Here is a 72,089-nt window from a genome sequence, read left to right as displayed (position 1 = left end):
TTCATTCATTTAGATTGTTGCATGTTTTCTTCCCAAACTCATCCCTCATTCTTCCATGTTCACTATTTGCTATAGCTTAACATGTAACTATCACCAAACCTTGGGATTCCTGCTTTCATGCATACACATAGCAACCTGGATTACAACAGTTCATACTTTTTGAAATACGTTTTAGCTCCTTCATTCATTTATTATATTTTTCCCTTCCCTGGTTGTATTTCTCATTTTCATTCCATTCTATTACATTCTTCCTCTTTCATCTAATTTCAAAGAGATAAGATATATCCATTTTTATTTCATTCATTTGTTTAATTCATGCTTTTTTACTCCTCTTATATTCCAAGTTGCAATTTTTTATATGCCAAAGCTGTTACCAGAGGAGCCCATAGATATGGACTTTTGCCACCCATCATGGCTCTGGTTAGGCTTTCACATAATGCTTTCCAGTCATATCAAGAAGGTATAGAGGCGGTTACCAGCATAGTCATACCTGTGTCACATGTAGCATTCCTTGCTAATGGTAATAATAGTACTGGCCACTTTTGGAGCATTTGGGCCAACACACACAAACACAGCCCAAACCCAGCTTTTCCCCAAGTATGTTCATGCTATTCTATGCAAGCTAGGATTTTGCCCGCATCCCATCAGTTAGGATGTACTTGCAATGTACTGACATACCCTTAAGCTACCCTGAGATAGTAAGTCCAACTTTTTGAATCTTAGCCCTTCTTGAACTGTATTCCCACATGTCACTCTGCTACTAATTTGCTATCTGAAGAAGTCACATGGTAAAACATCAGAAACTGCCTATCATCCAAATAGCATTGCTGTATTTCAGTCTAATGGAATAAATTTGTCTCTAAAAAACTATTGATTGCACAGCATGAAAGCATAACTCCCTAATCTTGATTAATTTAGCAAGTGTTTGATCTATCTGAAATTTAAAGAAATCTTTAAAAAAATTCAGCTAAATCTGGGATGGTACAGACCCTGAGGAATTAGCATACAGAGTATTGGCTTGGAAACTTTACAGATTCACTAATTATCCATAAAAGGTTACATGCAAGTTCATATTATATTTAATTGCCTGTTTCATTGTGGATACTTGCCATCAGTGGGGAAGTGATTTAGTCAGATTTCACACATACCACACAAAACATTTTCTGAAAACTGGAGACAGGCAAACTTCCATATGGTTCCTTCAGATCAGACCCAGCACTTACAAACAAAAATGGAGAAAAGTTTGCATATGTGTGTGTGCATGTGTACACACACACATGCCCACACATATGCATATACATAGACAGAACCACGCTCACTGCTCTTCAACAGTCCTGTGAGTCTTCAGTGTCCAGTAAGCTCTGTTATGCCATAGCTTGAGGTTGAAACTGCTAATGTTTTCCTCCAGGTTGCTGCTGTAGTAGAGCTAGTGGGAGACCAAGCAACCTTTGGGGATACATTGAACTTTGGAATTGGTGACCTGGCAAAACACAGAATGCCCATTTTGTGAAAGGCAAATGCATGAGACTGCTGCCTACTAAATAAGTCCCCCATCTAGCCCCACCACTTCTCTATACCACAGCTTTACTTTTCTTTTTTTCTGCCTGTTAGTCTGTGTTTCAGGGAAGGTGGCTACACATCTAAGCAAGCAATGGCATTTTATTTTTGAAGAACGGTACATGTAGGACCAAATGCACTCCTTTAAATAAAGATTATGCTGGAGTCTGGGTGCTTTGCTTTAAAATTATTATTTTTTTAAAATGAGATAAAACAGTCAACAGACTTCAAAGGAGGTACCTCTGGGTTCTTGTGGGCCACAAGTATCATACAGCTAGCCCTGCTGTAGTAGCTTCTTCTGCTCCTGCCTTCCCTTTCAGCCATCAGTAGTGGAACAATGGAAATCCGAGTTGCGCCTTCATCTCTCATAGGGAATGTTGCTAGGGCAAGATGCACATGGAGGCCCACAACCTCTGAGATTTCCTATGTAGGAATGTCTTTCTGTGTATCATGGCCAGAGAAGAAGGACAGAATTAGATACAGTAGAAGCAGCCTGGCAGGTAGAGAAGGGAAGTTGAAGTTCTTTTCTGGGCTGGAATAAAACCCAGTCCAGAAAAGTACTCAAAGCCAAATGCTAATCCTTGAACTAAACATAGCTTCACATCTTATTTCATCTTCAAGCTTTGACAATTGTGCAGGTTTTGGCAGACTATCTTGCCAGCAGTTCTTCCACAATTAATTGATCTTGCCTGTCAATATGTTCTTCAGAATATTCACTCACAGTTAAGCAAAGCAATCTAGAAAAATGCACATTTATTATTCAGAACTGCAGCAATAAATTATTTACTAAACCATTTGTCCTCTACACTTGAACTTATTTGTCTGCATTACAAGGGAGATATGGCTTCCTACATGGATTTTATATGTTAATCATGTGATGAATGGGAGTAGAGCTGCCCATATTATATTCTCTGAACACTACCCTCTGTCCACTTATAGGGGAAGTTCTGAAGACAGGGACTTTCTGCAATTATGCAGGTTCACCCTGTGATTTAGAACCCAGATTGCACAGGGCTGGAGTTCACAAGGGAACCTGCATGTGAACACTTGTCCCCATGTGTACAAATGAGGTGATGTGACATTGCTTTGTGCTTTTTCCTGCTTCATCCATGGCTGAATGGCTAGCAGGGTGGGGAGATGAAACACCATATTGCATCACATGCTTTGTTATAGTCCATTTTGTAATGAAGAGAAGGCAGAGACACATGGCCTGCAGCTTTGCATAACATGTCTCTTACAACATTTAGAAGGTATTTATGGACTTCATATCATCCATGACATACTGAGTATACAGGTTCATATAAGCAGAACATGAAACTAATGATAGGACAATATACCCTTTAACTGAATGCATATGATCATGTATCTAGTATGCTCAATTTCCACCAGTAACATAGCTTGTGAGCCTTTCAGTAATTTTCCTGTTTGTTTGTGAAATGTTTGTTGTTGCCAGCTTCATCTTTTGATTTTATTTTCCCAGGCTGCTTGTGCCATGCTGCCAAAAGAACACAAAATCCTGTCCTTTCCATCCATGTGGAATGCCAGGAGAATCAATATGAGCATAGAAATTGGTGTGAAAATATGACTGGAACACAGAGCCCTGTAGTGAACAAAATATCCACCTGCTATTTACTGTTCTGCAGCAGTCTATGTTTCTGTCCAAGTTATCCTTAGCACTTTGGGGAACCTTCCAGAGATGAGCAAGCAAATGGTCAGTTATCTGATTTTTTAAAAATTGTGCTTATAATCATCAATTTGCATGCTTTGTTATGTCTGAATTCACTTTCTGATTCCAAGACTGTGGGTGATATGCATGACTAAGCTCAAGGCAGAGCTCTGTTAGAGAGCCAGTTCAGTCTAGTGGCTAAGGTGCTGGGCTAGAAACCAGGAGTCTGTGAGTTCTAGTCCCTCCTTAGGCGTGAAAGCCGGCTGGGTGACCTTGGGCCGGTGACTCTCTCTCAGCCCAACTCCATGCAATGTAGACTAGCTTCCTTGCGGTGCACTCTGGGCAATGTGACTTGTCACGGCTAAATAGTCTACACATCTGGCTGCTGGACCTCACAAGGATTTCCCAGCAACAAAAAAGCAGCATGAACACTGAACTGCTATACCATACAATTAAGAAAAAAAGAGCTCTATTGTTCTGGGGTGGCTTTGTCTTCTTTTTGTTGTCATGTTTACTTTCACCTTAGAATATATTATATAATCCCTTGCATGAGAGTAAGACTCAAATGGAATTATTGTATGACTTCTAAGGAATTCTCACATAGCTCTTTTCTGCAGAGAAAATTGTATGGACCCCTCCCTTATATGTAATAAACTTAAATGACTAGGCCTTTGGTTTCTTTCATTGATGCATGATGAAACTCTAAATGGGTATATCTTGCAAATAGATACACCAATATATTCAGAATGAAATCACATACCTCATCAGCACACATGATACAAGTCAAAGACCAGCATAAAATGAGAGAAACCTATAGCAATATAAGGAAAATTGTAGTGCTACTATAAGCCATCTCAGTGATAAAATACAGTCCATAAAATAGAATACTGTAAAAGGATTAGGAATAATAAGAATAAAAGTTGTAAAATTATATCTCTAAAAGTTGTTGAACTATACGTCTAAAATGAATTAGAAGCTCAGTATCAGTTTAATTCTGTTGTAAAAGAAGAAGAAAAAATATTGTTATAACCACAGGCCAGATAGATAAGATGCTTAGCGATACACAACAGTAAGGTAAAACTGGTGGGTCATTTATTAAAAGAATTCACCCACATAAATCTCTGTCTAATTTCCTCTGTGAGTCTAGTTTTTACTGGTGTGCTAAGTCCTCAGTTCACTTAGTGCCACTCTGGATTGTTCATGGCTCAAGGAAAGTAACAATTCTGGAGAAATACAATTCTGGAGAAATACTGAGAGAGTAAAACTTCAGAGGTGTGATCTGCTTCCACCTAGACTGAAAGTTAGTGGAAAACCCATGTGAGACAAGGCCTGCTGGGAAGAATGTATTCTTCAGTCAATAGCTGGCAAGTATCAGCCAACATCCTGTAACTAGGCAGGTTATACATGATGGTTTTATTGATTGAGGAATGTGAAAGAAATAATGGTATATAAGCCCTGACTAATATTAATCAAATTGCCATATGACTTTGATACATCAAAACCATGCTGTGAGCACTTTTATGTGTGCATGGCTGGTCACAAAATACCAGTTTACAGAAGATAAACTGTTCAGGTGGCTTTCTGTGACCCACTTTATCCACCCCCTTCCTCACCAACTCAGTTTACCTTTGCTTTTTCTCTAGGATGGATCCAGTCTACTGAATTGGGTTCAATATCCAGATGAAGATTTCTTGGAATCTAAAACGACTCCTGATATACACAGCTATTTATTTTAGACAGCTATGCCATGTGCTAAATTATTATGGCACTTGCTTGCTTGCAAAGGGGTCAGTTGGTTGTACATGCATGAATCAATTTTCACACAGCTTATATGATTTCAGTTGTTCACAGTTTCTCAACATCAGCCTAAGCTGAACTGCTGGTAATTTTTTTTTTTCCCAGGCTGTAGGATCAAATTAGTGAGCTATAAATCATGTTAAGGAGTTCTATCACACCATAATGTTGAACATTAAATCATGCTTTTAATTGTTGTGGCTGTTTTCATTCTATAACACACTTGAAAGCACATAAGACTGCATTGGGGATAAAAAAAAAGAGAAATTCTAGACAGTAAATCCACAGTCAGGTGAAAAGATACGGGAAACACATTTTTCAAGAAATGGGAAAAATATACTTCTCCACGTAACAAGAGATCCAGGATCTTTCCTATTTATTTATTTATTAAATTTTATCACCGCTCATCTCCCTCTAAAGGAGAGACTCTGGGGGGTTTTATATGCTGATTGCTCTGTACCAACAGAGTTAATGAGTTCATTGTCTAACTACAGAAACAAATTAATGAAGACCTTGTGTGAAATTATGAAATTATCTTTTCCTGGATAAAATAATAGAAGATTGGGCTATTAATGACTGTTTCTAGAAATCAGTACAGCATTCCCTAAAGACCAGTTGTTAAGGATCATTACTGGAAAAGATAGTGGTCACTCTCATGTCCCACTTCCCATAGGCATCTGAGTGGCTGCTAGAAGTAATTTCTGTCAGCAAGGCAACCACAGGCTATGACATAAGTAGAACAGATTCTTAACGGATTCTGGCCTTATGTATACATCTATTACACAATAGGAACTATATAGGTTGGAACCTGGCCAATATATCATCTTCTACGTCCAGTTTTCCATCAGTGATCCATAGCAGGCTTATTCTGTTCTGGAGGTATGCAACAGCAATTTTTCAAAGATGTCTGGTTTTAACCACCTTTAAATTTTTCCAGTGACCCAGAATGATGGATGTTAAACTGGAGGAAAGTTGATATGATGGTTAGATAATATATTAATCACAGTGCTGTTCAGCCTGCCAAAGCAGGATTTTTTTTAAATGATGGAGCCAAGAAATGGGTAGTAATGGGCTTTGCAGAGCAGGCTTTGCTCTGTCTATTGTCCAGATATCATGAGTGATGAGGCCAGTTCTGGGGATGGTGTGGCTTGATTCATAACATACCACTGTGATGTAGTAGTTAAGCTGCTGGGCTAGGATTGGGGGACCACGATACTATTCCACTTTCAGCCATGGAAGTTCATCTAGTGATTTTGGACCAGCCTCTTTCAGTCCAAAGGTTATTGTGGGACTCAGGAGCTCTACAGTATATAAGTCACTTTGAGTTCCTGAGTGAATGATGGGATAGAAATCTAACAAACAAATAATACACTCAGCTACTAATTATCTAATTTTTGGATCTACACAATACATCAAATCATAAGCTAAGCCAGAGAACAGGGTTTTCACAACTCACTGAGCTAGCAAAGAAAGAAAACCTAGACTAGAATAAAACCAGTGAAGATTAGCATGTTGTGTGAATGCAGCTGTGAGTTTTTAAAGATAATTTGAGAAAGCATGTTGTATCCATGCAGCCTGGGTTTCACTTGTGCACTGGTTATATTTTGAATTCAACTGTGATTTCAAACTCTTAGCCATAAGAGGCTATGGCTGTCTATAAATTTTTCCTTCTTCTATTTCCTTTTACAGTGTGTCTTTTAAATTATCTTTTAATATATTAACTGTATTTATAACTTGCTTTATAGTAGGGATGGGTAACTTGCAACCTATGGTGCCAGTCTTTTGATGGTTCCTGTGATGGCTTCAAACGGTTGTTGAACTTTGATGGCAAAACATTGAAAATTGTGGCCTTGTTTCCATCCCCTGTTCGTCCAACAACTAAAGGAATTAGATTTGTTAAGCCTCAAGTAAGCTTAATGCACATATAAAAGTAACCCCCATCCCCCAAAAAGGCAAAAACAAAAACAAAATATCCCCCATTCTTCTATTTCTACTTTGACTCCTGCACTTCTTGGCAGCCTGGTGATGGAGGTTGGGCAGGTGAAGTGTAGCGCTTGGCTGCGAAAAAACTTACTATTGCTTTATAGAATACAGTTCTCAAAGTGACCTATATTATCACATATAAAACAAAATGAAATGCAAGATGTAGGATGCTATTATACTGTAAGATGGCAGAGAGTAGGGGCTTACAAAATGAAACAGCCCTCTGAGAACATTTCTGGCTCACCTGGGGGAAGGAGGAAGGCTTTTAATAGCATTAAGATTACATTTTTTGACTGAAAGCATAGTGGGATGAAGAGGTGAGGTTCCAGCCCTGTTCCGATGTTCACATGATCATACTTCACACAAAAGAATGAAGAAGTAGAACTTTTATTGCCAATTTTATTTTACACCTTTATTGCATTTTAAATAAACAAAACTGCAGCTGTTCTCATGGGAAGCAGTCAGTTCTATGGAAGAGAAGAAAATGCAATATATTAAGGAGTACCTGGTAGTACAACGTTGAGCTAACAACACGTAAAGGATTTAGTCCCATTAGCTCAGAATAAGGTTCACTGAATTTGAAGGATTTATGCCTGAGATGATATGCCTAGAATTGTACCATAAAGTTCTTGTGAGATTATAAAAGAGTGGAAGCCAGATTGTTCTTTGGTGTCACGTGGAAATTGCGCTGTATTTTCTGGGCCACTGTTACACAGTTTATGACACAAACACACAGGACTAGGACTGCAACTTCACATTACTGTAGCAACAATGGCAGGTCATCACACAGACCCAGTTCTAATATTGGTGGAAATAAGAAACCCTGTTCTTGTCTACATCCCATGCCTTTGCTCAATTTCTCAAGATGGCCATAGTTCTCATTTCCTAGAATCATAGGGTTGGAAGAGACCTTGCAGATCTTCCAGTCCATCTCCCTGCCCAGTGCAGGAAACCTCATACCATTTTGGACAAAAGGCTGCCTAGTTTTTTCTTAAAATCTTCCAGTGATGGAGCTCCCACAACTTCAGGAGGCAGGCTGTTCCATTGCCTAATAGTTCTCACAGTCAGGAAATCCCTCCTTAGTTCAAGTTTGGATTTCTCACTGTAAGGCTTCCACCCACTGGTTCTTGTCTTCCCCTGAGGTGCTCGGGAGAATAAATCTACTCCCTCTTCCCTGTGACATCCCTTCATGTGTTGGAAGACTGCTATCATGTCTCCCTGTAGCCATCTTTTCTTTCAGCTGTTTCACCTTATGAGTAATCAAATTAAACAAAGCCAAACTACTTCTTGGCCTTTTGGCTAAGAGCAAGTGTAGAGTCTTATGAATAATGTATTAGGATTTGCATTAATTTCATGGGATTTAATAAATGCACAAACAAATTGCAGTTCTGAGTTCCTTCTTTAATTCTGAGATAATTCAGCCAGTAAGTGATTAAAGTTTGAAACCCCCACCCTCCCACCTTTCCTGCTCTTCAAGTCCTTCATGTTCCAGCATGGAACTATTGAGTATCTTAGAATGAAGCTGCAGCTAATTAACAGGAACAAAGTCCATCTCCAATGTCAAGCACAATGAGCTTGATAGAATAATAGGCAGCTGGATGGGCAAAACCAAGACACAAAACACTGACATTCAGACACTCTTCCAGAAAGAGCCTGGAACTGAACATTTTTAAGTCTGAGTTCTTAAGGCTGTACCCAAACCTGAACCATTCAAGATTATTTTGAAGTGTTCCTACTTCTGAGAAAGAACTTAGTCGATTTCTCCTAAAGAGTTCTGTTTTTCAGGATGACTGAGTTTGAATGCTTTGCCACTTATGGAATCTGAAGCTGGACAATGGCCCAGCAAGCAGTTTAATATTAGAAAGAGCTCTCTGTAATTTTTCAACTTCTTGCTGTTTCACCTCAAGCAGCTCTCTATCTTATTCCAAAGAGGAATCATCTGGAGTAATGGCATCACCCTCAATAAATGTTCTATTCAACAGTTTCTTTTTGCCTCTTTCCCCATTCACTCTGTCTCTGTCTGCAACTTATGTCCAGGAAAAGTCAATAAATAATCCTGACTTTTGCTACATTGTCATTGAGGCCAACCCACTGTAACCCTGACTGACTCATTTTGCAGCAAGATTCACAGTTCAGAAAGTAGGCCAGCCTGCCTTGTATTAATTTAATGGGGATGGTGAGACTGTCTTGAATTTAGACCATGAATTGGAAAAATGGAGCCATGGCTTCTGATGATCAAGCATGGGAAAAAAATCAACTCCTAAAGGTACCTCCAATTTTGTGGTTTAATTAGAATGAGCAGGAATTTTCATGAAAATTAGTTTTGATATACATTTTTAACTTACCCTCACTTAAAGCATATTTTTCCCCTAAATCTTTGCAAATCTCCATTTAATATTTCCACAAAGCAGAATGAGGAAGTCACTGCAATTAGCATATTTAGGAAACATTTGATATTTACTTTCTTATCATATACTTTACAATAAGGACAGAGTTGATAGCTTTTGGATTTTCTACTACACCTAAGGCTTGTACTAGATCAAATAACACCATAGCTAGGGAAGGTAAGAAAACTACCATCCTTCTACTACTTCTCCTTTTGAGAATATGTTGTATTTCATTTCATGACTTTGTTAAACAATTTGCATGCTTAATTTACCACTGTTGTAAAAGATAATAAATCTACAGGCCTGGATCTGGCTGCAATCATTCACATGCATGTTGTTGGTTACTAATATTAGAATTTTACCCATGAGCAATGACAATATTGTAACATATTTAGTTTTTTGTGGATCTGTATGTGCCTTAAAGTCAGTGTTGACTCCTGGCGACTGCCTGGACTAGTCCCTGCAGTTTTCTTGGCAAGGTTTTTGGAAGTGGTTTGCCATTGCCTTCTTCCTAGGGCTGAGAGAGGGTGACTGGCCCAAGGTTACCCAGCTGGCTTTGTGCCTAAGACACTACAACTCATGGTCTCCTGGTTTCTAGCCCAGTGCTTTAACCTCTACATCAAACTGGGTCTTTTTTGGGCATTAAGAACACTTCAAATGCATTAATGAGACATGATCCTTAAAACAACTTCTCCAAGAAGACCTCTATGTATGCCAGACAATACCTTCCACTGTCTGTACCCAATGGTTCTGTTGACTAGAGTTGATGGACCTTATAACCTAATACATTAGGAGGGTATTATTCTGGACAGCCTTGTAAAGAAAATCAACTTTATTAGTCTCCACATTACAAACAGAGTAATGAATAAGGCTGAGAGGCAACAGTTAACTTAAGGCCACATGCATTACAAAAGCAAGATTAAAAAAGGGCTATTTCCTTATTCCTCATTTAGTCTCTTTTTCCACTGTTCTTCCTGCCACCTTTTTAAATAAGCTTCTGCAATGCTAGCCTAGGAGGGAGCCTGTATTGATACCTGAAGAGAGAGGTCTGCACTCTTTTTGTATCAGCTGTCGAGTGAAGAGTTGAACATAGAGTGTAGGAGTAGGCAGGTTGATGCCCTCCTCATATTTTAGGCTATTTGCCTCACAATCCCTTAACACCTGAGGCTCATGGGAGCTATAACTAAAATATCTGTCAGGCACCCTTGAGATATCCTCTCACAAGCATCCCTGGGATCCAGTATCCTCCCAAAGTTCTCATCCCTTAAATCCATAGTTTGGATTGGTTCTGGAGACTGTAAACTTCAATTTCCTTGCAAAGATTTTGTACCTTTTCTTGTGAGTTTAGCAGATGGGATTGAATATAAAAATAAGAATAATCCAGCTGGATTACACTAAGGCCCATTTTAGTCAACCATTGCTTTATGACAGTGGCCAACCAGATGGTCTGGGACACTCACAAGTAGGAGATGGATTGTTCTGCTGCAACTGCTTTTTGGCATGCTGCCACCAACCGTAGGTAACATCGAGTCTTCAAGAACTGCATGAACATTTGTGGTCTGTAATCACTTCATGTGTTAATGTATTATCCTCAAGACTTCTCTTGGTTGTAACCTAAAACAGACCTCAAATTTCTTGCTCCCTGTCATCCAGGACCAAAGTTTTACAAGACACCAAATCCTATTTCATTCATCATCCTTCCCCAATCTCCTTCTGCCACCTGAAATAGGTGGCTTCCCTTAGCAGGGCTGGCCTTGGTGAAAAGCCCAAGGAGCTGCTGCTGGAAACTTGCCTGTAGTAATTCTCTCTCCTTTGCCTTGGAACACTTTTGTGAGCCTCAGCTTCTCCCACTTTGACCTTCTTTGGATTTGCTGATGCAGACAAAACCGCCCCTGTTGAATTCCTGAAGAGCAGGCAAGTCAGACAAGAGGGAAATAACGTTCTATAAAAGGTATTCACAGATGAGAATTTGTGTTATTCCTCTAGCATTGAGGGGAAACTGCCCTATTCTATTAAGGCTACTCCTGGAACTAAAGAGGTTGATTCTCCTCAGTTCATATGCCTTTACTCCAGAGAAATAGCTCCTTGGCTATATAGGTCTGTTTTTGCAAGGAATTATCTCTTTTTCTTTACAGGTGTCATAGGAGGCCTCTGCTGCCTGCATATAGAATTTAAGAACACACACACTTACTCACCCACTCCACCCTGACCTGCTTAGCAGGAAAGGCAATCTTCTTTTCCCTTCTGGGTGTAATTTGTCCTCCTGCCTTTGGGCTTCAGGATAAGGTGGGGCAAATGGAGATTGACTATGCATATAGGCTGCTGACAGTAATGAGGTGAGATCTGTGGAATTGGCTTGCTGATGGGTGGTGACAGATCTGGTTTCAGGTGAGTGGAGAGAAGGGGAGACAGTGGATTTCCAAACAGGACCTACGTCTGATCAAATGTAGAGGCAAAACTCTGGGAGAGGAACAAAGCTGTCTTTCTCAGGGGTTGTGACCATGTTTCTCAGGCATGGAAATGCTTTTTCTGGCATAGCCAGGCTTTCCAAGATTGGCTTTTTTTTTTTTATCCCAACCATCTTTACAAGAGCTTGGCTGGGCCTATGTAGTTCTTTCCCATCCAGACTTTTTTTCTTTACTCTCACAACATTCCAGTGTGGAAGGCTGAGCTAAAAAAGAGTTTTAGCAGAAGATAATCTGTTCAGTTTAATGGCCAAGTCGAGATTAGAAGAAGTGGTTCTCAGCCTTAACTGAACATTCAGTGGTACAATTCCTTTCTTTGTTCTCCTTTTAAATAGGTCTGGAGTATATGTGAAACATTTTGAGTAGGCTATTCTAAACACTCAGCTCTCTTGTTGGTCATAGCAGGTGGTAGCATTTATGAAATCTTGGCTGGTCTCAAAAAAGTCAAGTAGTTTTGATCCTGGATAATACTCAGAGGGAAGACTAGTGGGCAACCTCAGGGCTGTGGGCTAGACATTTGAAAATTTGAAAAACATTCTGGGAAAAAGCAATGGTAAACTACCATCATCATGAAGCCAAGGAAACTGCATGTGTCCCTGTAGTCATCAAGAGTAGAACTCCAGTTGAGGGAGCCACATTTCTGTATTCTGAAGAGACGCTGTTCCGTAAGCTGTAGTACAAGTGACTTGTAAACACACTATTCTGGTCTTACAGTACAGCTATAGGTAGCTCAGGGCTGAACTTGGATTTTTGGTGTTCTCTGAATGTTATTGTTTTCCTGCAGATGTTTCATTACCAGGTTACCTAACCTGGTAATGAACCCAAGAATCCAACAATTCAGATCTTTTCAGCCTTTTCCCTAGAGGTTGGAAAGGCTGGGAATGCATAGCCAAAGGTATGGCATTCCAGAACTTGTAGTCCTTCACATATGGAAAACGTGTCAGGCTGGGAAAGACTGTCTTAATTAGAAGTGTATTGCTGCCAAACATACAAAGTATAAATGTAAGTTCTGTAGGAAGAAATACGAATTTTAGACCAACTCCCATTCTGATCTACCTTATGGACTGCTGCCATGACTTCCCAATATGCTATTATTGGTACAGGCCATTCTCCTGTCTCACTATCACATGCTGATGCTCTCTGGTGCACCATGTTTGAACTCTGCTACGTTGCCATACATATAATACGGCTTGTTGTTGTTTATTCATTTAGTCGCTTCCGAGTCTTCGTGACTTCATGGACCAGCCCACGCCAGAGCTTCCTGTCGGTCGTCAACACCCCCAGCTCCCCCAGGGACGGGTCCGTCACCTCTAGAATATCATCCATCCACCTTGCCCTTGGTCGGCCCCTCTTCCTTTTGCCCTCCACTCTCCCTAGCATCAGCATCTTCTCCAGGGTGTCCTGTCTTCTCATTATGTGGCCAAAGTATTTCAGTTTTGCCTTTAATATCATTCCCTCAAGTGAGCAGTCTGGCTTTATTTCCTGGAGGATGGACTGGTTTGATCTTCTTGCAGTCCAAGGCACTCTCAGAATTTTCCTCCAACACCACAGTTCAAAAGCATTGATCTTCCTTCTCTCAGCCTTCCTTATGGTCCAGCTCTCACAGCCATATATTACTACAGCTTAGGATGACTGTATCTGGACTTCAAACATCTGGATGGCTACTAGATGCTGCCATTGGGTGGTTGTCTGGAGCTTGGTACCCAGATCTTGTAGCCTTAAGAATAAACGTGAAATTACTTTTGGTGGAGGAAAGGACACTTTATATTACAGATGAAAGAGCAGCAATAGCTTTTGATTGTCACACTTGCATGGTCATGACTGCTAGGAGGGTGGTGGGGAAATGATGACTTTAGCTAACTGGTGAGAGCAGGTGCAGCAGCTGCCAGAAAGAGGCTCTGGCCACAGCAAATTACTCGATCAGTCTGGCTTAGCAAATGCATCACTTCTTCCATAATGATGGATAACGAATGGAGGTAGGAAGTGAGGAATTCTGTCCACATCTTACAATAGTCAAGATAAATGCAATGCACACGCATGCAAACTATCTATTCTGAACATTCTTTTTTCAGGGCAGGGCTAGGCTTCCTATCTTCTTTTCCCCCATTTTCCAAAATAACAGAGTTGGTGAACCTGATTGATTGATTGATTGATTGATTGATTATGTGCCATCAACTTGATCTGCCTACCTGAGGGATGGTCCATCTGACCACAAACTTGTCTCAACCAGCAGCATCTATGGTGGGGGGTGGGTGGGGAAGAGGGCAAGGTCAGAGTGAGGAAAGCAATGTTGCAGCTTTGCAAGCCCCACCCCTTTTCTGTGTTCAGTGAAACATCACATGCTCTCCCCAAAAGGGGCATAGCTTGCAGCATGATGGCACAACCCCATGGTGCTGCTTTTGTCATTCACATTAAAGCAGGATCCTATAGATACCTCTGGTCTGAACACTAAATTCAGCAGGGAAATTTGTGTTTCAGATGCCCTCCTTCCCAAGATCCATTTGCTGGGCACAGTGGATCAGGCCTTCTGTTTTCTGCCAAGATGTGGAATGGGCTCTCCTGGAAGTGGTGCTCAGCTTCCCCTCTTTCCACTTCCAGAAAACGAGACAAGATCTCCTTCTCCAGCCAGAGGTTTTCAGTTTGACTTGATTAATGATTTTGAATGGTTTAAATTCAGATTTTAGCAGCTGAGGTTTCATTTTTTATTGTGATCTTCCTTGAGTGCCCATGGGCAGAAAGCCAGGATGTCAATCAATCAAATAAATAAAAGATCACAATACCCATAACTGGCAATAAGACTCTGATTTGCTCCTTCATCTTTAAACTGTTGCCTTCCTAACCCTTTAGCACTCAAGGAGTGAAAGGACAATTGATGGATGTCCCCTTAAGCCTCAAACCTGGTCGAATATGCTTCTCCCTCCAAAAGCTTGAATGATCCTATGTGTGCAAATACATGCATGTAATTGAAATGCAGTTCAGCCATTGGCTATAGCACATTATGTCTAGGTCATGTGTTTCCAATGCATGTATAGCAGGACACCTCTGGCTATTCTGTCTGACCACCTTGGAGGATCTCAGCATGAGAGCATGAGATGGAATTTTGCTCGGTAAGACCCTAATTCATGGCAAAGGCCAGGCTAGCTTTGCAAAGCACCAAGGAATAGTATGCTACTAGGATGTTTGGGGAGCATTCTTTACATATGTGCTGTTAGCTAATAGCTAGGCAGTCATTGGTGAAGCTAACCAAGTCCCTTTCTTGCAGTTGGTCTGAAGAAGCAGTGGCATGGTTGCCCTAGAACTTTGGGTGGAGGAGCTCAAATACCCTCAGCCCTTTTCATCTCAGTGAAAAAGGGGAATTTGCCATTGGATATCTCTGCCTTCTTCTGGCACCCTTTTCGCCCAGCTTGGCAGGCATGGATATCGTCTGACAGGATGCGTATGTACTCAGGAAAAACACAGAGAAGGCTTGTTTTACATGAAGGCCTCCAAGTCTGAAGCACTCCTTCCTGCAGACCCTCAGCCTTGCCACCCCCACCCCTCACATGGGGCCTGCAAATTGATGGTGAGGTGAATAACTTCTTTGACATCAAGAACTAGACCGAAACTATGTCAACGGAGACAGAGATTGGGGCGGGGGTGGGGGGCAGGGGGCGGGTGGCTTTTCCTGTTGATCCTGTTTGAGTTTTTGAGCTGTGTCCTGAAAGGTCAGTTTGTACAGGAGACAATTTTATCTAGGGAAGAAAAGAAAGGAAAACAGAAACCAAAGAGGCAGGAGAGGAAGAAATAAAATAATGAAAAAAAACCCACCTTTGATAAATGCCTCAGCTGTGACCTAGCTGAGAATCTATTCCATTTAAGGCTGTTAGTCAGAAAGAAAGAAATATATCTGCTAAATACAAAATGCATTTGCCTGAAGCTTTGGGGATACAAGATTGCTCAACCAAGCAGTGGAAGGAACAAGTAAGTAAAAAGTTGTAATTGGGACATAAATGCCAAAGGATTGCTTTATTGGTTATAGTTATGATTTCACTGCTCTTCCTTTGTGAGTTTACAGAAACACACTTGGAGATGTCAAATGCTGCTTGGGACAACAGTGCCAGCATTATTAGGGGAAGGGAGGCAGGGAGTTATGATAAGCTAATTCATAAGCTCCGTCACCTGGCTGTTCCCATATTTAGCCATATCATGTCCTCCTACACAGCATTGAAAATTCAGTAGTTGGAAGGACAGTTTCAAAGGTAAAATGTAGGTCCTTCTCATGATCTGAGCACCCGAATAAGATCTGTTAGCTTTACCAGTTGAATTATATAGGGAATTTTCTGAACAGTGAGACAGGACTCATGCTCAGTTAAAATAGGTAGTGGGTATCATTGGTGCAACAAGGAGAAGAAAGTCATGCCATTAAAAAAGCAGGCCAGTAACCCTTGTTGTTTATTCATTCAGTCGCTTCCGACTCTTTGTGACTTCATGGACCAGCCCACTCCAGAGCTTCCTGTCAGTCATCAACACCCCCAGCTCCCCCAGGGATGAGTCCATCACCTCTAGAATATCATCCATCCATCTTGTCCTTGGTCAGCCTCTCTTCCTTTTGACTTCCACTCTCCCTAGCATCAGCATCTTCTCCAGGGTGTCCTGTCTTCTCATTATGTGGCCAAAGTATTTCAGTTTTGCCTTTAATATCATTCCCTCAAGTGAGCAGTCTGGCTTGATTTCCTGGAGGATGGACTGGTTTGATCTTCTTGCAGTCCAAGGCACTCTCAGAAGTTTCCTCCAACACCACAGTTCAAAAGCATCGATCTTCCATCTCTCAGCCTTCCTTATGGTCCAGCTCTCGCAGCCATATGTTACTACTGGGAATACCATTGCTTTAACTATGTGGACCTTTGTTGTCAGTGTGATGTCTCTGCTCTTAACTATTTTATTGAGATTTGTCATTGCTCTTCTCCCAAGGATTAAGCGTCTTCTGATTTCCTGACTGCAGTCAGCATCTGCAGTAATCGTCGCACCTAGAAATACGAAGTCTTTCACTGCTTCTACATTTTCTCCCTCTATTTGCCAGTTATCAATCAAGCTGGTTGCCATAATCTTGGTTTTTTTGAGGTTTGGCTGCAAGCCAGCTTTTGCACTTTCTTCTTTCAACTTGATCATAAGGCTCCTCAGTTCCTCTTCACTTTCAGCCATCAAAGTGGTATCATCTGCATATCTGAGATTGTTAATGTTTCTTCCAGAGATTTTAACCCCAGCCTTGGATTCCTCAAGCCCAGCATGTTGCATGATGTGTTCTGCATACAAGTTGAATAGGTAGGGTGAGAGTATACAGCCCTGCCGTACTCCTTTCCCAATCTTAAACCAGTCTGTTGTTCCGTGGTCTGTTCTTACTGTTGCTACTTGGTCGTTATATAGATTCTTCAGGAGGCATACAAGATGACTTGGTATCCCCATACCACTAAGAACTTGCCACAATTTGTTATGGTCCACACAGTCAAAGGCTTTAGAATAGTCAATAAAACAGAAATAGATGTTTTTCTGAAACTCCCTGGCTTTTTCCATTATCCAGCGGATATTGGCAATTTGGTCCCTAGTTCCCCTGCCTTTTCTAAACCCAGCTTGTGCATCTGGCAATTCTCACTCCATGAATTGCTGAAGTCTACCTTGCAGGATCTTGAGCATTACCTTACTAGCATGTGAAATGAGTGCCACTGTTCGATAGTTTGAACATTCTTTAGTGTTTCCCTTTTTTGGTATGGGGATATAAGTTGATTTTTTCCAATCGGATGGCCATTCCTGTGTTTTCCAAATTTGCTGGCAGATAGCATGCATTACCTTGACAGCATCATCTTGCAAGATTTTGAACAGTTCAGCTGGGATGCCATCATCTCCTGCTGCCTTGTTATTAGCAATGCTTCTTAAGGCCCATTCAACCTCACTCTTCAGGATGTCTGGCTCTAGCTCACTGACCACACCGTCAAAGCTATCCCCGATATTGTTATCCTTCCTATACAGGTCTTCCGTATATTCTTGCCACCTTTTCTTGATCTCTTCTTCTTCTGTTAGGTCCTTGCCATCTTTGTTTTTGATCATACCCATTTTGGCCTGGAATTTACCTCCAATGGTTCTGATTTTCTGGAAGAGGTCTCTTGTTCTTCCTATTCTATTGTTTTCTTCCACTTTCGCGCATTGCTTGTTTAAAAATAATTCCTTATCTCTTCTGGCTAACCTCTGGAATTTTGCATTTAATTGGGCATATCTCCCCCTATCACTGTTGCCTTTTGCTTTCCTTCTTTCTTGGGCTACTTCTAGTGTCTCAGCAGACAGCCACTTTGCCTTCTTGGTTTTCTCTTTCTTTGGGATGTATTTTGTTGCTGCCTGCTGAACAATGTTGCAAACTTCTGTCCATAGTTCTTCCGGGACCCTATCTACTAAGTCCAGTCCCTTAAATCTATTCTTCACCTCCACTGCATATTCCTTAGGTATATTAGTGAGCTCATATCTAGCTGATCTGTGGGTCTTCCCTAATCTCTTTAGTCTGCTCCTAAATTGTGCAATAAGAAGTTCGTGATCTGAACTACAGTCAGCTCCAGGTCTTGTTTTTACCAACTGTATAGATGTCCGCCACCTTTGGCTGCAAAGGATGTAGTCAATCTGATTTCGGTGTTGTCCATCTCGTGAAGTCCATGTATAAAGCCATCTCTTAGGTTGTTGGAAGAGAGTGTTTGCTATGCAGAGTGAGTTGTCTTGGCAAAATTCTATCAGCCTATGTCCTGCTTCGTTTTGTTCTCCCAGGCCATGCTTACCTGTAATTCCAGGTGTCATTTGACTGCCCACCTTAGCATTCCAGTCTCCCGTGATGAAAATAACATCTCTTTTAGGCATGCTGTCCAGTAGGTGCTGCAGATCCTCATAGAACTGCTCCACTTCAGCTTCTTCAGTATCTGTGGTTGGGGCGTATATTTGGATCACTGTGATGTTAGATGGCTTGCCCTGAATTTGAATTGAGGTCATTCTATCATTTTTTGGATTGTATCCAAGCACTGCTTTAGCCACTTTACTATTAATTATGAAGGCTACTCCATTTCTTCTGTGGTCCTCTTGTCCACAGTAGTAGATCTGGTGGTCATTTGATGTGAAGTGGCCCATTCCAGTCCATTTCAGTTCACTGACGCCCAAAATGTCTATCTTTAATCTGGACATCTCACCAATAACCACATCCAATTTGCCCTGGCTCATAGATCTTACATTCCAGGTTCCAATGGTGTGTTGATCCTTAGAACATCGGATTCGCCGTTCACCACCAGCACCGTCGGCAGCTAGCCGTCCTTTCGGCTTTGAGCTAGCTGTGTCATCACGTCTGGGGCCAGTTGAACTCATCCTCTGTTCCTGCCCAGTAGCATTTTGACCATCTTCCGACTTGGGGGTCTCATCTTCCGATGGTATACCGACATATCTCTGGTTGTACTGATCCATTTAGTTTTCACAGCAAGAATACTGGGGTGGGTTGCCATTACCTTCCCCAGGGATCGCATTTAGTCTGACCTCTCTGTCATGACCTTCCCGTCTTGGGTGGCCCTTCATGGTTTAGGTCATGGCATCATTGAGGTGCTCAAGCTCCAGCACCACGACAAGGTAATGATCCTTTGCTGAAGGGCCAGTAACCCATTCTTTGGAAAAGAGACCTACTTTTTAATGCTGTGTTAAAATCTCTTTTGTAGTTTCTTAAGTTTTCTTCCCCTGTGAAAGAGGTTCCTTTATACTCTAGATACTTGAGGATTTCTTTGGGATGTTTCTTGGAGAAGCTTTTGAGTCTGATTGTTCGAGGGTGCCAGTGCTGCTGTGGTTTTGTGCTAAGCATGGATCTTCCCATCACTTTGAAGCCTACCTGGTTGTAAAACTCTTCCCAGTCTGAAGAAGCCCAACAGCAGGAGTTTTCTCAGGATGTCTTTCCTGCAGAGCACAGAAGAGAACTGAACCACAAAAGAGAAGACATTGATACCCACCTCTGGCCACCTTATTCCATGAGAAGCTCTTAAATTCTCTTGAATGTGAATGGACTGAGAACTGTTTAAAAAAATGCAGGGTTTTTTTTGTACAACACTAATACTTGGTAAGCATAGAATGATAGAAGAAAAAGGAGGGAATGCCAATGCATGCACGCACACCAATACACAGAAAGCGTATATGTAACTGTATTGATAATCTTAAAAGCTTTCCTTTTGATTATTATCCTTGTTCCCTTCTTCCAACACTTAAAACTTCCAGCAATGCAGGAAGGAAACAATATTCTTTTCTTGGCCTTCAGGTGACACCTAGTGGTTTGCTTTCAAAGAACACTGAAAATACAATCTGTGATAGAAATTCGCAGCACAAATTGAGGCTTATATATAGATACACATCGGGCTATTCCTTTTTGGAGTAAGAAATAACATCAATATTATTTACTATACCTCTCCCTTCCTTTCTGTTTTTGCAAATCATCATTGCTTCCATTACATCAATACACTGATTCATAAATTGCCTTTTGTTCTTTCAATTTTCTTTTTCATTTTGGGATTCACATCAACTCCTTCCATGACAACTTTTCTGGACTTCCTCTCCCTCTCCAGACATTTACTCTTCCTTCATACATTGGTTTTGCTAATTGATCTTCATTCATTCTCTCTATATGACAACCCACCTTTGTCATATAACCCTTATTTTACTACAGTGCAACTAATCTTTGGTTTATTGAACATACTTCTTAAGTACTCCATTCCCACTGCATTCAGCTTCTGTGTTTCTCCTCTCATATCCAACTCTCAATTCCATATCACAATGTGGGCATAATCATTCTTTTATATAGAGTCATTTTTACTTCTCTTAACAAACGTTTCTTCTTCACAATAGGCTACATATTATCCAGTTGATTTCTATCCAGCATTTGCACATCTTAACATTTCCCCATTTTCAGTATATATTATACCAAGTACACAAGCTCATCTATTTGCTTGATTTTTTTCACCATTTATGCATAACTTGCAAGTATTCACTCTATTTTTCCTATTACACACAATTGTCTTGGTCTTTGTTTTATTAATTTCAAGAGCCATATTCCCCACTGAATCATACAATCTTCATTTGCTGCAGTTCATTCAAAGTCTCAGCCAACTATATGGCATTACCTGACTACAAAATGTACATGTATATACTGCACATCCCCCCAAATGCACTTCTTTAATATATTTGTGGATGATTGTATAAGGAACACCACAAGTATTCCTTATACATTCATCCAGAAATATATTAAATACGAAATGGACACTGCATATCCTTGCCTTATTTGCTGCTCAGTATTGAAACATCTGCTAAGCAGTCCATTTATGTTCACTCTTGCTTTGCTCCATCATACATTGCTGTTATTATATTTATCAACCAACCTTCAACTACATATTCATGCACAACTTTCCATAATTGATTTGTTTTATTATATGCAATAAGTTTTATTTCTCACAATTTCTCAGTGTCCTGATGAAAAGCAAGTCTAGTCTATTCATCTTCTGCCAAAATAATTCCATATTGTAATGTTTTTTCAACATCCCAATATTTTCTCATTATCAGTTGTGTCTTTTCAACCATGATGTTCTCTTTCTAGGCATGCTTAACAAATTAATCTCCCTGGGACCTCTGGAGGAAGAAATGGACTGAAGATGCATCCACAAAAATCGGAGCTGATGCCTGATGAATACAATGATAATGTGATAAAATGAAGTTTTACATTCATTCTTGTTACTTTTCCCTTTGTATAAAGGAGCAATAACAGCATTCTTCCAACTGGGTGCAGATGCAGTCTTTACATGATAGCCATGGGTGCCCAGGGAGTAGGGCAGGAGAGGCAAAGAATGAAATGTTTGTGATGACATCACCACTCAAATGCTGTGACTTGTACATACTTGTAGATCTTGAAGACATGAACAAAGTATTTAGGGAGATGAGGACCACTGCTTCCTTGCTTGACCCATAGCATTCTTTGGTGATTAAATCAGTCAGGTAAGGGCCAGTCTCATGGTTAAGGAAGATAATACCACTTTGAGTATGGGATCCATTCCCACCTGCTTGAAGAAGAAGTTATAAGGCCTCTACTGAAAAAGCCTCCCTCAATCTGGAAGATCTCTGAGGCTAATCTCAAATATTCCATTCTTGACTAAGGTGCTGGATAAATCACCATTTCAGATGCTTTTGTATGGAAGTATTAATTTGGATCCATTTGTCTCAGAATTTCATCCAGGATATACAACTGAGACTACTTTGATTACCTTGGTAGATGACCTGTGCTGGAAACTAGATCAGGGAAATGCATCCTTGCTATTTCTCCTGCATCTCTTGGTGGCTTTTGATATCATCAGCAGTAGTATCCTGGGCTCTCTGGTGGGGTTGGACCTTGGGGATTCTATTTAAAATGGTCCTAGTTCCTCCTGTTGGGGCACACTCAGAGGTTGGTGCTGAAGGACTACTGTTTGACACCTAGGTTCTAGGTACCCTATGCTTTTTAAATATCTGCATGAAACTGCTGAGGTAGGTAATTTGAAATTGTGGAGTGGGTTGCTATCAGAATGCTGAAGACACCCAGCTCTATAGCTCTTTCTTATCCAACTCCAAGAAAGCAATCAGTATTCTTGAATGTTACCTAATCTTGACAATGGAATGGAGAACGAGCTAAAATTATATAAAGGGATGCAGCTGGCAAGGAGAAAGCTGGACTTTGAGACAGTGGTGAAGCTAGTTTCAATGGGGTAGTAACCCTCCATAAAAAGCAGTTTTACAGTTTAGGGTTGCTCCTTTACCCTACTTGACAGTGATTATCCATTTCTTGATTATAATCTGTCTTGACTACTACAGTGTGGTTGAGATGGGGCTATCCTTGAAAGGGGTCTAGAAATTGCCATTGGTGCAAATTGCAACAGTTAGACTGCTAAATGGTACAGGTACAAGGATCATGACTGAATAATCTGCACTTGCTATGGATTCCCAATGTTGATCTTTAAAGCCCTAAATGGCTTAAGGCCTAACTAATGGAGGAACCATCTCTCCCACTCTGAACCTGCCTTGTTACTCAGATCAACAGGAGGGACCTCTTGAAGATCACTCTGCTATTGGGAGCTCATTATTAAGGATACAGGAGAGGGTCTTCTGCTATACAGTATAACTCCCAGGCAATAGAATGGTAAAAAGGTGTCTCTCCTTGAGCTTTTAACAGTTAATAATTTTAGTGGTAGTTAAAGGATATTGGGGAGCCAGTTTGGTGTAGTGGGTTAAGGCTTCAGGCTAGAAACCTGGAGACCATGAGTTCTAGTCCCACTTTGGGCACAAAGCCAGCTGGGGGACCTTGGGCCAGTCACTCACTCTCATCTCTAGGAAGGAGGCAATGGCAAACCACTTCTGAAAAACCTCACCAAGAAAACTGCAGGGACTTGTCCAGGCAGTCTCCTAGAATCAGACATGATTGAAACGGGGGAAAAATGGATATTGATTTTAATGTTTGATTTTTATTTTAATTGTATTGATTTTATGGTCATGTTAAACATTTTTTTTTACTGTTATAAACCACTGCTTGAATAAACAAAAAGTGGGATGTAAATTCAATAAAGAAAAATAAACCTATTTTCAGGTTTGATTTTGTTTTTTCCCCTGCAGCATTGTACATTTGGATTTCCAAATGAACTAGACCGGATCTTGCCCTTGAAGGGTAGATGCAGTCTATCCCTTGCCCCTTAGGATGTCTTTCAAGGGACTATAGCATGCTACACTGAAAAATAACATGACTGAAAACCAGTGATTTCTTAGTGAATTTCAGTAGGGTGATTTTGAGGGATTTTGGAAACCACAAAATGGGGCTGGGGAGCAGCATACTGTATATAAGCTTCTGTTTTGTTACAAGGGGATGAAAATTGTATATTCAGGGCACTGAAATGAAAAAGAGATACTGGGCAAATGTTAATAGATAACACAGACCTTTAAAGTCAATAATATAATCCATTAGATAAGTAGGAAATATGTAGGAAATAATTGTTATGAGTGTATCTTTGTTTTCTACTAAAGCACATACTGGAGGCAGAGGTACCTGGCACATCCAGGCCTGCAGCTAGGATCTGTATCACCCGGGGCAAACATAGATTCTGCGCCCATTTTGGCACACACACCCCTGGCACGGTGCCCAGGGCACATGCCCTGCTTGCTCCCCACTGGGCACATCCCAAAGTAAATAGATCAGTTCCAAGCAAATAGAAATGAAATCATATCTAGCTAGAATAAATCTTAAACAATTATTTAAGAGCTGAAATGAAAGCTAGTCTTTTTGGGAAGACCAGTGCCAGTCCACGTAAAATGTGGTTGGTGTCCTAACAGAAATCACACTGAGACGAGGAGTAGTTCTCTAGTGTTTATTACTGCTACACAAACAGAATCCTAACAAACTGAAGAAGCGTGGGAAAAACCCAGACAGATAAACCCCAAAGTCAAGGCGGGTCAGATCTGTGTCTGAATGGCTGCTTAACTCCTCAGTACTACGCATGCATTTTCCCCCCTGGATAGGGGCCCCCTCCTGCTCGCCATCAGTACTCATGACAGTTGGAAAATACAACACAAATATGCACTATAGGGTTTCTCTGAATTTATATTACTAGATTACTATGAAAATCTAGTGATAGAGAAAACAGAGATGAAGCAGACCAGAGTGGGCTCTAATAAAGAAGGGCAGTGGTGATTTTGCAAATTTGGGGAGGAGAGTAATACATCCAATAGCAGAGTTAGAGCAGATTTCAATTAAAAAAAAAAGAGCCAGGTGTTTTAGACATTCAGGCTTATGGGCGTGTGTGTGTGCATGGGATTAGTAGGAGACACTGCAAAGAGAAGAAATATAACCTATCAGAATTTGTGAAAAAGCAGTAAAGAGGAGAACTTGAGCCATTTGTGGCAAGGAATTTTAGAATAAGCTTTTGAGTAATGGCAAAGTAATCAAAAGAAAGAAGTTGCAGCAGAAGATAATAGAAGTGCCTTGGGGGCAGTAGATAATCCAGGAGATGTGTGAAACATGAGAAAGCATAAGATAGGGACTTCTGATGGGGGAATGATGGATTGAACTGCATCCTCCACAGTAGACGGGTCAGTGCGGCAATTTCTTCAGGCTCAGGCAGACTTCCTTAGAGCCCAGAAGTGTTCTACAAAGCAAGGTGAACCCCAGGAATTACCCCATGTGCTCTCCGGATGGCTGGTCACAGCCAGAAGACCATAAAATGGCATTTCATGATTGACTGGTGAGTGATCAGCTGGGAGATGGGGCTGTCATCTTTTTCTGATGGCTACGTTGAAGCTGAAAATAGACTCTAAAGCTGCCCACCCCATTTCTATAACACCAAGTTTTTTCCCTTTCACCTTTCCCAGCATTAGAATCTTCTCCAGAGAGCTATGTCTGAAGTAGGATAATTTGAGCCTATTCATTTGTGCTTCAAGGGAGAACTCTGGATTGATTTGTTCAATGAACCATCTGTTTGTTTTCTTGGCTGTCCATGGCATTCCCAGGAGCCTTGTCCAATATCAAAGAAAATAAAACCCTTCCTATCCTGCTTCTTCAAAGTCCAATGTTCACTTCCATAAAGTGTCACAGAGAATATCATTGCTAGGACTATTCTGATCCCTATGGGTATAAATATATCAGAGCATCTGTATATCTTTTCCAAGGCCTTCATGGCTGCTTTACTGAGTGCTAATCTGTGATGTATTTTTACTGCTTGCTCCTTTACTGTTGATGGTTGATCCTAAAAGGAAGAGGCTACCCACCGCTTTGATATCTTTATTGTCAATTCTAACGTTAGTTGTTGTACCTGTTGTCATTAATTTGGTCTATATATTTAATTTTACTCCTATTTTTTTCACTATGCTTGACTTTCATTACTAGAGCTTGCAGATCCTTTGCATTTTCAGCTATCAGAGTAGTGTCATCAGCATAGCACAGATTATTGATATTTCTTCCTCCAATTTTAAAACCACGCTCATCCTCTTCCAACCCTAATATATATTCAGCATATAGATTGAATGAATAAGGGGAGAGTATACTGTACAGCCTTGTCACACTCCTTTGACAACCTGGAGCCAATCTGTTTTGCCATGTTCTGTCTGTACCGTGGTTTCCTAACCTGTATATATCTCATATCTCATGAGAACAAAGAAATGTTCTGGGATTCCCATTTTTCTGAGACATTACAAAGCTTGATGTGATTGACACAATCAAAGGCCTTTCTATAATCAATGACTTCTTTTTGGTATTCTTTGGCTTTCTCAATTATCCAGCATGCATCAGCAATAATGTCTCATGTTCCTCAGCCTTTTCTAAAGCCAGCTTGAACATCTGGCATCTCTTTTTCCATATAGGTTGTCTAATCTGCATTAGACAATCCTAAGCATTATTTTGCTAGCATGTGAAATTAAGGATATTGTACAATAGTTTGCACACTCTATTAAAGCTCCTTTTTTTTGGTATTGGAATGTAGATTGACCTCTTCCAATCTCTTGGCCACTGTGTCATTCCCCAGATTTGCTGGCATAGCTTAATTAGAACCTTGACTGATTTATCTTCCATTTCTTGCCATGTTTATGTGGGTATTCCATCAGTTCCTGTAGCCTTCCAGGTTGGTAAGGACTGGAGTGCTGATCTAACTTCATCTTTTAGTACTAGAGGTCTTGTAAGTAGGGAATATCTTCTAAGTATCTTGGATGTTGCCATCTCTACTGCACAGTATTTCAGTATACTCCTTCCATCTTTCTTTGATTTTCTTTGAATCAGTTATTATCTGTCCATTGGCATCCTTTAGTGTACTAGTTTGAGGTTGGAGTGTCCTTTTATGTTCAGAGATCTTTTGAAAGACTTTCCTTGTTTTTCTGTGTCTGTTTCCATCTTCAATGTCTTTATGGATGTTGTTGTAATACTGCTTCTTGTCTCTTCTAACAGCTCTCTGAAACTCTTTGTTAAGTTCTTTTCTGAGATTTTTGTCTTTCTTGGCTTTGGCTTCTGTTCTCTTCTGGGCAAATTCCATGGTTTGTTCTGATATCCAGTTTGCTTTCTTCTGTTTCTTCATTTTTGGCAGACTCTTTTCACATTCATCCTTAACAACTTCTTTGAGTTCGTTCCATAGTTCCTCTGGTTCCCTATCAATGAGGTCCAGGACTTCAAAGCAATTCCTAATGTTCTCCTTGAGAATGGTGGTATATGCTCAAGATCATATCATGGAAACTGGCTGGCTTTCTTCTTCTTTAGCTAACTTCCCCAGGTAACAGACAACAATTATTTCAACATACTATCTGGACCAACATTTTATCTGCTGTATCTGAAGTCTGCTAAACTGAGGATTTATTGTATCTGGAAGGAAAAGGAAGATGGAAGGATGGCTGTCTCCAAGAACATTTAAATCTTTCCACATTTTTCTGTTGTTCTTACAATAACATTTCTGCTTTCCAAAGTGGATGGTTTGTAAAATGAAAGGTAAGCTATTATTATAGTACTAGGGTAAGGGGAGAAGTATGGATTTGATTTAAGAGTATATATATATTTTAAAAATCCAGTTCATTGTGGTTTTGGAAAATGTACTAAACAATCTGTATTTCATTTTCTTTCCACTTGAAAGCCGTGATTAATAAGCATTTCTATACATACAAATCACTCCAATTTCGTGCTTTACAGTTTTCAAGTGGAAAAGTTGGTGATAGGTTGGCTTTCTGCATATATTGGCCACAATCCAATGCAGAGCCAACTGTACGTAAGCCCATTAATTTCAACTGGTTACAAATACAGTTCTGTGCTATGTTTCTGGCCCTTGTGTTAACCGTTAGCTGCTGAATCAAACCCATGACATAGCTAAACAGAGATTAAAAGGAACTGCGCAAGAAAATCAAGACACCATTGTCTATTTTTTTAGAAAGGGATGGGTACTGCACTTTTCCTGGCTTTTGAGAGCCACAAGGGGTATGATGGTAACATCACTGCAGAGAGAATATCAGACATATTTGTTTAGAGAGAGTTGGGTTTTTTTTTAAAGAAAGTAGTGTATCAAGCCCACTCTATGTAAATGAGAAGTAACATCCACAGAAGCAGGAAAGGGAAATTTGAAAAGAAGAAGTGAGACAGAGAAATTGATATAGATTGTTAATAAGGAGGTACGATCAATAGTACCTATAATGACTCTCCCAGAATATGGTTTAATAAAATGCCTTTTTTTTTCAAGTTAGAAATCGTTCGGTTCATTCTAAAAACATAGGTAGCAAATCATGAATGTAGCAGAAAGTTCATAAAGAACTCAAGGAGAGAGAGATATCAAAGCCCTATAAACATGTGTAGGAGCGTGGAGGGACTGTAGCCTTCATGCCCCTTGGATTTCACTGCCAGAATCCAGTCTGTAAGCAGAACTAACCACTGCTAATGAAAAGGAGACAAAGGAATGATATTTTATTATCTATTCGGGGAGTGGGGTATGAAATAAATGTAAACTAATGCTGAAGGTCATGTAACTCTAAAACAATGAATACAAGTGTTTGATAAATACTATGAACTTAGAAGAAAAAACCTGTAAAGAGAGACCATTTTTAACCCACTACTGTATCAAGAAGGAATAGATGCCCCTATTACAGCACTGAAGACTCTGACATCCACACATACTCTTTAGAGACTTCTTAATCAGGGATAGAAGGTTGTGTGATAGGTGGGACTCAGCCCTGAGGGAAAGAGAGGTGGAGCTAATCTTGGAGAAGGGTCATCAGACTGCAATGGCAGCAGCATCTCCATGTCTTGGGGATAGGACATAGCCAGCCTCAGGGATTCATGGCCTTGGACTTGACCCAAGGGTTCTCTGGCCCAACTCATGTGGAGAGGGAGGGCATGTGCCTGACCTGGTTTTTAACCTGCAGCAGATGGACAGCGTTGTGATCAGTCATTGCCATAGTTAGAACAGAGCGCTGCAAACCTCTGCAAAGGTTGGAGTACTAGTAATAATAAATTAGTAATTAGTAATTAAATTTGAATAATATATAAATAAATAAAATAATAGAGCATGGTTGTGATGAGCAGAGACTCCTAGTCAATAAGATCTAGCAATATTTAGAGATGATTCAGGTTTAAAAAGAAAATACGGTTCCGCATTTATTTTTTGGTCAGACTTATATCCCACCTTTCCTCCAGAAGCTCAAGGCAGCATGCACAGGACTCTCTACTCCAAGTTCTCCCACTAAAGCTATGTGAGGGAGGGTGGTCTAACAGAATGTGACTGGTCTGAAGTCACCCAGGAACCTTCCATGAGGAGCATGGACTTGAACCTGAGTCTTCTCAAGCCTAGTTCAACCCAAGACTCTTAATCTAGCTTAGAATCATAATAACCTTAACAAGGATTAATATTAAATACTAAATAACATTTTGTGCAGGAATTTTCACATTGCATCACAAATGGCAAGTAGATTTTGTCCCCCAGCAATGATCAAACAAGCAAACTTGGTATGTGATTTAGCATTACAAATAATAATATTGCTCCTTAGATGCATTTACTGGGAAAAGTAGTAAATGTGGTGCTCTGTAGGAAGAAAAAAAAAAAGATAAAAACAATGGCTACAAAAAGCTACTTTAACAATCATAATGACTGGCTTCAAATAACAAGTTCTGGTTAACATATGTGACAAACAAGGACTTCCCATTATTGCTTTCCTAAACAATAATGCATCAACATGAGGCTTGTCATATTTTAATCTGGGCAAATTGACTATCTCTTGAAAAGATCTAAGACAGCAACAGAAAGTACAACAAGAAAAACTGGTTTCTGCAAATGAAATCACTGATAAAATCATGAAACATAAATCTATTAGAATTTCACATGAATGCTTAATAATTCTGCACATAGAAGTTGTACTCCTTGAGGTAAACATGTAGAATACCTTTGCAAATGTTGCACTAAGAACATTGGTGAGATATTGGCATGTAAGTGGGCATCCCAAGGTAAACTCAGTGTGGGGTAGCTGAAGGAAGGAAAAAACAGTTGAGCCAGAAATTAAGGGTTTCAGCTGCAATAGATCTATGGAAAGGCCATGGTCCTGTAGGAACCCAGGAATATAGCATCAGTCCTGGATAGATTCCCTTTACATGTAGAAGGAGCCTAAATCTCAGCTCCCGTTAGATTCCAATATGTTGTTTCAGCAGAATACCTGAACATGCCACAGAAATCTTCTCTCTTTTATAATCAGTCATATTTTAGGCAAGGATGGAAAAAGCCACAGTCCTTCAAGGACACTGTGCTAGCAGCAAGCAAGCTCAAAAACAATAGATAGGACACACATCGTCAGATGTGAGTAGGGCAGAGTGTGGGAATGCAACTTATTTCATTTTCCAATTGTTTCTGCCCACCCAGTACAGTCTGGCTGAGTGGGTTTACTCCAGCTCCCCTCTTATTAAATGCTGAGGAAGCATGCCTCCTCTTGTCGTGGCTCCTGCCCTTTGGAACAGCATCCGCCCCCAGAGATACAGACAGCCCTGTTCCCAGGCCTGGGGTTAATGTGTCTGTGGGACCCCTGTTGTGGTTTCTTGTTATTGTCATGATTGTTGAAAATATCAATGAAAAATATCTTCTGCTAATAAACTGATCAGTGAAAAGAGCTGTCTTTGTTTGCCTTTTAATGGAGGAATGTGAAATGTGAAGGAACACAAGAATGGAAATGTAAAGGATGAAGAAAACGAATTGGAGAGCCAGCAACCTCTGGGGCCATCATAAGAACAGGCTGAGGGCCCAATGTGGCTGCCAGGGTACAGGTTGTCGATCCCTAGCTATTTCCATAATTGCCATGCCAAGGTCTTCTTCCCTTCCACCCTGAAGTGCTGGGAGAGTTGGAGTATTCAACTGTCAAGCTGAGAGGAGATCTGCTAGATGTCCAAAAATGTTTGTGATGTCCCCTTGATTAAATTGCAATCTTTATGCCCAATACAGAGCAGCAGTTATAAAAGCCACACTAGCAATAAATTCTAAATCCTGTGGAGTGGACATCATTTGAACTAATTCAACCCTTATTCCAACTCTGTCATTCTGTCACTGCAGCATTAAATATGCTACTTAGTTTTGTTCAATTGATCAAAAAATTGACGTGAACATATTTCCTGGTTCCTCTTCCATCCCTCTTTCTTTTGGAACATGTGTGTTAGATTGTAAACCTGTCAGCAAGCTTTTTTTAAAATATTTTTTCAAAAATTGTGCACAATAATTGTTAAATGCAAGGCATGAGAACAACAATAGCGGTTCTAAAAAATTCATGAGAAAAAGAATCCACAGCCTGACAATAATAAAGATGTCAAAGTAGCTGAACGTAACATTTAGGACAGGGCACACACACACATGCACATTCTACATGGTTCTTACATTTCCTGAATCATCCCGAGACACAATGCAGTTACATAAAAGCAAGATCTGGCTGGTTAATGTCACTGACAGTTAAGCCCAGTGAAAGAATGAGTAATAGTTACTGGCATTTCTTGAGCAACGTAACAATCTCTTTTGGGAGGGGGTAGGGTTGCCTTGGCTTTCCAAAATGAGAAAATAAAGCTCAGTTCATCACAAGAGAGGTAACTTACGAGTCTCTTCACAGAAAAGAGGCTGAATATATGCCAGCTGCTTACATCACTTGATCACATGTGGCATAATTTTCAGTCCTTTGCATCTACAAGATGGAAAGAAAGAGTTAATCAGCTTAAGCACGCAGCCACTCAGGCACATTCAGGCGTGACTGTTCATTTCTTCCTAAGGTGCAGTCACATGGCAAACACCTTAGAAAGCTGGTAGCGTTGCAAGGGTGGTTCTCTTCAGGAAATAGTAGATAATGGCTGCCTCTGATTCAAGTTGTCCTGAAGATCTGGCTGAAAACCTGGCAAATCAGGACCCTGTAGTAAATGACTCACCAGTCTGTGAAGAAAAGTGTGAAAGTATAGAACTGAAAAATGAAGGGGAACCTCTGGTAGAACTTGAAAGCAAAGATCGATGCAGCAGTGAACCAGGCCTAGGAGACCACCTGTTTGAAAATGGATCATTCAAGGATCAGTCACCCAGTCTCTTGACAGAAGGATACCCAGCAGAGAAGGAGGAAGAGGTGCTTTGTGATTTCTGCCTAGCTGAGAAGGTGCTGGCAGTAAAATCTTGCTTGACCTGCATGGTAAATTACTGCCAGGATCATCTGAGGCCTCACATGGAGAATGCCAAACTACAGAGCCATAAGCTTATGGATCCACTAAAGGACATTGACATACAGACCTGCAAGACCCATAAAAGGTGTATCAGTTGGTTCTGCCACAGTGACCTAGTCTGTGTCTGTCAGGAGTGTCTCTCTGATGAACACCAAAACCATCAGGCTGTAAGCTGTGGGATAGCCAGGAAAGAAAAAGAGGTAACTACTGCATTTATGCTTATCGTTAGTATAATATGTAGGAGAATTGTCACAGCCCGTTGAGTTGCTTGGAAATAAGAGGTCTGAATGTATTAGTTTGTGTAAGTTTTTATGTTCTTTGTAATACTTTTAATGAAATTTATTTTTTTAAAAAAGAAAAGAAATAAGAGGTCTGAGAGCTCTCACTTTCACTCCCACCTTTTGTCAAGTGGAGTGATCATTTGCATGACCATTAGGGACTAGGTCACATTGAGCTTCAGTATTGTTTCTTGGATTGTGGCTTAACAGAACACATGAACCTAAGTCCTAATTTACCAACCATGGCTTTATGCAGCTTTATTAGTATAAATCCTGCCTCCCAGCTTATTCCAGGAACCATGCCTTAGCATGCATTTAGGCTTGTTTCTAAATGAACTTGAGAAAATTGTGTTGTAAATGGGAATACTGGGATTTCATGGATTTGCAAGTATTCATGAAACATGGGGTATTATGAAATAAAAGCTGTCCTTGTGAAAAAGAGGATTGGGAGCTTTCAATAGGGAGAAATCGTGATAAGCAAATGGAGGACTTGCCTATTTTCTATGAGAAACTGACTGTAATGCCAAGCATGCCATCTGCATTCAGGCCTACTTATGATAAATCGGGATTTTGCTTAGTTCCTGTCGACTAAGGCAGTTGGCGTTTGACTGATCCTCAGGCACAGTGAACAATTCAACCATTACATGACACTTCTTGGGACTAATACCAACAGTTACAGTCCATTTTATGCCTCCTAAGAGAACACTGAAATTGCACCCATGTGTGGTAGTTCTTGCCTCATCATTATAAATTCCTCCTTTGCACAGAAAAGGTAAAGACACCTTCAAGCTGAGCTCAGCTCCTGGTGACTTCATGGATGCAATCATGCAATTTTCTTGGCAACAGTACAGGAATGGTTTGCCATGGCTGCCCCCTGGGATGTTTATTCAGTTTTCCATACCTGAGATTCCTGATCCTGCTTAGTTTCCAAACCCAGAGAAGTTCAGCTCACATTGCCATACATTTCCCATTTTAAAAGGTCATCAAACAAATGGTTTTCATCTCATCTAGCTATGCATTTAAGCTGAGTGCACATTTTTCTCAACAAACCATTGCATCTCTGTATCATTGCAAAAGCAAATAGAGAAGAAATTTCTTCACTGTCTTACAATATGGAGTTTAAAATAACTTCTTTCAGAAGTGTGGTTTTTTTTATCTGAGTATGTTTGTTTGAACCTGAGTACAGTTTTGAACAAACAAGTAGGGAGCACCTCTGTTTCTCCTGTTGGGTGTTCCTTTTTATGCCCCAGTTTCCACAGTGAGATTTTCCATGCCTGAAGCATTAATAATATGAAAATAATTCCAGAAAAGGTTATGAATCATATCCTAGGTGGAGAAATCAGGCATTTATAGCTGTTATGAATGAACGCCTTGGTGAGTGTGAACTTTTTGCCACTTTTTCTGATAATCTTTCTGTTTTGCAGGATAGAATTACTAGTACTAGTTATTTCATATTGAACAGGGTTGTGTGATGTTCACTGCTATTTCCCCACTTGATGCCTTAACCCACTTCTTTGCTGCCTTTTGCTACCAGGGAGTAAAACCTAAGAGGAAATTGGAACTGCTTTTCGATATCTGAATCCTGTTTGGGACAGAATTCTGTTTCGTTTTGTTTATGCTTACTTAAAAGTATAGTCTGCTCCAAATCTAAAACCTTAAGAGGGCTAAAATGTAATATAATTGTATCGTGTTGGTAGCACGATGCAACAGAATAACAAATCAGTAGGATCTTCATCCAAATGTCCTTCTTGGGAGCTTCCTGGGTGCATCTGGAAAGCAGCAGAGTTTCTCATACATACTTAACATGTTAGGCTGAGTTGTATCATGATCATAGTGAAATCAACTAGAAGAAGAAAAGTGAAAGGAATAGAGATGAAGAGACTGCGAAGTGTTGGAGAACATACAGACTGTACCTTCTAAATCAATGGACAACTTTCTTGCAGTTGGGAACCAGTTTATTTTTTTAATTGGCTTGCAAGGATGGTGGGAGATATAGCTGGTGACATTCCCCAGATGAGTCATTTTTTCAATTGAATTTTGGGGAGTTTAAGAGGCTTAAGTGCCTTGAGCTTTTAAGGGACTTACAACAACTTTGTTTGCCCCTTAACTGTCCAAATGGGAAAAACAATCCTGCTTTTGGGAAGGATGTTGGGAAGGGTTTTAAGGAATGAAGATGTATTAAGTGGTGCTCCTGGTGCTACAAATGGGCTGTATCTGAGCTACAGGCTGCAGATGGCCTACCCCATTCCAAATTTCCTTGCTGTCTTCAGGTAAGCTGAAAGGTGCTTTCACGTGAAATAAGTTTCCACAGCCAGTTCATTCATCTTCTGTATGTGGAATCTAGGAGGGAGCATTTTGTCCCTGGCCTCAGGCAACAAAACAATTAATTAATCTCAATCTCAATTAATGAGCAACTCAATGTTTAAATCTACATCCTTGCAGTGGCTTATTTACAGTTGTATGCCAGCAGGCAAAACAAAAAGGATTTTCTAACATTTTTGAAATAATCTGAGGGGTGGGAACATTTATAACTGAGGGCTTGGCCATTAAGGAAGCCTCCTTGTCTTTGCATTCTGAAAGTGGCACGTGAAAGCTTATTCCCTGTAATCATATAAACAACTGGACATCTGTACTGGATTGCAATAATTAATAAAGCAATAATGTGCAAAATATCAAACAGTAAGTAAACAAACATAGCTGAAAAGGGTCAGCAAAAGATACGCAGTGAGGAAAAGAGTAGCAGCTCAGCGTAATCCCAAGGTTTGATGAAATAAAAATATTTTCATGTTTTGTCAGAAAAGCAGTAAGGTCAGAGTATGAAGGAAGGCACGAGGGCTTCCTTCACCGTTGGCTGCATCTGAAAAAATCCTGCATACCATCCGGCCAAATATTAACCTAACTTCTAACCCAAGTCACAAATGTTGGGCAGGCTTCTACGGGAAGGTTTAACAGAACTCACTTCCCAGTCTATGCCCTCAATGCATCTGGATAGAGGATATCAGAAAGTACCAACCCCTTTACGATTCTGCGGTACATCTCTTTGTGCCCACGGCACTTGGAAGTCATTTGTTTACCCTCTGCTGAAGCGGCAGAGCTGTAGTTCATACCATTTGCTTCTTTTGGCAGACACGGAACAACATTATGTAATTCGGCAAGTAGTGACATATGCAGTTACACAAAGGAAATTTAGAAAAAAAAAGAATGTCAGCTAGGATACTTGGTTGCAAAGGAGATGAATTGTTTTAATAGAGAATTGGTTGTAGTGTTTTATTTATTTTACTAAACCACTGCTGATGGTTGAGTTTTAAGTAGCCCATATAAGTTAGTTCCTGTTGTCTAACTGCTGGTTGGGACAACAAACCTCTGATAAGCGCTTCATGGAGTTCTTAGATTAATATGGTTGCAATAATACGGTAATTGAATATGACAATCCCGGGGCAAGGCTTGATCAGGGAATATCATCAAATTGTAAGCTACTTAAAATTGAATTAATCTATACTCCACCTCAATCCAGCTGGATTCTGTACACTTTTCAAGGACAGTACAACCTCATCGAGAATGACTAACATGGATGAGTTTTCTTACGGACCAACCGCACCCCAATCTTGTCTATATAAGGTCTTGGTTTATTACCCATCCCTTTACATGACTTGTCTGGCTCTGTACTTAAGTGGCTTTCCGTCTGAATGTTCATGAACAAACATGAACTGATTCATGGATTTCAAAAGCTGTTATGTGACTTGTCTCTATGTATTTGGTTTATCTGTCAACAGTGTGAACGTCTTCACCTCCAAGAAGAATATAACTGGAAACTGAAGTCAACTGAAAATGCAATTGTTAAACTGCAGAAAAATTCAGAGTCTATAGTGGTAAGAATTAAAACAGAGCATCTCTGTTCATTTGAGGTTCAGTCCTTGGGGATGGTAGAAATGACGTGTGTGTTTTAAAAAGCCTTCCCTACATTCATTGCTTTGCAAAACATGTTCCTACAGGCAGACTGTTTCTTAATAGATCCAGTTGCCTACCGAGCCCCACAAATAGGTTTGGGTCTGAACTAGTTGGAAGGTTATAGATGCTGCACCAGTATTTATACTGTCAGAACAGTAGAATATCTTCCAAGGCTTATGGGAGAGTGTATAGCTATTCCCTGCAGTACCTGATAATGTCTCTCCAAGGTATTCTTGGAAATTATAGTGCTGGCACGCAGATTTATATGAGAGCCTTGGATCAGACATCAATGCTGGTGGTCTTGGTGGGCCTCTGTTGGCTTCCCTAGAAAACCTGATGAGGGTGGGGACATTATTTGTCCATTTCCTTATAGAAAAGTAGACTTTCCTCCATAAATATGTTTAAGCACTACTCAGTCATTTCCTGAACCCTTTAAAAAGCAAACACATCAGGGATTTTTCGATTACCATACTCTGCTATGTGTTGTTCTGCTGAGAGCAGTAGGCCCATGTGAGCAAAACACAGCGCTTGGCTGATCCAAAACTGTCAGCTCATGGAGCTCTGTCATCTCCCCTTATTTCTGTGCAGACATTTTCTAGAGTTGCCTGTAACTACTAGCAAAGAAAGCCAAATCTATTTATAGATCAGCATTTGCACTGATTAAACATACTGTCTGAATTATCTGAATTAAGTCTTAGTTACTGGCAACTCCCAAAACTTTCAAATCAGTAATAGAAATAGCAATCTTAATCTTTGTGTGGGTTTTTTTTGGGGGGGGGATTTTTGTTATTAAAGAAATCATTTGAAGATTTCTTCTAGTCACCCTTGGTTATATCAGATAGGTTCTCTTTGGACTGTCCCTTGTTAAACTAATTAAAGAGTGACCAATTAATTCATTATTAACTTCTGGAAAGCACTTTAAGCCCCACAAATGTTCTGACTACTTGGAAGTGTTTGAAGGATTGTAAAATATTCATTTATACATTCTGAAGTCAGCTGGAGTGAGATCAGTACAACATACTAGGGACATATGTTGGATTGTGCCAAATCCCAAGATGAATTGTGTGACTTCAACTCTACAAGCCAAACTAATATTCTCTCCTGTGTGAACAAAAGTGAATCAAGACTTTCAGAAAACTTTGTAAGTGACTGAACACTTCTGAAGGCTGCAGATAATGGCTACGTTCATATATCTGCTAAGCCAATATTTATATCATTATGGACTGTTGAATAACCCATAGTGGCCAGCCAAGGAAAGTTGGCCAGCGGAGACCAGGAGATGTGCCTTTTCTGCCGTAGCACCTGCCCTCTGGAACATCCTCCCTCCTGAGATTAGGATGGCCCTGATCCTGTTGGCCTTTTGTGCCTGGGCCTGGTATCCTGAGTGAGTGAAGAGCCCCGTTTCTTGGTTGTGCTGACAGTGATGGATCACAATATCTCTTGGCTGCTTTTTGTATTGTATTTATTGTTTTAATTGTTTTTATGATAGTTCACCACCCAGAGTCACTGGTTTGAGATGGGCAGCTATACAAATTGAATTAATCAAATAAATAAATAAACAAATAAATAAATAAAACAGCACTACATGTGTGATGACAATAGGTAAATCTAGACATGTTGTGCCAGGTTACAAACAAATCACATTACAACTTAGCGCATGTGAACCCAGCTAATGGGCCTGAAAAAAACATGGTTTGGCTTTTGCTTTTCTACACATGGAAAATGTCAGGATAGAGAGAGGGTAGACGAAGAGTTGGTGAGTGGCTAAGAGACCACCCTGCATTTATGGGGTTATTTATAGGGCTCATCAGGGGCTCTCAAAGGTCACAGTGCTTTGCAGAAAGGAATATGTTGTTCTTTTCTCTGCTCTTTTCTTTATGCTCCTTTGTAACCATTTTTACAGTTTCTCATATTTTAAAAACTTGCCTTTAGTTGGTGGAGGGAACATTTGAGGCTAGTTCCATACTTTACATTCTTAAGTCAATATTAATGACATTTAGCACAAGGATTTTATACTTATCCTTGCAGTTTGGCTAGTTTCTTTACTAGAGTAATCTGTACAGTAGCTGCAGTTTTTACTGGAATTTCCCATTAAATTCCTCCCAGTGAGGTGAGGAATCAGTGAACCTTTCACCCTCCAAATCTATGAAGATTCCCCTTGAGCAATGCCGATGTGTATGCAGTTTGACCAGGTTTATCTGCTAGATTGCACAATTATTCCTGCAGTCATCATCTAATGTCACCTAACTGAAATGAAAAGCACAGAAGTTATAAAGTTAAAGCTTTCTTTTTTTTAAAAAAAAAAATCAGCATTTGAGGAAATTAGACAATTTTTATCACTTCAGAAGTGTTTACTGATCCTGCAATTTAATCCCAAACTGCTAAAAGGCAAACACAATAACAACACTACAGTCATTTGTGGATTTCCAGTGTTAGCCAACTGCAAGCACCAAATTTCAGTTTCCTAAAATCCGAACCAAATCTCCTACTTTATTGTCATTCATGGGACATTTAACAGCAAGCTGGGGCTCATTAAGTGAAAAGCTTGAGGTTTCAACCCTCCCCTTCCAAAAACCCTCTGGGTCTACACACCCTGACCACCCTTCCTGCCTTGATATAGTTGCTTGGTAGTTATAGCTGCCACCATCTGTGTTCCAGGGGATGCTTTTACCTGGCATCTTCCCTCATAACTCCACTGTATGAGAGGTAAGACCTCTATATCCTGTGAGCCTGACTAGCAAACATAAAGGAAAAAGATGTTAAAAATGAAATATATTCTATAGTGTTCTTTCCTAACTCTAGAGTTTTGAGGTATGTGACTAGGGAAATCAGTCCATCCCACCTTAGGGAGGCCAATCTCACAAGGTATAAACCAATCTAACTTTATTTTTCAAAAAATGGTAGGGGAGGTAAACATTACTTTTTTAAGTTTAAGTAGTCACATACAGTGAAGGAGGCAAAAAAAACAGAACCATGAAAACCATCTCAAAAGGATTTCCAATGGGAAAAAAATAACACAAAAAAGTAAAGACTCTGAGCAGACCCCAAAACTGGCCTGCTATTCAGACACACAATCACTGAGCTTGTATGTTACCTGTTTCTTAGAGATAAATGGATCACTGTAACAAACATTTCCTGCTTGCTTCCCTGGTTCTTCCAGTTCTTAATAGATGCCAACCTTTAATTAGATGCAGCTCCTTAGCTCCCTTTCCTAGCACCTGAACACTGCTCTTGTCCTGAATTTTTAAAAGACAAAATCTTTTCCTCTACAGAAGAGGGCAGACCGGCAGGATCTCTTTTTGCTAAGTGCTAATGTAAGCATCCAACCTCAGGAAGATCCTGCCAGAGTCAGAAGGATGTGTACTAGGGAAATCTGCAGTCTATGTGACATGCTGTTAACAGTTGGGAGTACTATTAAGGCAGGAGAATTCTAGCCAGGAAAAAGAAGAGGTTGCTTGGTACCAGGAGTTTGGAGGCAACAATTATATTCAGGCTAAATTTTCCATTAATTGATTTCTTTGGAATAGCATTCCATCTTGCAAATTGGATGAAAAAACTGGGAAGCCATGTTAGATTACTTTGCTGTACAAATGATTAGGCTTCCTGGATCTGGCTATAGGTCTGCTTGATTCACATTCATTTAGATCAGAAAGGAACACCAGCAACTGGTCAACAAGTAGCAACAATCATGTGATAATTGGTATTATAGGCATGGAACATTTTACAATATCCCTGTTGCCCTTTACTTCTGATTTTGTATATGATAAAATCCTCCATATCTTTTAGTAGTAGATTAAGCTTACAGAATGACACAGAACAAAGATAGCAAACCAATTATAATTCAAAGGCTGAATTCCTCATCACCTTCTGAGATGCTGGATGATGTCAGGGAGCAGAGCTTCAGGGAGAGAACTGTCTCCCACAGTTTCCACCTCTTGTGCCTATCAGTCACTGAATAGGCTTCTTTCCTTTATACAAAGATAACCAGAGAGTGATTGCTCTCTGTTTTCTACTACAAAGAGAATGACAATTCATTCTTCCTGTAAAAGGGAGGAGAGAGAGAGAGAATGAACCTTGATTTACTTTGTAGTTGGAAAGAACTACTAAGAGACTATAATTTGGCAGATAGGATGGAGAACATCCATGGGTTGTTATTACAGCCACGGGCTGGAAGTTCTCTATGCCTGCTACGGGAAGTTAGCATTTGCTGAGTTATTCTTTATAATGCCCCCCTCCAAATATAAGACACCATTAGAGTAACAATCGTTTTCTTTCTCATTTGGTGGGATGTTACAAGTAAGTTGACATACTGCAGTGACTGCATGCATAATAGTAAGTTAATACTTGGAAAATGGCTGCTGTGTTTACAAGGAATAATTTATTCTTGAATGTGGCTCATTTTTTCCTGTTAGTTTGTCTTATGCATCTAAGGGTCATTTTGGATAGGACATGACTAGAATGACTGCATGGTATGGGTACAGCTGTACCATTTCCTGCATGGCCAAATGTCAAACTGATCAGTTTTAAGGCTTTGCAACAATGAGGACTTCTGTTCTTGCAGAAGTCAGTATCTGAAGTGAAAATCTTGGTGGAAGAGAAGTTTGAGGAGCTGCTCCAAGCTGTCAAGACAACCCATGCCACTGTGCTCGCTTTTCTGGAGGAGAAGGAGCGTGCTGCACTTAATCATGCAAATGGAATAAAGATCTACCTTCAGAACAAACAAGAGACAATGGAAGAATGTAAGAAAAGATTGGAGAAGATGGCCACCCACACTAATAATATCATCTTCCTAAAGGTACCTTAAATGATGATAATGAAAATGTTTAGGTCAGCCTTCCACAACAGTTTGCCCTTCCCCAATATTTTGGGTTTCAGCTGTGGAGTCCTTGTTCCTCTCTGAGCTTGGTTGTTTGCTTGCAGATGTTTCATTACCTGACTAAGTAATATCAGTGCTAGTGAGTGTAGGGTTTGCTCCCTGTTTATATAAAGTGTCTGCTTCCTGTCTATATATACTATATATGAACAGGGAGCACCCCCGCCCCCCACTAGCACTGATGATATTATCTAGTTGGGTAATGAAATGTCTGCAAGCAAACAGCCAAGCTCAGAGAGCAACAAGGACTCCACAGTTCAATCCTGAGCTACAGATATTCTCTTCTATTGGGGTTCAATTGTCATACTTCTCTCTCTGAAAGTTATGAGAGTTGAAGCCCAACACATCTAATGTGTATGTCATTGGGAAAGGCTGATCTGGATTAATTCATGTCTTGCCTTTTCACTATCTTGTGTTGGCTGAGCTTCTGTTTGTGTTCACATAAAACACAATAAATCTATATGTGGCCAACTGTTGGGATGAGAGTTATACAGTCTTAAGAGAAAGCAGAGAATACTAGAGTGTGTATTTGATGAGCAACAACTCCTCTGAATTTGTTTAAATTTCCACACTTCAGCTTCATAGGCATCTGCAAGGTCCTCACCTTGGAGGAGCGTAGGAGTGGTACATGTCACGATGTCATGAACCAAACCTCCTGATTTCAATATTTTCATCTGATGTTCAAATGCAAGTGTGAAAGGGTGGGGTTTGCACCATGATGTCACAATGCACAATGCACAGTGCACAATTCATCCTTTTCACATGATTGTGGTTAGTAGTGGACACGTATGCAAGGCTTGAGTCAGTAGAGGAATTATCCAGATATTGGCATACATCTAAGGAGCTGTTGCCTCAGCCATCATTGGCCAGTAGAAGAGTGCACTGATATTGCCCAGGCCCTTCTTGGTGCATACCTTTATTCATGCCTTCCAGAGTAAGGCTAAGAGATGAGGGGCTTCAATTTATAAAAAAAATATCTATCCATCCATCCATCCATCCATCCCTGGATCTGTGTTTTAGTCATATTTATTCCCTTTAAACAGAAAAAATGGCTAAAAGCTAATAGCAATCAAACAAGGACTAGGACATTTGTTAGATTATAGTGCTTTATATCATCTCTGTGTAGTTTGTACACCTATTCACTTCACCTCTGTAAAAGGGAGAAAGTTGCTGGGAGGAAGGGAAATGTACAAGCAGTGTCCCTGTCCCTCCTCTTCTTCTATGTATCTGTGCATATTTAGGAATACTGTGAATTCAAGAAGAATATAGGAGATGATACATTGCCCAGTGTGTATATTGGCCTAAAAGACAAATTATCAGGAATACAAAAGGTGGTCTCTGAATCCACTGAACAGCTTTTACAATTACTACGAACTTCCTATAAAGACAAATTGCAGAGTTTTGCCAAAGATGGTGAGTACCCATCCATCCATCTTTAATGTATATATTTATTTGTTTCAATCCTTTTTAAGGCTGCTCGCTCATCAACAATTCTGATCCTGACAATCCTTTTAACTCTTATTCATACAACTAAATTTCCTTCCTTCCTTCCATCCATTCAGAAGATGCTGGGATAAAAACAACAGTGTCTGCAATTGTTCCATCCAAACATCGCCTATCAGCTGCAGAACCCCAAAGCAGGAGTGACTTCTTCAAGTGTAAGTTATTGGCTGATTTTTGGTGCAACTCTTGAAAGAATTAAGAAAGCCTTGCAGAATCAGACCAACAACAGCGGCTTATCTGAAGATGTCTATGGGAAACTGATAAGCAGGAGAGGTGTGCCATCATGTGTTCTTAGGAAATTCAGGGGCATGCTGAATACTGAACACAATATATAGCCATTATGAAGAGTAGACACTGATTCATTCCCATCAATTCCGTCTCCTGTTTTTATCACTGCCATCATTTATTGTTATGGTATCTCACTTTGGTATATCAAACATAATATTTATTTATTTATTTATCATATATTTTTATCACCACCCATCTCCCCCACAAGGAGGGACCCCACAATAAAAACAATTTAAAGTTCAATAAAATAATAAATAATAACAATAAATAAATATAAAATACAATGAAATCCAAGTAACGGCAGATCTAATTCAACCCATAAGGGGATAAGACCAGTCCTGGCAGGACTAGGGAACCAGCTAACAACAAGAATGGCTATTCCTTCCCCCACTCCAAGCATGGTGACAAAACCAGGTCTTCAACTGTTTTCTGAAGTCCAGGAAGGAGGGGGCTAACCTCACTTCTGGGGGAAGGATGTTCCAAAGGGCAGGAGCTACTGCAGAGAAGGCCTGCCTCCTGGACCCCGCAAGATGGGGGTCCGTAGCATGCCCTCTCTGCATGACTGGGTGGGATGGTTGATGTAACGGGGATGAGATGGTCCCTTGGGTAGCCTGGCCCCATGCCATGTAGGGCTTTAAAGGTGATAACCAACACCTTGAATTGGACCTGGAAGCAAACTGGCAACCAATGCAGCTTGCAGAGCAAAGGAGTATGTGCTAATCTTGAAGCACTTAAAATCACCTGTGTGGCTGCATTTTGGACCAGCTGTAGCTTCCGGATACTCTTCAAGGGTAGCTCCATGTAGAGCACATTACAATAGTCTACTGTATATGGGAGATGACCAGAGCATGACTGACCATTTGAAGTGCCCCTCACTCCAGGAAGGCGCGTAACTGGCACAGAACATGAAGCTGCGCAAAAGCCCTTCTGGCCATGACTGCCACCTGCTCTTTGAGCAGGAGTCATGAGTCCAAGAGGACCCCCAAGTTACGCACCAGATCTGTCTGGGGCAGTGCAACCCATCCAGAACTAAAGATGGCAAATTCCTAGGAGCCAAGGGGCCATTGACCCACAGCCACTCTGTCTTACCAGGGTTCAGCTGAAGCCTGTCATTCCCCATCCAGACCCCACAGCCCCCAGGCACCTGGAAAGGGCAGTCACAGCATCACTTACTTCCCCCAGGATGGAGATGTATAGTTGAGTACCATCAGCATATTGATGATACCTCATTCCGTGGAGATGGATGATCTCACCAAGTGGTTTCATGTAGATGTTAAAAAGGACAGGAGAGAGTACTGAACCCTGCAGCACCCCACAAAGGAGGGTCCATGGGCTTGATCTCTCCACCCCTATTAACACCGGCTGGGATTGGCCCTGGAGGAAGGAGGTGAACCAGCGCAAAACTACGCCACCCACCCTCAAATCCCTGAGCCACCCCAAAGGGATACCATGGTCGATGGTATCGAAATCTGCTGAGAGGTAAAGAAGAGCAAAGATGGATGCACTACCCCCATCCCGCTCCCGCCAGAGATCATCCATAAGTGCAACCAATGCTGTTTCTGTCCCATATCAGGGCCTGAAACCTGACTGAAAGGAGTCTAGATAATCAATACAATACAATAAGCAAGAAACACTAGCTAATAGGGCTGTGCAAAGCATTTGAAAGAGATACTTCACCAAGTGTATTGGTGCAGACAAAACATTCCTCCTCAAAGAGTTAAAGCAGCCACACCCTCTGAAGTCTTGATACAGCTTCTTCAAAGACATTTCCCTATAGCCTCTGCATGCTGGTGAATATCCAGTTATTGCAGTGAATAGAGAGGGTGGCCTTGAAGGACTACCCTAATTGATATACTTGGCTATTGCCTGAGTCTGAAAATGAGCTAGATGAGGATGAACAAACTGAGATTAAATGTAGACAAGATTTAGCTAAAAATCTGCTTGATGATTAAACATCTTCTGGAAAAGTCTATGTTCCTTCTGAAATATAAGATGGCTAGTTTGAAAATATAGTTACGCTTGAAATTTCATGTGTTAATGGGGCTTCCAGGTGAGGATCTATGGCAGAGTAGACATCCTTGAAGGAGCGGGAATGGCACTGTGGTGGAGATCAGTGGCCAGATGGCAAATTCTGGCCAGCCCCATCTTTCCAGATAAAGGAGAGATTGTGAGATCACCCACTTGCACTCTGGAGAGCTGCTTCTCACGAACAGACCACAGGAACTGAGGTTTTTGCAGTTGGCTCATCAGTTGAGCGGCTGGGAGTTGAGGGATTTCAATCATGCTTGCAGCCATGATACAGCCTATATGAATACAAGGTTCACACAAGCCTCACCTTCTAAAACACTTTTGGATATAAATAATTTATAGCTAAGAGAAATTTTCTGAGCAGCAGGATAAGGGAATTTCATTTGGTGAGTCAACATTCTTTCTGGACTAAAAAGGAAAAAAAAAAGATTTAAACGATTTAAAAGCTTTTAGCAAAAAGCTTAGCAAGGTGTGGATATATGAAAGTTTAATAAAGGGGACAGTTTTTTTGAAAGATTTTTTTATGAAAGTGCTTTTGAATAAATTGAAATTAAAATAGACAAATGAACTGGACCTTTGTGGGAATGTGGATTTTACAAAATAAAAGATAAAGGTTATATGAGCCAGACTGTGATGTTGACTGTAACTACTGAGGGCCATTTGAGATGAAAGTATGAAAGGCACAGGAAGACAAGACAGGAAAAAAAAAAAGGAAGAAAGCTTGCCTTTTACTCTTTCCCTTGCAATTGAGACACTTTCACTTTTGGATTACAAAATTACAATGGCAACCACCAGAAAAGCGGCAAAGATAGCAGAGGGGAGGAGAGGATCACTAGAGCAACCTGCAGCGAAAGGAATTACACCAGATTTACTCCAGAAAATGTTTGAGGAGTTGGGCAATACGTTAGCTGAATCACTTGATACTGAACTGACTAAGTCACTGGATACTAAATTGATAGCTTTTGAAAAAAGAATGGATCAAAGACTGATAAAGATGAAAGAGGAGATGAAAGAAGAAATCAAAATGATGGAAAGCTCTGTAAAACAAGTGTCTGGAGATGTAAAACAAATTAATAAGAAAGTGGAAATTCTGGAGAGTAAGACAGAAGTTATAGACAGAAGGCTGGAAAGAGAATTAGATAATTTAGCAGTACTGGAACTGAGAGAGAAGGAATTTTGTTGGAGGTTTAGTGCAATTCCAGAGGATTCTGGTGAAGATATTAGAGAAAAGGTTATTAAAGGTTTAGCAATTTTTTTGGATTGGGATGAGGAGGATACTGAGGCAGAAATTGATAAGGTACAGTATATAGAATAAACACAAGATTTGCAACAATGTTCCAAGGAATGTCTTGGTGCACTTTGTCGGGAAGAAGACAAGAGATCAAGTTTTGCAGCAGCATTTTAATTTTAAGACTGAAGATTGATAATACAGATGTAATCGTTCTTGAAGCAATTCCTATTGGAATCTTGCGTAAGAGAAAACAGTATTCTTTTTTGACTGATAGATTAAAACAGAAAAAGACTGAGGAGGATTGAGTTTACCTGGTATGAAATTGTATTTTGCAGCTTGCTTTTTGGTTTGGATGGAAGAGTGGGTGCTGCTGAGAAATAGAAGGCTCTCGGAGTTAGAAGGACATGACCTGAGATTTGGGTGGCATGGAGATTTGTGGAACGACAAAGTCAAGGTTGATGTGGATTTTAAAAATCATTATGTTAGATGTGCCATATTGAGAATATGGAATAGATACAAACCCAGGTTGTGCCCGAAAACACCTTTGTGGCTCTCAGCACAAGAAGCATTTTGTAGACGAGAAACAATAGGCAATTACAAATGGCTAACTTACCGTGGGATGCTAGAATTTTGTCAAGGAGAATACAAAATAAAATCAAGAGAACTCATGGCAGAGGGACATAGCTGCCAATGGTTTCCTTATTTACAGTTATTACAAAGATTTAAAATAGACAAAAGAGTTATTTACAATTATGTACAAATGATGAACATATAACTGCTAAAATGTATAAACTTCTATTGAAATTTGAAACAGAAGAAGAACAAGTAAAAGAACATATGATAAAGTGGGCTAAATTTTTTGGTTATAATATACAGATGGAACAATGGGAAAATATGTGGCTGAAAGGATTGAAATTTACACTATGTTATAGTCCTAAAGAGAATTTTTACAAAATGATGTACCATTGGTGTATGTCACCAGAGAAACTGTCTGGAATGTATAAAGGCACTTCAAATACATGTTGGAAATGTGCACAACAGAAGGGACATTTTATCATGTTTGGTATATGTGTAAACAAGGTAGAAAATTTTGGATTCAAAAAGACACTGATTCAGAGGATTTTAAAGATTAATATGCAATTGAGACCAGAGGTTTTTCTTTTGGGATTGATGGACAAACAATTGGAAAAAAGTCAAGGAACTTTGTTTTTGTACATGATAACTGCAGCGAGATTATTGTATGCACAAAGATGGAAAGATCTGGCACTACCCACAATGGAGGAATGGTTGGTGAAGATGATGGAACTTGCTGGGAAGGCTAAATTGACTTCTTTGATCACAGAAAAAGACAGTATCTACATTTATTGCTGACTGGAAGCCCCTTATCGACTTTTTGCAGAAAACAGAAAAAAATGAAGATGATCTATGGTTTTAATGATTAGACAAGATAGATTATAGAAAGAAGAGAGTCACAATGCAACTTTAGATAAAGAAGTAAATCTACAATTGTACTTATAACTGCTGTATAGAAGATTGGAAGCCACTTCTTTGTATCTTTTTTCTTTCTTTTCTATTTTTCTTCTACTTTTTTCCTTTTTTTTTCCTTTTTGCACTTTAGCTTTCTCTTTTATTTCTTCCTTTTTCTTTTTTCCTTCTGAGTCTAATTTCATTTGTATTAATTTTTACTCTTGTTTTTAAAACTTTCAATAAAATTATATTAAATGTTTTTGTTGTAGACTGCCCAGAGTCCCCCTTTGGGGGAGATGGGTGGTGACAGAAATTTGAAATATAAATAAATAAAGTAATCAATCAATTAATTAATTAATTTCATGTGTTGCTAGGGTAAGCGGCACAGTTGAACAATTACTTTAGTTCACCAGCTGTGACCTCTCCACCTGAATTGCTCTGACTTGGCAATAGTCATCCATGCTTTGTTACCATGTTTAAGCTATTGCCATTCACTTATCCTTTGGGATCTCTTTGAAATCAGAACCTTCAAGTAAAGAAAAATGCAGGAGCTGGGTTGCTATCTCATGACATAGCGATTATGTTACACAATACAAAAAGACTTGCATTGGTAGCTAGGGATCCTGACCTTCAGCTGACTCCTCTGACTCCTGCCCAATCCTGGTTAACTTTTTCCAACTGCTGAGCTTTGATATTTTATGGGGACTAAGATGTGGTGGGGCTGTGGGTTAAACCACTGAGCTGCTGAGCTTGCTGATCAGAAAGTCGGCAGTTCGAATCCGCGTGACGGGGTGAGCTCCTGTGACTAGTCCCAGCTCCTGCCAACCTAGCAGTTCAAAAACATGCAAATGTGAGTAGATTAATAGGTACCGCTTTGGTGGGCAGATAACGGCGTTCCGTTTAGTCATGCCAGCTAAATGACCACGGAAGTGTCTACGGACAAACGCCAGCTCTTCGGCTTTGAAATGGAGATGAGCACCGCCCCTAGAGTCAGACACGACTGGACTTAATGTCAAGGGAAACCTTTACCTTTACCTAAGAGAAGGGATCTGAGCTCAGTCTTCCTCCTGTTCCTTGGATAGCTCTCTATTTCTTGGTTCCCGAGTGGTGGTAGGATGTGTGTGTGGGAGACCATTCTGGTTTTTGGCCCTAGGATGGCAACTTCATTGTTGATGCAATGTTTCTAAATTGTCTTTGTTATATTTTATTTTTTATTAGATGGTAATTTACCAACACTAGTTGGTAATTTTACAGAAAAAGATGATATAAAAAGTTTATAACACTCAATGCATGGAAATGTACTCAAGATTCCATTTCAATTTAGTAGAACTAGATTTCTATTTAATATCTATAACTTAGTTCAGATACCCATCGCTGTATTCTCTCTGGTCTCACTGAAAAAAACAATCAAGTGTGACATAAATAATAGTTAAAATATTAAAACAACATAAAGTCCTGAAACATTCAAGTAATATTAAAAGACACAATGGTGAGAAATGCAATTCCAAAGCTGCGGGCCCTAGACATTCTTCAAGAGAGGGCAAATCATGCACTAAGAGCTAATTGAAATAAGTAGTTTGATTAGCAGCATACTAGCAGCATATATGACCTCAGAACCTTTGTACCCTGACACGCTGTGGTCCATGATACTCTGACAGCTGGTTGAGGGAGCAGTGTAGTTTTGATGTGAGGTTCCTTATCTATGTAGGAAAAGGCATATGGAAGCCTGAAAGCAAGCCTCTTTCCTTTATAGGGTACAAGTAAACATTTGCCTACCAGTCTGACAAGGACCTTCCTTTTGTTAAATTTATGGTCATGTTATGCATTCTGGATGAAACGCAAATACATGCTTCCATCAGCAGAAAGATTTCGCTGAAGGCAGGAAAGGAGCAGTTCACCCCTTTTCCAGCAGCTTCTCATTTGGACGGAGATCTATTCCAGGGTGGTTCTCCCAATTCTTCAGAGCAGATTTTGAGAGTGCAGAGGACTGCCGGGAAAAGAGGAGGAAGAGAAAGTCCCATTCTGCTACTGGAAGTCTACTGGACAATATTGAATTCTCCTCTATGTGTGGCTCAAGGGAGCTAGAGGGTTAGTTTTAAAAATACATTTGTTAGAGTCAATATTAGAAAAAAAAATTCTAGGGAAATTTTTTGGAGGAAATAACATTTTTCTTTGTTTTCCAGAAAGGTTAATAACATTATATCAAGAACTTTTTAAAAAACCTAAATAAAGATTAATCTCACATTAGTGATCTGATGTTAATCAATTGTTAATTATTGAATGTTGCCTTTTCTAGGCTCCAATACTGAAATATAGGGAGCTATTACTCTAGCAAGCTATTTATTTTATTCCAAGCGAGCATACAAAAACCACAGTGATTTTACATATCAAGCCAAGATGTTCTCTTAGTCCCCATGTCTGTCCAATATATGAACAACAATAACCAGTGGAGAAATCCACTAAACATGTGTATTTTAATATTTTTAACCAGCAGACAGAGCTACAGCCTCAAAGATTGCTTTTGGCAGAGGTAAAAAAGTGAGATTCTTCCAAGTTCTATACATTGTAGGCAAAACATATCAAGGGCTTACTCCTGTTATAAAATCTACTTGGGTCTTCTGGGTGCAGAATTCTATCATATTTAGTGCTCAATTAAATTGTTTCTAGCTTTGAAAAAATGTATCTATTTCTTGTGCAGATGCTTGCCCGTTAACATTTGACCCCATCACCGCTCATCGCTATTTGAGGCTCTTGGATGACAACCACAAGGTCACAAACACCACACCCTGGGAGCATCCGTATCCAGATCATCCAGAAAGATTTGCACACTGGCGCCAAGTCTTGTCAGATCAAAGCTTATATATGGGCCGCTATTACTTTGAAGTTGAGGTATTTGGAGCTGGTATTTACATTGGCATGACAAATAAGAGCATTGACAGGAAAGGTTCAGAGAGCAACAGTTGCATCTCAGGGAATAACTTCTCCTGGTGTATTAAATGGAATGGCAAGGACTTCTCAGCTTGGCATGGTGATGTGGAGATACCTTTGAAATCTCAGGGATTTAGAAGAATAGGAGTCTACCTAGATTACCCCAGGGAGACACTCTCCTTTTATGGCATTGCTACTGGCTCAATGACTCTCTTGCATACTTTTGAATGCAAGCTTAACGAACCTTTATATCCAGCCTTCTGGCTATCAAAGAAGGAAAACAGCATTCAGATTGTCAGGCTGCGAGAAGAAGCTGAGCAGAACCCAGCACCTTTTCCTCCTTTCCCAGGAGAACCAGCTTCCAACAATTTGGGGACTTACGATTAAAGCAATGCACAGGATGAAACTGTTAACTCAGAACCTAGTCATTGACTGGGTTAGATGATCTAGGCAACTCTGGCCAGTTGTGGACTCTTTGTACAAGCAGCCTACTGAAAAATTGTGCTTTATAAATTTCAGGTTACTTATTACCTCTGTGAATATCACCTCTCAGCTGAGAGACAAAGCACAAATGATAAAAATTCTCCTCTTTTTAAGTGATAGCATTGAAAATATTTATTTGCAGAATCACCTTCCATTTCTTTTTTTTAGAAAACTTTAGTAAAGCATTTTCAAAATATACATAAAAACTAAAAAGGTTGAAACAAAGAAAAAAGAAACAGAACTAAAAAGGTGTGAAAAAACACAAAACGAACTACTACAAAGTGACTTCCGACTTTCTGTAACAAAGACATACACAAATCAATATCAATCTCTTACTCCAATTCGTATTACAGTAAACATTATTTCTATAAAGCATTTAAATTCTCATTATTACATTCCCTTCTAAAACAACATTACCCTCCCAATTAAAGAAAAACACGTAAAACCCTTCAGACATAATTTGGAACCTAATATAGTAGCAAACACTGCCCTTCTTCACTATAATTCGCTCCTATCTGCCACCTAAACTAACATTAACCAAAAATATAAAAAGTATCCAAGCAACATAAACATTTATCTAAACCCTTAAAAAACCATCCTGAGAACCACATTTAAACAATAACCTAGGCACTTGGCTAGGCTAAATGCCTTAGCAAGAACGTAGGAATTTGCAAATCAGCATAACCATTTATCCAAACCTTTAAGAAACCGTCCTGATAAACACATTTAGACGATTATCCCCCTTCAGAATAAACCAAGGCGTTTGCATGTCTCAGTATTAGGTACAGAGCTTTCTTCTTGTCAGTTTCAAATTCTACAACCTGCTTTAAAAAGCCCAAACATTTGTCCAAAATCTTCCGGCCTCTAGAGTTTAATTCTCTTTCTAGAACGTGGTGTGGTGGCAACACTGTCTTATCTTCAACTTTCAACAACTCAATTTTCCTTTGACTATTTAATCGTAAGTCACCAATTCTCATCTTTTTCTTTGGAGAAACCATTTTACACTTAAGGTAGTTTTCAGCCTTATCAGTTTCTCTCGATTCTTGTGACAATCTGGACTCTACAAATTCTGAGAAATGCTCCAAGTCTTGAATATCAGCATTGTAGAGATCTTTAAATATCAAATTAATTTCCTCCATATTTCTTAACAGTAAGATACATTATGGCGCCCTCTAGTGCCTCAGGAAGGTAAAGTCATTAACGCTGTAACTAAACACTCTCCAGCCTTTTTATCTCCGGTGTGGCCAATCAGGAAAATAAAAAGTAGAACAAACAGCATTCCCATGGGAAAGTGAAAGCAAATAGATCAGAACTCCAATCTACAGATTCAACGAAGAATAGAAAGTTTTATACTCCTCAAAAATCACTTTAATAAAAAAGCAATAAAATTTTTTTAATCTCAATTTAACAAATTATATATAAGAAGCCAAATTACCAAGTTAATAATTTTCAAAAATAATGAGTCACCAAGAGATTCCACATTTCTTTGTTGTAGAAAGCCTCTCTTTGGTAAAAACAAAAACAAAAAAACCTTTAGTGCTGTAGAAATGTGGTGGGCAGCTTTAAGTTTCATTTTGGCTTCTGAGCAACTTGGGAAGAAGATGATGGCCCCCCAGCTGATCGCTTACCAGTCAATTGCAAAATGCTGTTTGTGATCTTCTGGCTGTGACCAGCCATCTGGAGAACACATGGGGTGATGCCTGGGGTTCTCCTTAATCTGGAGAATGCTTCTGGACTCCAAGGAAGCCTGCCTGAGCCCAAGAAAAAAAGCCACTATGACAGGTCAGTCTGCAGACAGCGGGAAAAAAACAGCTCAAGTCTCCATTGTCCCTACCAGAAGTCCAGAATCAGCTTCTTTCTGATTGTAGACTTGTAACAGGTACATTCAAGAATGAAAACCAAGGCTGTTAGTATGACACTGCTCACTATATATTGAAAGTATAAAGACAGTTTATTTATATATACATTCTCTCCTTTCCCAATCTCCCAGTGCTGTCTATGCTATAGAAAGCCCAAGTCACATGAATTGATCATATCGGGGGGCTTTTAGGACAATCAGTGTTCCAAAATCACTTTTGGAATATTTCAGCATTGAATGCAGTGAGATTATTGTATGCACAAAGATGGAAAGATTTGGCATTATCAACAATAGAGGAATGGTTGGTGAAGATGATGGAACTTGCTGAGATGGCTAAATCAACTTCTTTGATCAGAGGAAAGACCATATCTATGTTTATCGCTGACTGGAAACCCCTTATGGACTTTTTGCATAAAACAGAAAAAAATGAATTTATGATTTATGGTTTTGATGATTAGATAGGATAGATTATAGAAAGAGAGTATGTTGTAACTATAGAGTAAGAGGTAAATTTATAATTGTGCTTATAACTGCTGTAATGAAGATCAGAAGCCACTTCTTTGTATCTTTTTTCTTTCTTTTCTATTTTTCTTTTACTTTCCCCCCCTTTCTTGCACTTTTAGCTTTCTCTTGATTTCTTACTTTTCTTTTCTTTTTCTTGCTTTATATTAAGGAAACTTTTATCTTCTTTTTTAAAAAATTAATAAAATATTTTAAAAAATGGAATATTTCAGCATTTGATAACTCTGCTATTTATGTTTCCTCTGCTCTATAAGCATATTGTATCTCAGTGGCTCATTTTAAAATGGAGGAAAGAGGATTAAATGTGTACATTTAAGGAACAATTTACAGTTCAGTCCATCCAGAGAACCAGCTCTTTTATTATGTGTACTAGTTAATGGGTATCACAGGTGACTGTGAAGGTTAACAATATCTACCATAGCAGCAACACCCAGCTTGTTCTCTTTGAATATTTAAGGAATTAATCTCAATGGATGAGTTTTGTTACCCTGATATTGAGTGTTTGATCTTTCTATGGTAGTTTACGAAGTCCCAGAGATTATCCTTGCTCATGCTATCTCACTGTATGAATCTGAAACATCTAGAATTGCCAGTCAGTATTGTGACACCTACATGCATGGGCATTCCTGGAACTGGATGTTTGCAAGAATTAGGGTTCAAATTCTGGAGGATTTTGGGCATAAATCTATGGTAGGTCCATCTAGATGTCTACAGCTATGACACAAACTTTGGGGTGGTTCCAGGAAACTGCCTGATATTGGGAGCACAGCTAAAGTTGGTAACTAAATTCTCTGACTGGAAACCTCTTATGGACTTTTTGCATACAAATGAAAAAATAAATTTATGAATTTATGATTTTAGGGTTTTGATGATTAGGCAGGACAGATTATAGAAAGAAGAGTATCATAATGTAACCGTACAGAGAAAGGTTAAAATATAATTGTAGTTATAACTGCTGTGAAGAATATCAGGAGCCACTTATCTGTATCTTTTTTCTTTCTTATTTTTCTTCAACTTTTTTTTCTTTTCTAGCATTTTTTGCTTTCGCTTTGCTTTCTTTCTTTTTCTTTTTTCTTCCTTACTTTATATTAGTTTGTATTAGTTTTTATCTTCTTTTTTAAAAGTTTCAATAAAAATCATATTAAAAAAAGTTGGTAACTAAATTCTCCAATAATCATATGACATTTTGATGTGTATATGCTGCAAGAAAGAGGCACCAGTGTAATGACTATAAAGGAGGTTCTGTTTGGAACACCAGTTTTGTCTGGATATAGAAATATTTACTACCATTATATGTAATTCCATATTACCATTTCAAATATTTTAAAGGATCTTTTAAGGTTGGAATGAGAAGTTGACACTCTCTGTTGATTAAAAAAAACAAAAACCTTAAACCAGAATGTTTGGCTTCACTATTATTGGTTTCTATTCTGACTTAATCAGATTCTGCAAAGCGTTCAAACTAGTGAACTGATTAGCTTGTATGTGGTTTGCTTTCTTTGTGAGACATGCAGTTATTCATTTCCAAGACAGTCTTGTAATCAGTAAATTTGTGTTAGCAGAATTGTTGATAAGGGGTAACAATGAAGAGTGCCTTTAAAAAGTATTAAAAAAACAAATTACCTCAGTAAAACTTCACATTAAGAATGACCAAAAAAATGGGTTAAAATTAACATTGTTTGTAAAGGCTGAAAAGATATTTGTTTGATGCATCACTACATTAATTGAAAGCTGACAATAAATAAGTATAATTGTATCATTAGCTAATTTTTTTCCAGCCAAAGTAGCATTTTGGGAAGTTTTAGGAAGGCCCAGAAACTCAACACTTACCCACAAGGGGGAAGTGTTGTGCCATAATAGTTTGATATACCAGCTGTAGTTGTAACATAAATGTGAGAAATTTGTATTTCAGTGCCTTAGAAGGCAATTGTGTGAGTCCAAATATATCTTATTGCTTTTGAATGGCTCAGAATTTTTTTTTCAGGCATGTATATGCTAATGAGTTAAAGCAGTAATGCACTATATGAAGGCTAATAAACTGAAGTTTGATCTAGTTACTCTTGCTCAGGATGGAACTGGGATTCAAATGGTGTGGTATGGGGCGGTATCTCCCTTTTTAAATATCTGGCTTACACCAGAGAATTGCTCCTGCATTTCACTCCTGCATTTCACTGAGAAGGTGACAACCTTCTCAGAAATTGCATCCATGTCAGTATGGCTATAAGAATACCTATCTTAGTTATCACTATACTACACTGCTGCAACTCACACTTTGCAGTGTTGGCTTTGAATGTCTTTGGAAATATTGATGGGGCCAGAATCCAGGTGCTAGCTTGGGAGCAGTTTCAGAAAAGCAGCAGTGGCTTCCAGGCTCCTCCTGGACACAAAAATGGGGGTGGTCCCTCAGAGCCCTGAGACCATCTTCTAAATTTCATTAAGTTCCCACTTCGATTGACTTCGTTGCATTTCATTATAGGTTTAACTGGTTGTGGAACTTCAAAAGCATGCAAGTCATAGTTTTCTTTTTTGTATATTTTTCCAACATATAACTCCCCACCTCCACCCTCAATCCATTGAGTCCCTGGAATATATTTCATCTTAAGTGGTTATTCTATTGTAAATTGGTTTTAAACTGGTTTTAAATTAAATTGGTTTCGGGTGTGGCATCAGCCGAGACTCCAGGGCAGGGGTTGTGGTGTGGTGACTGTCATAAGGGAGTCTCTTAAGGCTTTCAGGGGCACTGCTCCACAAGTTGCCAGATGTGAGGCCCTGTTCATTAAGTTGGGCTTTCAGGATCAGCTGGGGTTGTCGCTACTGTACCAGCCTTCCTGCTGTGTAGCAACCTCCCTGCCTGAGCTGCTGGACTCCATTGCTGGGCTGGAAGTGGACTTCCCCAGACTTATGGTTCCAGGTGACTCCAATCTGCCTTCTCTGATGGGGTGAGAGGCAGCTCAGGGGTTCTTGGCTACCAAGATAGCCATTGGCCTATCCCAGGTCATCCAGAGCTCGACATGGGACAGTGGTCACGCACCAGATCTGGTTTTCCTGTCCAAGCAATGACAATATGATCTGGAATTGGGGGAACTCCTGATGTCCCCCTTGTCATGGTCAGATCATGCCCTGATTACCATGGGGTTCTCCAGCACCATTATCCACCACAGGGAGGCAGACTGCCCTCCCCGAGGGAGCTTCAGGGTTATTCCTGCTGGTCTGCTGCATACTCCATCTGAGTGCTGCACAACAGTTTCAAAGGACTCTGGATGAAGCAGATTATCTGGACCCCTTTCTGTCAGGATTCGGGCCTAAGTATGGGATGGAAACAGCTTTTAGATTATTTCTGGTGGGAGCGGGATGGTGATTGTGCATCCATCCTAGCTCTGCTTGACCTCTCAGCAGTCTTCGATTTCATCGCCCATGGTATCCTTCTGGATCAGCTCCGTGGATTAGGTAGCACAGTATTGTGCTGATTCTCCTCCTTTCTGCAGGGTTGATACCAGTCAGTGGTGATTGGGGAGGAAAGATGCTGCCCTCGGCTCCTACTGGAGTTCTGCAGGGTTTGGTGCTCTCTCCTCTCCTTTTCAACATCTGTGTGAAGCTGCTGGGAGAGCTCATCTGTTGCCATGGGCTGTGGTATCATCAGTATGGGATGATACCCAATTATACATCTCTGCCCCTGGCAAATTAAGTGTTGCTGTTGATGTCTTATCCCTGTGCCTGGAGGCAGTGGGGGTCTGGATGGGGAATAACAGGCTTCAGCTGAACCCTGCCAACACTGAATTGGGTTTGCATGCCTCAAATAGAACTGGAGTGAAACTTGGGGGTCCTTCTGGACTCATGACTCCTGCTCGAAGAGCAGGTGGCAGTCATGGCTAGGAGGGCCTTTGCACCGCTTTGTGTTGTGCACCAGTTGTGCCTGTTCCTGGATTGGGAGGCTCTGCTCACAGTCACTCATGATCTGGTCACCTCCCGTATGAACTACTGAAATGTGCTGTACATGGGGCTGTCCTTGAAGAGTATCCAGAAGCTTCAGCTGGTGCAGAATGTGGCAGTGAGGGCAGTTATGTGTGTCCCTAGAGCAGCACATGTTAAATCTCTGCTTTGCGGGCTGCACTGGTTACTTGTTTGCCTCCAGGTCCAATTCAAGGTGCTGGTCTTGACCTTTAAAGCCCTTCATGGTATGGGCCCAGATTATTTGAGGGACTACCTCTTCCTGATTACATCTGCCAATCCCATCAGGTCCAGCTGAAGAGGTATGTTGTGGGTGCCGTCTGTGAAGGAGTTACATCTAATGGGACCCAGGAAATACGACTTTTCTGCTGTGGCACCTGCCCTGTGGAACATCATCCCCCCCTCAGGTGAGGTTGGCCCCATCTCTCCTGACCTTCCGGAAATCCCTTAAAACTTGGTTGTGTCAACAGACCTGGGGAATCGCAAGGGAATGGTACAGTAATTTGATTAGATGTTCCATTGTTTAAAATCTGATGCTCTCTCTTAGCCTTTTATAATAATATCATTTTTTTATACTTTTGAATTTTTTAAAAAATGTTTTTAATGGTTGTTTTGTATGCTATCCAGAGTCACACTGTGTGTGATGGGTGGCCATATAAATATGATTACTAAAATAAATAAATAAATAAATAAATAAATAAATAAATAAATAAATAAATAACAGTATGCTGATGCAGAAATAGCCCAAATTTCCAATACTTTTTTCTTATTTGTATCATTCTTTCAGAAACAACCAAAAAGCAAGCCTATTCATCAGCTTGCTATTCTACTTAGATGCTTTGTATTTCTCTTCTTTTAATATTTTTTGGGGGGAGGGATCTAATACTTCAATAGTTTTTGTGTTAGGCTAACTTTTATAATGTGAAACTAATAAAATAAGACTACTGTTAAACTCTAAATTATACATATGTCCTTTCTCATCACACCATTTCCTTTCAGGATAAGTAACATTATGTAAAGGGACCTGGTGGCGCTGCGGGTTAAACCGCTGAGCTGCTGAGCTTGCCGATTGGAAGGTTGGCGGTTCGAATCCACGTGACAGGGTGAGCTCCCATTGCTAGTCCCAGCTCCTGCCAACCTAGCAGTTCAAAAACATGCAAATGTGAGTTGATTAATAGGTACCGCTTCGGCGGGCAGGTAACGGCGTTCCATTTAGTCATGCCGGCCACATGACCACAGAAGTGTCTACGGACAAACACCGTCTCTTCGGCTTTGGAATGGAGATGAGCACTGCCCCCTAGAGTTGGACACGACTGGACTTAATGTCAAGAGAAATCTTTACCTTTACCTAACATTATGTAAAGTGCAGAAAAAGAATAAGAAGTAGTAAATGAAAGAAATTGGAGGCAGGAGATTAAAAAAAAAGAAATTCTAACTAAATCTAGTTCACACTAATCCCATTCACAATACTTTTCTATATATATCCATCCTTGTAAACAATCCTTGCTGTCACTGTGTCCATATGCCATTTCATACATGGCCTGACTTATTTTGAATTCAAAAATTCTAATTTATGTTTCCAGATGGAATATATTCCTTATTTCTGCAGTAGTTTCTTGGATTGGAATTACAGTTTGACGTTTGTCTGAAAGGTGTTGGAAGAGGGTTAAATCATTGACTGCATTTCTCAAGGTTGCTGTAATCTCTTGCAGCCTGATTTGTGTTCGTACATTTGGGAACAAGTCACGTTGGGCTCAATGAAGATTATACCTAAATAGATTTATAGGATCACAGAACTGGATTATGTAGAGACTATTAAGTAATTCTGGATCCCCTTTAGGTGAGGTTGTCCCATGTTTAACTTAACTGGATTTACCATTGATCATTGTATTGAAATGCAGTGATCAAGAGTATTGTGGATCTTCTTTGTTCTCAATATATTTTTATAGCTGGCTATGGCCAAATATTATTGTGATTGTGATAACTCAATTATGTAAGCCACTCAGTTAATAAAAAATCTTATTAGTAAACCAGTAATGGTGCCCTAACATGACAGGGCTATTATCTTCAGACTGTTAGCCATTCTACCACAAACGCCTGGCCCTTGTTCCCTCCCCCTACATGTCACACCACAAAATGTATCAGGACCACCTTTCCTTCATTGGCTAATTAAGAGGTGTGTGCAGTTCTCCGGTCTTTCATGGACAGCAGAGCCTATTAAATCCACCAAGAACCTGGAACGCTCCCTAGCAGCTTGGAGAATTTGCACTTCCTTCTTTATGAGACTTGCCAGATGTATATTTGGGTTGCAAGGCCAAGAATCCAGACAGAGTTTGGTAGAACAGACTGTAGAAGCTTAACTGTTTAGAGATGCTTGGTGGGGTAATTCAATGCTTCTCTCCCAGGGACTTGTCAAATATCCCGTCCCTGTAGCTGCAATTGCAGTTTAAGTGATTGCCTCCATTGGTATCACTGGAAGTTGCTCCTGAAATACAAGTCACAGCTTTGAAATTAAATGGAGAAAGAGGAAGAGTCAAGTTGCTCCAAATTTCTCCTCCGCTGGTACTTTGTCTTTCTGTTTCTCCTTCTCTGTTTTAAGTGGTGCTACCTACTGAGAAGGCAGTTCTGAAGAGTTCCATCAATGCAGGGAATCAGTTACGGATTCTTTACTTAGACTTGGCTTCTTAGACTGGTTGAAGCCCATCTATCTGGGCATACCTGCAGAATGCTGCAGAGGACAGATGGGTCTGAGGCTTTGGTGAGCAAGAGCACTGCTACCCATCTCTCTCTGAGTGGAGACTTCAGAGGGAAAAAGCCTTGAAGGTGGCAAAGGGCAAACGTGCTTATGAGAGAGGCGAGCCTTGTCGCATATGGACAAGCTGTTAGGGAAATGTTTCCCAAGCTTATTTGGCTAGTCAGCAGCTTTAATTCCTGTAATGGCAACATGCCAGTCCCAGCCACCCAGCATTGGCTTAAGTAGAATACATGTCTACTTTTGCTTTCAGTAATGCTGCCATATATATGCATCAAACTGAACATATTTTACTCCCTCAAGGTGATTTATTTCTATTCTATATATTTAGGGGGAACATCCTGCAAAAATTGGCATACAAACAAGCCTGCTGTTACACTGGGTTAATAATCTGAATGTAGCTGTAAAGCAAGTGCCCCTATTACCCTTTAAAACTCACTAACAACTGACACTTTTGGACCGAGTGGAAGGACGTTTCGAGCAGAGCGCCAGCTTCTCAATAGCCTGGAGAGAACGTGAGGGAGATCCAGCTTAGGCAGCAATTCTGGATGTCAAAACAAGTTTCCTTGCTGTCATAAAAGGCTATTCGGATTTTACATTTTTAATTAAAATTTTAATTATCCCCAGAGTATTTTATTAGCTTTTATGAAGACGGCTGCTTTTTATCCTACCAACCAAAGCTTTGCTCTGCTCTAAAGAGCAACTTGTCCCAGTTAGGAGTTTTGTCCTGAATAATTTTCATCATTGGTAAACTATGTTCTTTAATTTAAAGTGACATTTACCATCCGAATTTGATTGAAATGACTTTTTATTGAAGAAGCAGCAAATGACCCTGGATGGGGATTTTGTGCTTTGCTCAGTTAAAATGAAATCTTCCCAGGAGCCTAATTTCCCCTTATTTCCATGCTGGATCCTGATCCCACCCACTCTGTTTCTATACCATTAGCACCACGAACCCAGCAAGATCCCTAGAGAAATCAGGGGCTGTTGTTAGTGGTTTGTGGTTTGCAGTAGATTATAGGATGATATTGTGGGATAGTTTCTCTACATGTCCACTAGCATATTTAATGTGAAAACCTGGATAATAAACCTGGGCCTTAAACGTATTTTTAAATATAACAAGCTTGTGACTAGCTGCCTGTTTTAACCAAGGTTCAGGTTTATGCTTTGTAAGCCTGGTACTTAAATTGGGCTCACTTAGGTTTTCTTGGAAGACATGGTATTCCCTGGAAATTGTTACCAACCAGGACACATGACCTGTAGAAAAGCAACATCCTACTGGTGGTGGTAGGGTAGGTTTCACCCTTGATTCATCATTCACTGTAGCACAGGCATTTCTGTCTTGGAGGGACAACTGGCAAGAGAAGTAATTGTGTGACTGCCTCAAAAATTATTTAGTATGGTGGGAGAAGAGGCAGTCAGGAGAGAAGAGGCAGTTCCTCACTGGGGTGGGGTGAATCTCTCCTCCCAGCATGGGAAATATGGGGACGAAGTGGACATAATTCATACCTTGTCTTTCGCTGCTTCTGTCAAATGTCTAAAGCAGTGTTTCTCAATCTTGGCAACTTTAAGATGTGTGGACTTCAACTCCCAGAATTCCCCAGCCAGCCATGTTGGCTGGGGAATTCTGGGAGTTGAAGTCCACACATCTTAAAGTTGCCAAGATTGAGAAACACTGGTCTAAAGGTTCTCAATAACAGCTTTTCAGGGAGGAGGGAAGGCCCTGAGCTGGAGGTGAGCAGAATTAACATTCATTTCTAGATGCCATGATATCAAAGCTGCTCCTTCATGCCCTACATGAAGTTCTGAAAGGTTAACACAGCTGCTAGGTTGGCCCTAAAAAAGAAGGGCCAGCCTAGAGAAAAAGTCTTGGTGAGTCAAGGGAGAGCAGAGGAAGGCAGAAGGAAGGAACAAGCCCTGGCAAAACCTGCCCCTCCCTGCCTTTTATCAGTTTCCCTTCCATGGCTGGTGACAAGTTAAAATATAGAGTAAGTCCTACTGGATTAGATTTAGTCTGGCGTGTTGATTGCGAGAGTGACAGCTTGCAAGTGAGATATGTAGACCTCCACTGATTGTGCCTATCTCTGGTATTTATAGGTATGTGTTGCTATGGCCAGCTGATATATGTATTTTTATAAAAATACTGGTACTATGTAGACAGACTGCTTATGATTTAGCAGTTCCTTTCCTCCCTCTCCAATACCCATCCTTTCCATCAGCTGATTTCAGTGTAAAAATACTTCCATTCATAATCTCCTTTCACTTTCTGTCCCTAAATACATCTGCCCTCCACGCTTCTTGTATTCCGTCCCCTCCACCTGACTATCACTGGAAACTTAATCAGCTCATCAGCTGCTTCCTCTGGTTGATTATCCTAGTCACAATTAGAAAATGTATTTACCTATGACTAATTGCACCGTGCTGGAATATGTATTAAAATGTGCTTTTGTTGGAAAGAAAAATAAAATAAAAGTGTTCTTAATCTAGTAAGAGGCTCAGCCACATGTTAATTGGCTTGGGGTAGTTCTTGGAGTCACAGAATCAATGGTAACAATCTTACAGATTAGATATACAGTTTATACATATATTGTTGCATAGCAAAATTGAAAAATACAAGCATTTTGCTTTGATATTCACCTGTAGCAAACTGAGAGGTGTCTAATTTGGCCAGCAACCCAAAGCCTTGGGATTTTTGTTACACTCTGTGCGCAATTTGAGCTCTGCCATCTTTTTTGTTGTTTGATCTTGTTAGAGTTTGCTGGAAAGCGATTGGCCCGAGAGATCAGAAAAAACACACACCAGGCATTTCTATAAAAATAAATATATTTACAGAAAGTATAAAAATAAACAGTTTCATATCCAGATATCTGGATAGGCACAAAAGGTTTACAAGCTCCTACATGCACACACACAGAGCTGAGTAGGACTGGAAGGAAAGCCGTGTAAAAGGAAACTGAACCTGTAACAAGCCCAGGCAAATTCCTTTCACAGGCAAATCAGCAGCTTTATCTTATATGGTCATTCTTTTCACACTCCAACCTGAGGATACTTAAGTCTGACCTGTTCACCCTGCCAGAGTGATTTGTTACCATAGTAACTTAATGGCTTGCTCTTTGCAAAACAAGGAAATACCAACAGATCTTAGGATGAGAATATTTTTCTCTGGCTTTCTGAAAAGTACTGTATAAAACTAGCTTTGCACCTTCCTTGTTTGGCTGGAGGATTGTACTAACGTTGAGGGCCTTTGTCGATTGCTGAATTGTTCTCTACCTTCCCCTGAGTCAGCAGAAAATGATAGTGGCATGAAATCTGCTGTCCCCAGGGTTGATCCCTATCTTTCCTTTTTTGCCCCTCTTCCAAATCACTACCAGTCTGCCCCTCTGCCCCCCCCCAGCAATTGATTATATACACCTTGAGGCTATTTTTGATGAGTGTTGGATTAAGGGTGAAATTACTGCTTTAACACTGGTGTAAGTAAGACTGCCTTAACACATTGTCAGCTCTTTGGCAAGGGATGAAAAGAAAACAACACTGAGGGGACACAACAGAGAAATGAGATTGCCAAGAAATATTTGTGCTGTGGGTAGGTACAAGTGCAGAAGGGCGCTGAGATGCAATATGCTTAAAGAACACACTATCTTGAATGTGAAACAGTGTCAGAAGGGATTCTGCTTTTGGTCCTGTGGGCTTCCACAGCTGGCATTATGCTTTAGGTGTGATCAAGGTGTGAAGGAAATTTCTTTAAGATCTTACATAAAAGGTAAAGGTAAAGGTTCCCATTTAGTGTCTGACACTAGGGGGCAGTGCTCATCTCCGTTTTATGGCTGAAGAGCCAGCGCTGTCCAAAGATGCTTCCGCAGTCATGTGGCTGGTATGACAGGCACAGAACGCTGTTACCTTCCCGCCAAAGCGGTACCTATTTATCTACTGGCATCTGCGTGCTTTCAAATTGCTAGGTTGGCAAGAGCTGGGGCGAGGGCGGGACCTCACTCCGTCACACGGCACTTGTGTCTCGAACCGCCGAACTTGCAACCTTCCGGTCAACAAGCCTGGCATCTTAACCACTGAATCATCATGCCCCCTTAAAATCTTACATAGCTGGGGTAAATCAACATGGCACTCTGCACAAAAAGAAATATTTTGCTGTCATGTAATAAAATGTGTACTCCTGAAGATACCACAGTCAATTTACTTAGATTTTAGATCTGAAATTGCAACTGATATTCCATTCATTCATAAATCTGAAATCTAAAAATAACTGATAATGCTAAGTGAAAATTGGAAGAAGTCTGGTAGACCCTTGGTATATTTGCTTTTGCACACTATGATATATGAGTAGACTAACACACTTTATTAAAAGGCAAAAGCTTTTTGAGCTACAGCATGGAGTGGCTAAACTGATGAGGGATTTAAATTGGGATGAGGTGGAGGGAGGGAGGGAGGGGAAGACAAGGTGGTTAGGCAGATGCAGATTGCACATGAGACAGATTATAAGAATCTTACTAATTAAGAATGTAATGTGTTAAAAACCCATTGCATTTGGTGAGATGTGAAACTTTTTCATGAGATGGCCTGAAACCTTTTGATGCATTTGAGTTCAGCAATCTCTTGCTCAATTGTCCTTGTAAATTTCCTTTTTCCAAAATGGTTACTTTGAGATCTGTAATGGAGTGTCCAGGGAAGTTAAAGTGCTCTGATATTTATCCTTGTTTAAGTTCCTGATGTCAAACCTGTGTCCATTTTGCACAAAGTTTGTCCTATGTAGAATCCAGAGGGGCACTGCTGATAGATGATGGCATATATCACATTAGAGGAAAAGCATGTGAAGATACCTCTAATCCTGTGTGTCTACTTGTTGGGGCCTGTGATGGTGCTGTTGGTGTAGATGTGAAGGCAAACCAGATATCTGGGTCTGCTTCCCATAGTAGCATCATTATTCTGTTGTTTCTCGCTGCTTGTGAGAATCTACTTCATGTTGAGTGGCTATCCATATACAAGTATGGGCCTGCTACCCAGTGCTCAAGAAAGTGTAGTGCTATTGTGCAGTATGAGCAGTAGCTTATTAATAAGGTCTTTAAGTAGGTTGAGCTGTGAGCAGTAGATGTTACCAGACTTCTTCTGATTTGTATTCTATCTAAATGTTTCTGAACATGAGATTGGTTTTATGAACATGAGAATCATTTAGTGGAGCTTGAAATGATTCTCTTCCCTCAAAGAGAGAGCAGGGGTCCCCTGTACAAGCACCGAGTCATGTCTGACCCTTTGGGAGGACGCCGCTTTTGCGATGTCTTCTTGGCAGACTATAGCGGGGTGGTTTGCCTTTGCCTTCCCCAGTCGTCTCCTTCCCCAGCAAGCTGGGTACTCATTTCACCGACCTCGGAAGGATGGAAGGCTGAGTCAGCCTGAGCTGGCTACCCGACAAAGAATCCAGCTTCCGCTGGGATTGAACTCGGGTCGTGGGGAGAGTTTCGGTTGCAATACTGCCCCCTACCACTCTGCGCCACATGAAGCTATTTTCAAAGGGAGAAGAAGGATCATAATAGGGAGGGTTCATGGATCTACTAACCATAACATGGTATATTTGCTTTTGCACACTATGATATACAAGCACATTGTTTATAGTTTAGAGCTGAAGTTCCCAGTGTAGCATCTGAGAGTGTCAACATGCCCTCAGACATTCTTCATGGGGAGAAGAATCATAGGCTTCCCCTCACCCTCTGCACAGGCCATTTTGATTCCTTTGTCCAGTAACAAACCTCAGCTAAATAAATAAGAGAGATTCAGTTGTCTGAGGAACAGAAGCTGAAAGAGTTTAATTTTTTTCCTGAAGAAGCTTCCTACTTTAACATTCACCTTAATGCATACAAAGGTATAAGAGATCTGTTTTCAGGCCAAACTGTTGAATTGTTCCCTTGGTCCTAAGAAGCCATTGCTCATGAAAAGACAAGGCTTTTTCCTTTAAATTGGGGTCTGTAGAGTTTAATTTATTTCTCAGGAAGGTAAGTTTTCATGCTTGGAATGGTTTCCATTTTGCATGCTGACATTTGCCGGCAGTAGCAGCAGAACAGGCAGGGTATGATGCTACACATGATGATAAGCTGCTTTTAAAATTGCACCTTGCCCTTTTTGCAAGCCAAATCCATCAGTACCAAGAAAGCACAATTCACACACATTCAACATGCATTTACTCTGCAGACAAAAAACACTGATCTGTTGGGGAGAAGGCCATGTTTTGGATACTGCATTACAGCTGATAAATAATAAAAAGTAGACTGGGCCTGCCACTGGGGTTTCTGGTGATAGATGAAATACAGGCAGACTGAATGCTTACAATATGTGGTGCTGAAAACCAGAGATAAGAGGGAACGTGTATTAAATATACAGCTTTGTACAAACCACGGATGAGGGTCGCAACTCGTTTCCTGCACTACATCTGCAGCACACCATCAACATCTCGGGGCTGACAGTTCTGCCTACCCAGTCCAGTGGCTTGAAAATGTCATCACAGTCTCACAGTGCTACTGTCTGGAGCAGAAAAGTGGGGGCTATTGGAAAGAATGGACCAGGGGAATAAAAACAGAGGGAACAAGTAAAGATGGGAGGAGAGAAGGTTAAGGGAGGTGATTTTCTATCCTCCCCATATCTTGATTTCTTACCTGTGGATCTGACTCCCACACATCATTTGCCTCGGTCTGCGTCTGTCTCCAACACCAACACATGGACTGCCATGAAAGACTATGGGGGAAAAAATGAGGATGCTGCCCCAGACCTCCACCATAATTTCTCTACTGCTTTCTATCCTTTTATTTATAGTCTATTATCCGTCCTACTGCCTGTCTCCCTCTGCTCCTCTTACTCCCTTGCAGCATCACTGAATAGCATATAGTGCATCTTTTCTTCATGGCCTCTTCCAGCCTTAGCCTTCAGTCTTTGAGCTTTTTTGTAATGCATTTTGTAACATTGCCCTCCTATATGTCTCTCATAATCCTCACCATCATCTAGATTCATTTTTTTATAAAGCTTTATTAATTTTCAAGATATAATTAAAACACAAAATACAGAATATAGAACAGATAGAATACAAGTCTAAAAAAGAAACAAGGGAAACTAAAACAGTGCAATAGACAGAAAAACATAAAAGACAGGTGAGTTCCAACTTTCTCCAACACAGATATAAAAGCACATAAAAGTTAATCTCTTGCTATTAATTAAACATTTAGTAACATTATTTCTCTAAAATCAAACCATTTAATCACCAAAACTGAAAATCAGAACTTCATTTTTTTTCTGTTACAAATAGTTCAAAAGTGGCTTCCAAATGGAAACAAATCCAGTTACAGTATTTTTTCTTATCTTTTTTTATACGAATTTTATTGAGTTTCAAGCAAAGATAAAAGCTATAGAAAAACAAAAAAAAAACTACAAAAAAAAAGAAAAACTAAAAAAATGTAGAAACACAAGAGAAAAATGTTCAAAGTTACAGAAAGAGGTGACTTCCGACTTTTAACAGCAAGGATATACAATTTTCCATAATCAATCCCTTACTCTATATTAAACCAAAATCACATTATTTCTATAAATAATTCCATTGGCACATTATAAAAATTACTAAATACAGTTGCTCCCTCCCCTTATATTAAAAGAAAAAATTTATAAACCTCCTAATCAACTTCACCCCCCAAAGATAACATTTATTTAATTATTTCCTTCCTACTAGTATTCTATACATTCCTGTCTACTATAATAAAGATCAAACTAAAAAACATATAAATTGTCTGCCATTGTACTTAATACAAAATTTTTTAATAATCTTAAGCATATTAAACCCAAAAACAGACATTTATTATTTTTTATTATACCTGAATAATCTTAATCCAAATTGTTAAAGATAAATAAAATCAACCAAACCCTAAAAGCAATACAGACAAATATTCTTAAACCCTTATCACACTTCAAAATAAACCAGAACATTTAAATATCCCCACAATGTGCACAGAGCCTTTTTCTTAAATAAATCAAACAGCCCAACTGCCCCCCTCAAAAACTCTGACTTCTCTTCAGGAGACCTCCCATACATAATAACCCCTTCTTTTCCATAGTATTCCATCAGAAGTCAATTTCACTTATGGCCTGCAACTCAATCTCTCCCTTTAATTTCTTCAACTCGACTATCCCATCTTCAGCATTTCAACAGAAGTCCTGATCTCACTCTTGGAAGAGATATTTCTGTTGCTCTTAGATTCCTCAATTTCATCCCCAACATCCCCAACCAGATGACACATTTTAGACCTCATATCTTCCACAATGTCCTGAATGCCTTGCATAAAAACTTGGTAGGAATCAGAAATAATCTTGTTGGAAGTCAGAGAAAGTCTGTTTAAAATCCTCCATGTCTCATGCAGTAGATTATGGCGCCCCCTAGGAGCTTAACCAGTGAAAGTCGAAGATATGAAAGAATTCCAGAATGTGTTTACACAAGCAAAAGTGAGATATGCAGACAGTTCCCCAGGGAAAGCAGAAGCAGAAAACTGAAAGTTCAAAACAACTGATTCAGTATGTAGGAAGGTGCTAATATCTTCAAATTTAGTACAAAAATAACAACAGGGAGACAATTATTTACTCTCAATCCTCCTTAATATTTGGATGGAAAACAAAGTCCAAAACTTAAAAAGAATTTTTTAAAAAATCAATCCCCAAAATAATGATAAGCACCAAGAGAACCCACTTCTCCTTGCTGTAGAAAGCCTCTCTTAGGGTGGTAAAAGGTGAAAGGTCCCCTGTGCAAGCACCGAGTCATGTCTGACCCTTTGGAGGGTTGCCGCTTTTGTGACATTTTCTTGGCAGACTATAGCGGGGTGGTTTCTATAGTGGGGCGGTTTGCCATTGCCTTCCCCAGTCATCTTAGTCTTACTCTTAGTCTTACTCAGTCGTACTCTTAGGGTATGTGTACTTAAAAGAAATATAAATTGGGTGATTTAGAAATGGGGTGGCTGGTCTTAGTGTCCCTTTAAGGCTACAGCGTGGCTTGGAAATGGTGACATCCCAGCCTCCTGGCTAGCTCTTACCAGTTGAGCGCTAAAGTTGTTTGCAATCTTCTGGCTGCAAGCAGCTGTCCGGAGGACAGATGGGGTGATTCCAGGTGTTTTCCTTTTTCCAGAAAGACACTCCTGAGCTTTCAGAAAAACCTTCCTGAGCCCCAAAAAACTGCTGCATTGTCAGTTCTGCCTGCTGAGCCCATGGGCACAGCTGTTCAGTCTGCCATATCCCCACTGGAAGTTGGTATTTTCTCTTATCAATGCTGTCAGTTTAGCCATTTGCACCAGTTCCATTAACTTAATCATCCAGTCCTCCATTGAGGGTATTCATGCTGTTATCATATATAAGAACAGAGTTCCATGTTGCTTCTCAAGCTGTTGATCCATTAAACCCAAGAGAAACAGCTCCGGTTTCAATTGTAAGTCCACTTTGAGAATCTTTTGAATAATAATATGTATTTGATTCCAGAATTTCTTAGCTTTTTCACAAGTCCACCATAAATGATAGAAAGTTCCTTCACCCTGTAAATATTTCCAACAAACATTTGATACCTCATTATACATTTTGGACAGGAATTAAATACCAACTGTACATCATTTTATAAAAATTCTCTTTCAAATTATAATTCAGAGTAAATTTCATACTTTTGTTCCACATTTTCTCCCATTATTCAAGCATAATATTATACCCAAAATTCTTAGCCCATTTAATCATTCAATCTTTAACATATTTATCTTCTAAATTCAATCGCAACAACATTTTATACATTTTCTTAATAAGATGCTCATTTCTACAGAATTCCATTTCAAATTGTGTTTTTTCATGAACAAAATTATATACTTTCTTATCCAAATTAAACCATTCTGACAATTGTGTGTAATTAAGCCAGTGACAAATATGACCTTCCAATTCTAGTTGTTCCCTTGTCTTAAGTTTAGGTATCCCTTCTTCAAAATCCAGCAATTCTTCATATCTCAACCAGCTTGGTTTGCCTGCCATCTCTCTTCTAAAAAAAGCTTCTTGAGGGGACAATCACATAGGTACATTAGGAGACAATATTGGTTGATATTTATTCCAAAATCTCAGTATGGCATGCCTAACAAAATGACTTTTAAAATCTTTATTAACTTTAACTTTATCATACCTCAAGTAGGCGTGCCACCCAAATTGGAGATCATGTCCTTCTAATTCCAATAATTTCGTGTCCTTCAAGGTCACCCAATCTTTCATGCATAGCAAACAGCGGGCAACAAAATACAATTTCAAATCAGGCAAACCTAGACCTCCTCATTCTTTGGCATCTTGTAACAATTTATACTTGATTCTTGGTTTTTTCCCTTGCCAAATGAACTTAGAGATATCTTTCTGCCATTGCTTAAACGGTAGGTCTGTTGTCAAAATTGGTATTATCTGGAACAAAAACAACATTCTAGGCAAAACATTCATCTTAATCACAGATATCTGGCCCATCATTGACAGTTGTAATTCTTCCCACCTTAACAAGTCTTTCTTAACATCACTCCACAATTTAACATAGTTATTCTGAAACCCATAAAATTCATGTTTGATGATGTCACCCTCAAGTATCTGACTTTTTTTTCAATTATAAAAACAGTCTTACCCATCAACATTTCTTGATTGCATGTAGTTATATTCTTGATCAACATCTTTGTTTTTTGTTTATTTACTTTAAGTCCAGCTAATGACCCAAATTCCTTTACTTTCTTCATCAAATGTTCAACAACATTCAAAGGGTCTTGTAATATTAAAACAAAACCATCTGCAAAGGCCCTCAGTTGGAAGACCTCCTTCTTTATCTTCAAACCCTTTATTTGATCGTCTTGTCTAATGTCTCTATTCAGAACTTCCAAAACCAGGATAAAAAGTAAAGGTGACAAAGGAGACCCTTGCCTTGTTCTTTTCTGTAGATGACAAGGCTCAGTTAAATCACCATTTACAATAATACACCCTTTTTGAGGCACATAAATTGATTTAATTCCTTGAATAAAATTATCTCCAAAGTCCGTATTTTCCAAAACTTTGAACATAAAAATCTAGTTCAGATTGTCAAAGGCCTTCTCTGCATCTAAAAAGATGAGAGCTGCTTGCTGTTCACTGTGGTGTTGTAGATATTCTGTAATGTCTGAAACTATTCTCACATTGTTTCTTAATTGCCTTTTGGGTAAAAACCCACATTGATCTTGGTGAATAAAGTCCTGTAAAATTTTCTTCATTCTTTCAGCCAATATTGAAGCAAATATTTTATAATCATTGTTCAACAATGAAATTGGTCTATAATTCTTAGTTAGAGTAGTATCTTGGCTGTCTTTTGGTAAAAGTGCAATATTGGCTTCTTTCCAAGAGTCAGGCATTGCAGAGCCCTGCAAAATTGAATTCATCAATCTTTGAAAGGGTTGAAGAAGCTGATCCTTGAAGCACCTATAATACAACGCTGGCAAGCCATCTGGACCTGGTGATTTCCCCAGTTTGGTTCTTTTTTATACTGTAGCTTTCACTATTTCAAAAGTAGTTATAGGATTGTTCATTAATAATTTCTGTGATTGTGAGAGTTTGGGTAATTTTTGTTTCTCCAAATACTCATCTACTGTATCTTTTCCAGAGATACAAAGGCAGAAACTTCTTGCCTTTTATACAAATTGGAAAAAAAAGTTGTTAAATGATTTCTTAATTCCTTCATTATCCATTAATTCAATATTTCCTACTTGAATTTTTAATATGTTTTTTTCTCTTTCCTTCCTTAATTTATAGGCCAACCATCTTCCAGGTTTACTGGCAAACTCAAATGTCTCTGTTTAACATAATTCAATTTTGTCTTAGTTTCCCTCACTGTCAACACAGATAATTGCTGG

The 72,089-nt window shown here is 39.8% G+C and overlaps 1 protein-coding gene across 1 annotated transcript; it reads left to right on the top strand.

Moving 5' to 3' along the window:
- The first annotated feature begins 31,698 nt into the window (after nucleotides 1-31,698).
- TRIM16 (tripartite motif containing 16) lies at nucleotides 31,699-51,216 on the top strand. Its single transcript, XM_063296503.1, has 6 exons — nucleotides 31,699-32,276; nucleotides 36,128-36,223; nucleotides 40,864-41,097; nucleotides 42,417-42,588; nucleotides 42,738-42,833; nucleotides 50,391-51,216. The coding sequence occupies exons 1-6, from the start codon at nucleotides 31,716-31,718 to the stop codon at nucleotides 51,005-51,007; spliced, it is 1,776 nt and encodes a 591-aa protein (XP_063152573.1). The 5' UTR covers nucleotides 31,699-31,715; the 3' UTR covers nucleotides 51,008-51,216.
- Nucleotides 51,217-72,089: the final 20,873 nt, after the last annotated feature.

Source organism: Candoia aspera, chromosome 2 (genome assembly GCF_035149785.1).
Source record: "Candoia aspera isolate rCanAsp1 chromosome 2, rCanAsp1.hap2, whole genome shotgun sequence".
Classification (NCBI taxonomy): Eukaryota; Metazoa; Chordata; class Lepidosauria; order Squamata; family Boidae; genus Candoia; species Candoia aspera.
The sequence above is the reverse complement of the archived record's forward strand: the minus strand, read 5'-3'. Positions and strand labels throughout refer to the sequence as shown.

Bases quoted from the DNA above. Each gene is read 5' to 3' on its own strand.
- TRIM16 (XM_063296503.1), top strand. From the start codon at position 31,716: ATGGCTGCCTCTGATTCAAGTTGTCCTGAAGATCTGGCTGAAAACCTG. The intron at 32,277-36,127 runs GTAACTACTGCA...ATCTGTCAACAG, and splicing joins TAGCCAGGAAAGAAAAAGAG to TGTGAACGTCTTCACCTCCA. The intron at 41,098-42,416 runs GTACCTTAAATG...GTGCATATTTAG, and splicing joins ATAATATCATCTTCCTAAAG to GAATACTGTGAATTCAAGAA.